Below are 72,089 nucleotides of genomic sequence, written 5' to 3'. Positions count from 1 at the left end.
TTTTTAAACATATAAAATATGCATTACTTATTTTTTTGCACGCGTAAAATTACAGGACCATTTACCATTCAGCAATGCTTTTTTTGTTGTTATAGTTAATGGTCTTAAGTTTTCTCCTTATAACCGTTCTGTTATAACGTAAAAGTGAAGCCTTTTTTGTTATATATATATATATATATATATAGAGAGAGAGAGAGAGAGAGAGAGAGAGAGAGAGAGAGAGAGAGAGAGATAATAACTTTTTATAATAGCAACTGGGGGAAAAAAAAAGAAATGAAAAAGCGCTCTGGTTTCAGTATATAATCCAATCCAAGATTATTCTACATTATTCAAGTAATTTATCTTTTAAAATAGTTTTTGTTTGTAAAAAAAAAATAAATAAAAATTAAAAAAAGTTTTTTTTCTTACAGCGAAAGCGTGTAGCATTTATCTATCTATCTATCTATCTATCTATCTGTCTATCTATCTATCTATCTATCTATCTATCTATCTATCTATCTATCTATCTATCTATCTATCTATCTATCTACGCATTATTATTATTATTATTATTATTATTATTATTATTATTATTTATGTTGTATTTTTATTAATATAATTAATATTAATTAAAACAGCTCCGTCTTTTTAATTGAGGGATGATTGAGGGATGCTTGCCACCCTACGGATGTAGTAATGCGGAGTGATGTAAACTCCTCATTTCAATCCCTGAAATATTTATTATCGTGTTAAGTATGGAGTCGCCACTCAGGGTCTCGGTGTTAAAGCTGTGCTGTCTTACTGGGTGTTAATTCCATCAGTGTGTGAGTGACGCCGAGCCCGACATCCAGCGCGTCTCTATTAGGCCTGTAGTGAACACGCACAGAGCACAACAAACAGAAACCCAACACCTGATGTTGTCGCTGAAGAGGCCGCGGCGCCAAAGTCCGCAATGCATGGCTGAGGTTGAGAAGACCAGACTCTTTATCCCCCCTCTTTTAATGACCCTCCGTACACAGGCGCGCGCGTGCGTGAGTGTTTGTGTTTTGTGTGTGTGTGTGTGTGTGTGTTTGGTGCTGAGGCATCCTCTCTATCAACACGGCAAATTATGTTACGTCTAGATTTTGAGTAATTCTACACAAAAAGGCAACAAAGGCAACAAACCATTGGATGCATTTCAGTATACTTTTAAAAATAATTTAAGGCTTCGCGTACACTTTGCAACCCCTTAACTATAAAATAAAATAGATTTTTATTTGTATATTTTATGAAAACAATACAATATTGAAATTAGTATAATAAACGCGTACAATTTGATTTCCTTAAAGATTAAGGCACTAATTATGAAATAATAATGGTAGAGGATCATATTAAATACACTCTCCCTTACTCTTTCCTGTTTTTTTTGTTTTTGTTTGGGAAACCCAGGAGAGAATATGACTGCATTTGTTGAAGCTATAAAGGTTTTGTTAGCAAATTTTATTTATAAAAATTGATACAGTTTTTTTTTTACATTATTTTTGAAGTTATTACATTAAATTCGTGTGCCCTGGAAAATAAAACTAAAACTACATAAACTCATTAAACATATAAGATCTTAGATAATGGTTTATGATTTCTACAAGATAAAAACTATCGTGGCCCCCCTGGCTATGCCTCCCAGGGCCCACTTTGTGAACCGTGGATTTAAGGTAATGGACCTTAAAGACCACTGAGGAACCCTTTAAAATGGCTTTACTCTAAAAGCTAATTAATAACGTTGATCGTTTCACCAAAACAACAAGAAAACGCACCGTTTGTGCCTCTATTCCTGTGTGTGCAGTTGGACTGTTTTTGCAGCAATTGGATAGTGAAATAGTTTACCAGATTTCTGGGATTTTGTTCATTATAGCCTCTATTTTAATGAATGAAAATTAATATTATAAAAGCAATATGCAAATATTTCTGCCATATTATCGACCTACAGTGTGTTAAAAAATAAAGCTGCGAATAAATATCGTCCTCTGGGCAGTAAAAAGCCAAAGTACCCAAGAGGGATTTCATACTCAGGTCCGAAAGTTGCTTTTCTTTCACTCGTGTATGTCTCATACACACTGTGTGTGTGTGTGTGTGTGTGCGTCCCAAACATACCCACAAACAGATTTGTCCCACGTTAAAGTCGACTAAATACCTGCATGCGAATTTTCGAGAATTATTTACACACGACTTCTTATCTAATATTCTTGACCCGTTTCGATATTGCGTCAAAAAGGCACCATGCGACAATTAATATCAACCTCTTTTTTAAGTTTATTTTTTTAGTTTATTATATTATTTTTTTTAATACTACAAGCAAACAACAGTACAGGATTGATTTTTTTATCCTAAACAAACCTTTTTGTTATTAAATAATTACTTACTATAAAATAAGACAATTAAATCAATTAAGAAAAACAATTATCTCTACAACATATATAATAAAAAAAAAAACAGACGATAATTTCCATCGTATTTTTGTTCAGCATATTATCATGTTTTTGTTCAAACATATTTTATTTCTTTATTTTTAATTATCATTATTGTCCGAGATTATTTAGCCGACATTTTGCGTTTTGGGTTCCTTGCACCGGCGGCACTTGAAACTCCTTTATAGCCTGAGTTCAGAGCTTTTTTTATTATTATTATCAGGCTGTCCAGGTTTTTTGATGAGGTAATGAGTGTTAATTGCCCACTCCTCCTTTCAGTGTCATCTGAGGTCTTTGAGAGTAAAAATTGAATGTAGAATATAGATGGGGAGGGTGGAAAAAAAAGGAACCCCGGCCTTTAAGCTAAACTGGTGGACTTGATCTTTCACAGCGGTGTAACACAAGCAGGCAGTTTAGTAACGAGCTGTAATTAATCATACTGTAAAATAGAGCGCTGATGGCTGCTGAAAGAAGATCCTCACCTTCGAGCCTTTTCTTTAAAAAACACTTTGCCACCACAAAGTTTCGTGAACACGTCATTTGAGATTGTCACAGTGGGAGCTTTATGTAATTTCATACAGTAGCCTACAGGCCTTATATTTATACGGTGGATGGGGAGGGTTTGATTGGCACTGCTTACGACTACGAGAAAGGGGTCCTGGGACACACTATAGGTGAGATCAAATGATTGCTTATTCTATTTAATATCTTTTTCTATTTATATTTAACTCACAGTGTTTCTTCTGATTTTTATTCATATTCTGTAGGGCTCATTACTTTTCTAATACACATAAATATTTCATTTTCCTTGTGGGAAGTGTTACTGTACCAACATGGATGTAGAAAAGGTTTCACACAGTCAGATAGTACGCAAAGTTTCCGGAGAAACAGGATGTCCCTGAAGAACATCACCGTTGTCTTTGTCTAATCTGTTTTTTTGAGTCTGTCCCCAATATAGTCTCACTTTCCTATTCTTGGCTGCAGTAAAACCCCATGTGGTCTTCTGCTGCTGAGGCCCATCCACCTTAAGCTTTAATGTGTGTGTGCATTGTGAGATGCTTTTCTGTTCAACACAGATGTCCAGAGTGGTTATTTGAGTGACTATAGTCTTCCTGTCGGTGTTGAGTTGCTGTAGCACTTCTTTCTAACGGGAGATAAAGAAGACACAAACAGTGACAGCAAAATAAATGAACGGTTCAAAAGATCCACCGGAGCCGTTGTAAAGGGTCAAGTATTCTGGCCTGTACTCTTGGTGTTGTTGTACATGATCTCACTTGCATGTGGAACATGTTTTTTTTTTTTTCAACTACTGTGTTTATAATAAATGCTTTACAGACAGAGTGTGCTGTAATTTACCTCTATATATAGCTATAGATAAACCTGATCATATCCTGCAATGACATTTGCCGTCACATGAAGAACAGTTGCTCTACAGTCATTGTCCTATCCTATTTCACATAGATCTAAATGCAGGTGTTACTTCTATATACTGTATAAGAAAGATTAATACTGATTTCAAATCAGAACTGGATTACGAAACACAATTACTAAACACATTTTTTTTTCTGAGTCAATTTCAAAAGGCTGCTAAAATCTTATCATTACTATTCATTAACGAAATTGCACATGCACACCAATCAGGCATTACATTATGAGCACCTGCCTAATATTGTGTTGGTCCCCCTTTTGCTGCCAAAACAGCCTTGAGCCTTCATGCTCTGTGTATTCTGACATCTTTCTATCAGAACCAGCATTAACTTCTTCAGCAACAGTAGCTCGTCTGTTGGATCGGATCACACGGGCCAGCCTTCGCTCCCCACGTGCATCAATGAGCCTTGGCCGCCCATGACCCTGTCACCGGTTCACCACTGTTCCTTCCTTGGACCACGTTTGATAGATACTGACCACTGCAGACCGGGAACTCCCCACAAGAGCTGCAGTTTTGGAGATGCTCTGATCCAGTGGTCTAGCCATCACAATTTGGCCCTTCGTGAAACTCGCTCAAATCCTTACACTTGTCCATTTTTCCTGCTTCTAACACATCAACTCTGAGGACAAAATGTTTAATTGCTGCCTAATATATCCCACCCACTAACAGGTGCCATGATGAGGAGATCATCAGTGTTATTCACGTCACCTCTCAGTGGTCATAATGTTATGGCTGATCGGTGTATACCTGCAGGTTCTATTTGGCCATATTTTCCTTATGATGTACATGTCAAACATTTAAAAATATGAATTCATGCTTGGTTTAAAGATGCATCAAACTATATCTTAGAGCTGTCTCATTTCTTCCATTTTTCTATGAGCAGGGACTCCCTGAAACAGCTTTACTAAACTGACTGAAGCCTGTCCCTAATGGTGCAGTGTTTCAAACGATACTGGATTCCCAGCATCTTTTATTGTCCTGCTGGTAGAATTATGCTCAACTCCAGTTGTCTGGAATGGTTACCTTACCTTGTCTGGTGGTTTGTGGTCCAGATGCAGGCCGAACATCAGTATATATTTCAGTATTTCAAGTTTATTTAGAAAAGGTGTATATTTTTCATATCCAAACAGGAATGGTTTGGATATGAAAATCCAACATGAAATCCAAACATAGAGAAAGAAAAAGATAAAGAAAGCAAAAACTTATGTCATAAATAATATATAATATTCAGACAAATAAAAAGAAAGCTGAAATCTTCATAATTCCCAAAACACACCTGTAGATCATTTCAGATAGAGTTCCTAAATGGCATACTGGTGTAATTACAGTAAATAGTCCCATTTACAATAGGGTTGTTTATAAATTGGTTGAAATAATGTCTGAAACTGTGAGAAAGCAAATAGCTGCAAGGAAAATGAATAAGAATAAGAAATAAGGGAAGTGGTATATTTCAGTTTCCAGATTTAACCCAGACTAACCTGAAGTAGACAGCTTGAGTACGGTACCTTAAAACTGCAAGGTAGTACTACATATCATACTGGTTGTTATGGGTATGTTATCTCCAAATAAGTATTTTAATGCTTAAAAAATGTAACCTTTCGTAAAAGTCTAAAAGGTGACTAAGTGCAGTACTTGAATGAAGTTTCTTGTTACTGGCCTTTTGGGAATTCCACACATATACAGAGATTTGAGATTTGATGTTCCTACCTCCGGGTTATAATTGTAACAGAGACTTCAGCTTAGGACTCACTGCGGATATCTAAACCCAGTCGGAGTCGCTTTGTAAATAGCATTTTATGCCGGACATCATGCCTGAAGTATGAGGTGTCATGTAAATGGATGAATTAAGCTGAACAAGTTTACAGCTCTTTATTTATCGTAGGTTTTGCCCCATCAGAACTCAATATTGTTTACACAAAGCATCTATTCATTCATTTAATGGAAATGCTTCAAAGTACAGCTTTGTATCGGCAATGAAACCCATCTCCTGGTCTTTTCCCAGTCTTTAGTTGTCAGGTTTGTGCCCACTATTGCCTCAAAAACCCGTTCTTGTTCTTTCTGCTTGGAGAGGAACCTGTATTATGCATTTTGTGATGCTTTTCCGAACACAACGGATGTCTTTGTTCATGTGATGTAGCACATCCAGTTCAAGGCTTGGCTTGGTCTGGGTTCTGAGATGCTTTTCTTCTCACCATGGATGTAAATAGTGGTCATTTCAAGCCTTCCTGTCAGCTATAACCAGTCCGGCTAGTCTCCTCTGCTTTCTTTCATCTATCAACAAGGTGTTTCTACCAGGAAAACCGCTGTTCACTGGATATTCTTCTCTTTCATTCTTTTCTCCACACCATTCTGTATAAACACTAAAGACTGCGTTGTGTCAAAAGCTTAGGAGATCAGACGTTTCTGAAACATTCAATCAAACCAGATTAACAACCATGCCTTGGTCACTTTCTTCCACATTCTGATATGAAAATGAAAACCTCTATCTGCGAGGTTTATACACCACATGGTTGGCTGTTTGAATAATAAAAATATAGGTGTTTCTATTAAAGTGGTCAGTAGGTGTATATCAAAAAGTGATAAAAGACGTGCTTTCTAGACACTGCTCAGTTTCTTTAAGTGAAAGCCAACAGATGAATTATCTTGCGTTTATTCTCAGTCAAGTGTAAGAAAACATTGCTCAAATAAATAAAATCTCTGCGAGTGATTTGTCAGGAGAAATCCACTGCAAATAAATCAAAGTGAAAATGTGATCATGATCATGAGCAATAAAAAACATCTGCCCCGATCATCAGGGCATCAGCAGCCGTGTTGTTGTTTTCTTTTTTTCTTCTTTTCCATGGTATTCCAAAGGTGCGATCAAAGCAAAATGAAAGTGTGTCGAGATCTGCTTCTGCCTTAGGTGTTTAGCAAAATGATACAGTTTCAGTACATATAAATCTGAAGCGATCTATTGAAGGGAACTTCCCTCGAGGCTTCAGATCATCTTCAAGATAAATCCAAGCTAAACAAGCTGCTGTTTGCACTACTTTTCTCTTTCGACTCTCTGTGCAAAGGTTGTTAGCATGCATGCACTTTAGAGCTGTCATCATATCTCAACGCTAGTTAAGAGACAAATATCATTAGATATATATCAGCAACATCGGCAATCTCTAGATGGTTAACGTTATCTATATTTATGTGTTCTGACTGATAATTACACTGTAACGCTATATGCTAGTCAGCTACATTGTCCTTGTGTATATTTGTATTGATTGAAATGATATTATTTGACCCCAGGCTACAGGAATATATTTCAGAATAGGAAAATTCAGGCAGGCCTACAACATATATTATCTGAAATACAGTTGCAGGTATAATAAACATAGGCCCCAAATACTGCTGGTGGCCATTTGAAGCATAACTTGTCCAATCAAAGTACAAGCTAGACAAAAGAACAGACAAGAGTATCACCACCAGTATTATATATATATATATATATATATATTTATTTTTTTACCATGCGTGATTTACATTTTTGGCATTTGGCAGACGCCGTTATCCAGAGTGACTTACATTATATCTCATTTTTTATTCAACTGAGCAAATGAGGGTTAAGGGCCTTGCTCATAGGCCCAGCAGTGGCAGCTTGGTGGACTTGGGATTCAAACTCACAACCTTCTGATCAGAAGTCCAACACCTCAACCACCATAAGTGTGGACATCATAGATATCACAGAACGAACCAAGTGGAGCATGTGAAAAGCTTAAACATAGAAATTTCCCAGTCTGCCTTCAAATATATGTTTGTAATAGTTCTGGAATGCAAAGGTCTGGATGATTAAATAGTTCAGGAGGCATACGGTAACTCAAAATCTCAAATAGCCACACGTTAACAACTGTGGTGATCAGAAAAGCATCACGAAATGCATAACACATCAAACTATGTTGTGTTTCACTGCCAGCCAAAGACCACGAAACTGCGGTGTGATGTAAAGGACAGGTTTGTGCCATTGACTGGACTCACCATCATGTCACTGAATTCCTCATCAGTTTATCCTCTGTCTCTCCCCAGGTAGGAAATAACTGTGACTCTGGCAAACATCTGTCCATCTCTTCACATTACAACACAGCTTGAGTTTTTGAGTTTTCATAACCACTAGATGTCCCTATATACCCGAAATACAGATCTCTGTTCACCAATAAAGGAAAAAAACACCAATACAGAAAATTCTAATATGTATAATTATGAATGTACCTTTAAAATATCAAAATAATAATAAATAACAAAATACTGCTTCATTTGAGCCCTACAGGAAAATTATTAAATTATTACTGCAATAGCTGTAAGAGATACTGAGGTTGGATTTCATATTTTCTCAGTTTTATATGAAAATCGCAAGGATCTTTAAGTCTGATTTTGTTTAAACAGAGATGTCATTGGGTTATCAGTGCAGGACCTTCAGTGTTTAATGTCAAAATGTAATCTGACATGGTAAAAAATATTAGCCAATATCTATTATTATTATTATTATTATTATTATTATTATTATTACTATTATTATTATCATTAATAATAATAATAATAATAATAATAATAATAATAATAATAATAATAATAATTATAATAATATATTTATATTTTTAACCTAGCAACGTGGACACATATGCATCATTTTCTTTCCTATGTATCCTATTTACTTCTGTTTTCTTTATTTATTAATCCTGATTAAATGACTACAGCTTGCTGTCTAAACCTGCAGAACAGCCTGTCCAGCCTTACACAGTGAGAAACCTTGTATAACATCGCCCCCTGCTGGTGAACATCAGTGTTACGTCCTAAATCTGTAACTAGAACAAATTCAATTACCAAATATTGCTTGTAGCTCCTAATGAATTCAAATATGATTTGATTATTAGACGCATTATGTGATGAAATCCATCCATGAGTTGGTGAAGTGAATAAGACTGATGATCTCCTCATCATGGCACCTGTTAGTGGGTGGGATATATTAGGCAGCAAGTGAACATTTTGTCCTCAAAGTTGATGTGTTAGAAGCAGGAAAAATGGACAAGCGTAAGGATTTGAGCGAGTTTGAGGAAGGGCCAGATTGTGATGGCTAGACCACTGGATCAGAGCATCTCCAAAACTGCAGCTCTTGTGGGGTGTTCCCGGTCTGCAGTGGTCAGTATCTATCAAAAGTGGTCCAAGGAAGGAACAGTGGTGAACCGGTGACAGTGTCATAGGTGGCCAAGGCTCATTGATGCACGTGGGGAGCGAAGGCTGGCCCGTGTGATCCGATCCAACAGACGAGCTACTGTTGCTCAAACTGCTGAAGAAGTTAATGCTGGTTCTGATAGAAAGATGTCAGTGCATGATGGGTCAGGGCTGTTTACACAGATACACAATATTAGGCAGGTGGTCACAATGTTATGCCTGGTCAATTTGACAGGTTATTCAACTTCACGTTCTATACAGTTCCAGCAACATCACACAGTTATTGGAAAATAATTGGATTGCTTCCGATGATAACAGTCTGATTGTTTCCTTTTTTGTTCTATCACTGCTTTTATAGCAGCTACAAACAGTCTTTCCCTCACCATCATCTATTAAAGTTATTAAGAAATCAAACTCAGCGTGTCCATGCTTGAAGTCTTGAAGTTATACACCAGCTTTATGAGATACGAGAAAGTGCTGACACTGGAGACTCGTTCCACAAACATCTATTAATGTAAAGTATTTTTATTATTATATTATAATGCGGTGTTTTTAGTATCGTTATTGAAAAAACCTGATTGTTATTGAGTTAAACAGCATCATTCTGTAAAGATTTCATCTCTGAGTTTTGTATTTCCTTCAGAAATTTGGACACACGTTCCAAACGTCCAGGTCTGGTTCAGTGTTCTGTTTTACTGTACCAGCTTTAATTTGTAATGCCATTATTTAGTGCTTCTCGAGACTGGACACGAGTGATGGAGCATGCTAAAAAACAAAGGCTGCAGCGGGAATTCAGGATCTGAGAATCCCAATTTTAAAACAGTGATTAAATGTGATCAAGAATGGATGATACTCAAAGAAGATAAAATATTCAGGTGATTACCAAGTTGCAGGAAGCGTGGTTATAAAACCAGAGCCTCATTTAATCATCCAAGATCACTGTATTTTTATTCAGAGCCACGCTAAAAGCTCCAGATTCTATTAAGTCTCATGATTCATTGCATAACGTATCTTCTTGGATTAAGTGCTGCATTGTCAAAGGGCTTAAGCTGAGCTCAAATGCTTGACAGTGTTAGAGAGAACATAATGTGTTGAGGGAAAAAAAAGAAGGAGAAGAAATTGAGGAGATAAGAAGAAATCCTGTCTCCTGTTTCAACAAGATGCCAGGGATAAACAGATAACAGGGCATTATCTCTCAGTGCTGTTCCTCTCTGTGTCTCCCTGCGGCTCACTAAACACTGCTGCTGAGCTGCCGAGTCATTCACTCGCTTGGGTCTGAGCGTGTGTGTGTGTGTGTGTGTGTGTGTGTGTGAGTGCGCGTTGCAATTTATTTTAAAAAGAAAGAAATTGAGCATCTTTGAAATCCAGGCACACATTTTAATACATTTCCTAATAGATCCTTGTAATAACAATATTGAAATAATGTAAATGAAGAGCAAAATGTAACCCTGTGCATAATGCCATGTTTTTGACCAGCATATTTTGATCAGATAGGCCTTTGTCCACGTCACTAGATCCCCTGGGTCCTTCCTTGCTGGACAGCTTCCCTGCTTATCTCCTCATGATGGCAGTGCTGGTCAGAATTTTGTGGCTTTTTATTTTCACTTAGTTTAACCAGTGTCAGACTCACTCTATCTAAACAGTATATTTCTTATTGATACATTGCCAAAAGTTTTGGGACACCCCTCCAGATCATTGATTTCAGGTGTTGTTTCTCAAGGGGTTGGTCTCGGCCCCTTAGTTCCAGTGAAAGGAACTCTTAATGCATCTGCATACCAAAAAACTTTGGACAATTTCATGCTCCCAACTTTGTTTGGGGATGACCCCTTCCTGTTCCAACATGACTGCACACCAGTGCACAATGCAAGGTCCATAAAGACATGGACAAGAGAGTTTGGTGTGGAGGAACTTGACCGGCCTGCACAGACTCCTGACCTCAACCCCACAGAACACCTTTGGGATGAATTAGAGCGGAGACTGAGAGCCAGGCCTTCTCGTCCAACATCAGTGTCTGACCTCACAAGAGCAACGGTCGAAAATTCCCTTAAACACAGTCCTAAACCTTGTGGAAAGCCTTCCCAGAAGAAGTTGAAGCTGTTATAACCTTTTTCACTCAACACATTTCAGCAATGCTAAATATCATATTCATAGGAGCATTAATTCATGATCTAACCTAGAAATTGTTAAAAAGTTATGTTCAAGGGTTAAAGGGCAGTTGCTGGGATTTGAACCCTCAACCTTCAGAACCACTTATCCAGCGAAGCCCCTTATTAAAGATGATTTTCAACGCTCTTGCTTTTTTTTGTATCATTTATGCAATTACAATTATTGCCACATAATCCTGAATCATTTAGAAAGAACACACATGTAGTTCAGGCTGTTTACACTCCGAGTGCGCTAGATATCTATTTTCACTTATGTAACTTATTTGTTTTGAATTCTTGACTAGGCTGTTCCTTTATTTATGGACATAAGTGAGTACTCCAGCTGTGCCATATCGTTAAACTCCTGGGTCTTGTCTTATTATAGGCAGAGCTGCATTGTTAAATAGAGTCATTTTTCTTGGAGGAGAGAGGCTGTGAACTTTTGTCTGCATTTTTAGCTCTTGCTTTTGTACATCTGGGGCCTGGGGCCTCAGTGAGTTACATGATTTCATGATTTCACGAAGCCTGACATTGGCTCAACTGGTGGTCCGGCGTTAAACGGATGCATTTGTAGATGCATTCCAGCACTGACATAGTTTGTTTGTGTGTGTGTGTGTGTGTGTTATTTTTGGAGTTGAGTTCAGTAACCAGAGAGGACTGCAGGTGGGCTCTCAGTCGTGGATCGGTAAGGGAGCTGTCATATTGGATTTGGGAAGCTTAGAGCAGAAACTTTCCTTTTTAAAACATTCTGACCACAAATAGAAACACATCAGCGAGAAGCCTGTTAGAATCCGTGACTGGGCCTTATCTTTGACTGCTGCTTCTCTGCTAAACCTCTCTGCTTCTCTGCTCAGTAAACCACGTTTACTTGGCCTATGATTACTGCCTTTTGTTTTGAAGAGAAAAATGTTCTCTGTCTGAAACAGCACTGGCTCTGGGAGACGGCATGGCTTTGCAGTAGTATGGGAAAAAAATCACACACATATAAGCTGTGGATAATGCAACAAATGAACATATTTATATAAGATTTATATAAGGCCATTTTAAGGCCAGTTGTTTTCAGTGAATAGAATAAAATAAAAAGATGCTTGCTGCTGACTTTATTCCCGCTGGTAGTCAGTGCAACAAATCGCTCCATATTTGCATAAAGGTAACTTTGTCACGTCGCTGGACACGCCCACATCCGGTTCCAACATGACTGTGCATCAGTGCACAAAGCAAGGTTCATAAAGACATGGATCATCAAGTTTGGTGTGGAGGAACTTGACTGGCCTGCACAGAGTCCTGACCTCAACCTGATAGAACACCTTTGGGATGAATATATTGCGGTGGCTTGACCTTTGCAGATATAAAAGCTTCAACTCTTCTGGAAAGGCTTCCGACAAGGTTTAGGAGTGTGTTTATGGGAATTTTGACCATTCCTCTAGAAGCCTTTTTGTGAGGTCAGTCACTGATGTTGGACGAAAAGGCCTGGCTCACAGTCTCCGCTCTAATTCATCCCAAAGGTGTTCTATCAGGTTGAGGTCAGGACTCTGTGAAGTTCCTCCACAGCAAACTCGCTCATCCATGTCCTTATGGAGCTTGCTTTGTGCACTGGTGTGCAGTCATGTTGGAACAGGAAGGGGTCATCTCCAAACTGTTCCCACAAAGCATGAAATTGTCCAAAATGTCTTGGTATGAAGCTGAAGCATTAAGCTGGAACTAAGGGGCCGAGCCCAACCCCTGAAAAACAACACCTGAATTTAATGATTTGGAGGGGTGTCCCAAAACTTTTGGCAATATAAGCGTATATTACTTACGGTAATAATACATTCACAAAATCATTAGTGCGGATTTAAAAGAAAGTTATCTTTACAGAGAAACGTAACTTGAAATAAGTCTTGCTTGAATGTTTGCTAGTTGCCTTCCATATGTGTGATACCCCAAAGAGTACTTCAGGAAGTCTATAATCCTTGGATTAACAGAGTGACCATAACATGTGCGTGTAGTATGCAGCAAATACATTTTTCTCAGTAATCACTGAACATAATGGTCTAGTATGTGTGTAATATGATGAACTTGAATAATTGTGGGTGATCTTAATTGAATAAAGGTTAGAACCGATGCTGTGTTGCTTCACCTAGTCCTGTGGGTGAGTGACTGAGTGTGGAAAATGGAAAAAAAAAAAAAAAAAAAAAAGGGCCTTCAGGACTCCTCCAAATTGGCATGAAATTACGTCCCTCCCCAGTGCTAGAGATAGCAACCACTTCGATTTTTTTTTTTTTTACACGACTCACTTCCTTTCCCCGGGCCTTTTTATAGAGCAGAGTCTCTTTGCAGTTTTTGCACGTTTGCAAAGCGAGTTTAGGAAAAGTTCATTTTCAAGCACGACTGCCCCGTGTCCCTCTTAACCACTTCACCGTCGTAATGCCGATTGGTCACACACAGCAGTGCTTTGATAGGCGGAGAACAGCTTGCCTGGACGCGTTGAGGCTGGATCGGCATGTCCCTAAAAATTCTGAGAGGTTTATTTAAAAGAGCGTTCTCAGCTTTTTTTAAGGCCGCGGTGGTGCAGATTGCTAGTAAACTGTGCGCTGCAAATCATGTTTAGGTGAGCATGGAAATCCAGAAAGTGCTGTTGTAGATGGAGGATCTACAGAGTTTGATTCCGAATGAAGAAGCATTTCAGTACAGAATAAAATGGTTATAAGTCTTCATACAGCTTCTGTAAGCTGTATGAAGACTTACAACACTGATGGATGTTGAAAGCTCTAGTCAGACACTGTATATATAGGTATATATAGTAAAACTTTTTAGTTTTAGTTTAGATTAGATTAGTTTAGAGTTCCTGAGATTGAGATTGCCTATTTGAAAAGTAAATGTAGCCGTAAATGATCCTTTATGAAGTCTCAAGCATTGTCCATCCATCCAACAGCTTTATAACACATGTAAGAAACGTTTACTGTTTCTTAGCACATGACCAGCACTTTCTCATCCCACCATTTATATCAGCCATTCAAACAAATCTCCTTCCCAGCTGCAGATATTCCAAATCCCGCCGAAATACTAACGGCCTCTTTCGAGTCACAGACAATTAAAACATTTTTGCTATTAAGGAATCGGTTTGCTCGCCTTTCTAGAACGCTGTGCAATCGCGTTGGGCCGCAAGCTCGCCATTTAACTCCGCGAAGTTATTATTACATCTCATGGTCAGAAATGGGAACCACATCAATGGAAATAGAGGCCCACTGGGACAGGAATTACGCTGCCCCATGCTCACTCTATAAACATTTTTATTGGAGGAGTAGCACAGTTAATGTAGGACAGTGAGTGGATGGGTTGCCAGATTGGGACAGTTTAAACACTATAGCCAAGCTCTTGTTTTATAGGAGATTATTAGAAATGAAATGGAATAGATTTTTGTAAAGGCAGAGTGTAACCGCAGACAGTGCGTCTGAGATGTACAGAACTGTTTCTATTGGGAGATATATTGGGAGAGGGAAAGGAGGATTATGGAGTGGATAAATTCCATATATCAGAAATGCATGTGCACTACTGTGACCTTGTTTCTGAGAAAGGGAAGAAAAAGTGTATCTTTCTTGTCCAGTGCCTGCATTGTTTTTTGTCTTTTGGGTAGTTTTTGAGATGGAAATTTTGGCTGAAACCACTTGAAATCAGATGCACTGTAATGTTGTCGCACAGTCAGGCTTGAAGCATCAATCAACAACTCCAGATATCACACAGTTGACACCATGTGCCTGATATGATCATAGTTTATTTCTACACAGTAAAAGACACATAGTTGATGCATTGGAATCTTCCTTTACCTGTAAGCACAGAGAAACCCGTCACATATACTCGAGTGTATATATGTGCACGGGCGTATAATAAAGTGCAAATCAATCACAAAAGTTCTATCATGCGTAACATTAGGGACATCAGGACAACGAATCCACCGAATGCCTTGCAAAACAAATTTACCTGCTTCTTTTTTGTTTCTTTTCTTTCTTTCTTATTTTTTTTTTCTTAGCTACTAGGCAAAATCAAAACTCCATAACGAAAAAAAAAGAAGGGGAGAGAGAAATTAAGTGTGACAGGTTATCCAAACAAAATACATCAGTGAATATAATAACAATATAAGAGAGATAAGAGATTTCAAGTTTTGAGAAAGTACCATTCAGTTTAATGGCTGATTAAGCCTAGCTTTTTTCTTTTTTCTTTTATATATGTCCTTAGTGCCCTGGATTAAAGAGGAAGTGACTCCAGTTGTTTGTGAATTAGTGAGAAAACAGAAGAGAAAAATTCAAATAATAATAATAATAATAATAATAATAATGATAATAATAATAATAATAATACCAACCCTATGTGTAATTTAGTACTTTTTTGTAACGGTGAACTACATATTTGGATAATGGGCTCAAATTGAACTTAAAACATTTTTACCTTGAACTTTTGCATTTGCCAAGCTTTAACTTATTCTCAATCACAAATTATGATTCTAGAGCTATTAATTTAGCTATCTGGGATTTTCCAGTAATTGGGAAATTCTGAGCATTGGGATTATCCCATGCTTCGAACTCTTCATTAAGACAATAATAGTACAATGATTTTTTTCCTCACCATCAGTTTTGGTGCATTAAAAAATAACTAGAAAGCTGTGATAAAAACAAATACATTCTCCTTTTTTTTAAAATCCTTTGCAATTGATTATTATGTTTTCTTTTAATCAATATGCAGCTAAATAAGTAGTAAGCAAAACAGATTGAAACAAAACAGAATACAAATTCATCCACTGCAGAAACCCAACCAGAGATCATACATGTAGGTGCACAATACCCCATGACACCCCAAGGGTAGTGTGTGTGTCTGTGTATGTGTGTGTGTGTGTGTGTGTGTAATAGACATGGCTACACACGTGCTCCACAGAGCAACCATTTTCTCTGAGATGGGTCGGCCACTCCCTTTCCATGAACATGGGTGAATGATGGCACCATTAGTACTACTAAAGATCCGGGGTCTCATTTATCAGCCCAGCATGTGCAAAGTTCTAGGGGAGAACTACATAGCACGTAGAACTACTTGGACTGGAATCAGAAACTCCTAGTGGAAGAAAAATGTCATCGCACCTTTGTGCAGGAACGTCACTGCTGAGAGAGGTTGAGTGGCTCGTTAGGTAAGTCCAGTTTAGCTTAGTTTACACTATAATGAGAATTTAGAGACATTTTCCCAACTAACTATATTCCTAAATATAATAGGAATTTAAAAAACAGCACAACTTTTCAAAAAGAAGTGGTTTACGATAATTAAACCCGAATTTGGAGATTTATCAACATTCATTCACGTGATAAATACCAACTGTTTAGCGCATACTAGAGGATAATATGCAAGGGATTAGTACTTGTTCTACACCCACATGCCCCGCTAGCAAGCAGAGAGGAATAAGGCTGGCATGTGCTTCCTTCAAGAAATGTTAATCCAGCTAATTTTTCATGAGTAACTCTAACAGTGCTATCCACCCTACATGCTCTATCAAGTCACCCACAATCGGCTAATGTCAGACAGGGACTACAGTGCCATCCCTCGCACCCGTCTCTTTCTGAAACGGCTGTTCAGACTCCATATATCCCCAGCGCTTTTCTGTTACACCACTCAAGAACTCCTACCCACACTCTCCGATAAATGAGGCCCCAGATGTTCTACATATTAGGCATTATAATCCTTGGAATCTTTTGCAACAACACAGTACTCTCTCAAGGTAAGCACAAGTGAAAAAAAAAAAAACAAGAGAAAGAAATTGTTGAAACTTAACACAGTGGGGTTAGAAATAGGTTTAGCAGCAACTGTTTGGTACAGCAAGTTCCTTGGTGTTTCATAGACAGAGATCGCTCTTAATCCCGAAATCAATGGAGAGACTTTGGCTCTCAAACACACTACATATGTCACTCACACTACATCCCTGGCTACTCAAGTATACAGCTATAATGGTCTCTCTAGCTCGATGCTGAAACGTCGAGCCCAACCTGCGTAAGGTAAAAAGAGTTTCGATTGTTTCAATGCCCTTTTTATTAGTGGTCCTAAGAGATGGAAAGAGGAAAGTGCATATAAAGACACACCTGAATGCGTCTCTTACTACATACACACACTGAGATTTAAATTAACAGGGAGAAGAAACAGGGGGAGACAGTCAACTCGGGACTGGGGAGTTACATTGCCGTTCATATGGGGGAGGTAAAAGGCTCTACCGTAGTCTAAAAGTCAAAGTCGACTGGCCCGGGCCGTTGCTCAGGCCGCTATAATGTGGATTTCTTTTAAGCATGAAACCTTTCTAGGAATTATTGCATAGTTTGGTGAGTTTATTTTAAATGTGCACATCATTTGGTTTTTAAGAAAAAACAGTCATTGCCACTGCCAGTGTTAATTTTGCGGACGAGAACAACGAAAACGATCGGTGACTCGTGAGGACATTAAAAGAAAACAAGAACGAAAAACGATGTCGGACTCAAGGTATCCTGCTAACAAGCCCATGAACTCAACATAAAGTCTGGCAGCATTTTGCGTACGCAAAAGTCAAATCAGCGATCTGACGAAATCTGAAAGGGGTGGCAAAATTAACATCGCATCCTGTCCTTGGATCTTTTCATTTTTGATTCAACGTTTGGGCCTAATTCTATCAAACTGCTTCTTCACTTCAAAACCTACCGTTGGTTTAACAGCTAAAGCCTTTTTTTTATTTTAGATAGCAAAAACCGACCTTCGCTCCGTTTCTACTGGAATGGTCTTGAGGAATCTACTTGAGATCTCATAGAATAGAAATAGCCATAGTGGTAGTTTAAGTGGCAGTTTTATTAGATAAGTCTTCACGTCTTCAATGGGCTTTGCCTCTAACATCTCCGCTACCACCCTCCCCTTACCCCCCGCCGCCCCCTTTCTCGGTTTATCTTCACTTCTACACGAAGCACTTGAACAGAGACGTCTACTCTTCCACCCCGGGTAAACACTCTGAGAGAAAAATAGGCCTTTTCATAAACATTGTATATTGCATAGTGTCAAGAATGGCTCCAGAAAACACTTTGCAGTGGCTGTTCCAGTTGGTGCTAACCATAGGTGTACTGTACAGGAGCTTAAAAGCCACCCTTCTCGCTCACAAAAGAAACCAGTGGTGCGTTAAAATACTGGATGTTAGTCTTTGTTTTGTTTTTTTTCTCCCCCTAACACAGGCAGAATTTTATTAAAGCTGAAAATATAACTCTAAGCAACAGTCTATTGTTGACCCTGCACAAAATACACAGTAAGTGGCAATGCTCGCAACACCTTTTTTTTTTTCTTCTTCTTCTTTTTCTTTTATAGTGGTCCCGTACAACACTCGCAGCGAAGGTGAGCTGACTCAAATGACCAACGTGTTCCCCCATGACCAGCACAGAGTCATTACATGGGTCTCGAAAGAAAGGAAAGAGAAAAATCCAAGAGATAGAATCTAAATCTAAATAAAAACAAAAACAGGCACCGGTACAATGCCACTTGTATTAACCAAAAAAAAAAAATTGACAACTCTAATTGACTTATCACAGAATATCTACAGAAACGCAATAAAATAAACACTTAAATAATATAGTAGGAAAATAAATATGAATAAACCCAAAAGGCTCTTCTTTTCTTAAATAGACATCTTGGTTTGCTTTGCAGCACTCTGCGCGCTCGACCCCACCTCTGTACGTCATATTCACCAGGGAGCAAGTTGTTCATCTGTCCATTACGTCCGGCTATAATTTCAGAATTTCAACGTGACACTAGCATTGCACTCGAGGGTTAGCAACAAAAGTTGCCCTTTTTGTTTTTTCGTTTTCTTTTGAATAGAAAAATAACATCTCCTAAATGATCCGCCTTCCTTTCAGATTTCTAATCGGTTATGTAAAAAAAATGATTTCAGTCATGACACCTAATGTTACCGCACGCAGGGTCTATGAGATCTATGGCATCTGGAGTAAATCTTAGTGTGTGGTTTGCTTGTTTTTTTTGTTTTTTTGGTCTTTTATAAATGAATTCCTGCAGATTTTCTTTTTGAAAGATATCCCTCACCCAGCGAGTGAGCGTTCACAAAAAAAGGCTAGTGGCAAATTTAAGATCTAGTGGCAATTTAACATCTAAAAATAGTCAAATATCTGTTAATAAATAAATAGTACACTCTCATATTTATAGCACATGCCAACTATTTCACATTAACAATATATTCAGTATATATACACATATTTTCTTTGTTGTAACCTTTTTTAAGATATATCGGTTGTATAGGTATATAAATGGTTTTTATATTGATGGTATTGTTGTCAGTTTTTTTCTCTTTAGATACTTTTCATGAAAATAATATATATATATATATATATATATATATATATATATATATATATATATATATATATATATATATATATATACATAAATCTATCTAAGAACTCTCTACACAATGGCCTGAATTTTTTTTTTTTTACACTGAGCTTGTAAAAGAGACTTGTGCTTAGGTCAGTCTCTAAATATGAATAAAAAGCTTAGCTGGTAAACTAGTCCCTTGAATTTCAATATAATGACAATAGAAATCAAATCTAAGGTTGATAAACATAAACATTTGACATTCAAGCTATTTTCATATAGGTGCATTTCTTTTCTTTTTTTTTTTCCTGTTCAAGAGAATTAATGTTATTCCTGCATTCTGATGGTGAATGAGCCACTAATATGCTTTGTTTTGTTTTTTTTTCTTTTTCATTTTGCAAAATTGTGCACAACCTCTAGATTTGGACCAAGAAAGACGGTCGGGGGTTAAGAGCTGTTATCCACGTTGCGTTTCTTGCTGAAGAGATTGGCCGTGTCCCTGTTGCGTAGATGAGGCTGGTTCTTGTGTGGGTGGGGACTGGCAGGCCAGTGCCAGCCTCCACGAGTCTCCGCCCCAGTGGGCACAGCAGTGGATGGGCAAGGCTTGTTCTGCAGTAGCTGGAAGAGCATGGCAATCTCAGGCCCCAAGCGGGGCATCAGATTCACCCTCAACAGGTCGACCGTTTCCTCGTCACAGTCCATTAAACTCTGCAGCAGCTTTCCATAAAACCTAAAAGACACAGAACACTCCCACTCAGCCCACGCCTTAACGGATAAGCACGGGTCCAGCATCGGGTTGATGCAAGTAACCCCAGAAGAATAAAGAAGATACACATTAACAAATGCATTCTTTATCTAACCCAAGCACTTGGTCATCTGAATCTTCATCTGAATCTATCATTTGCATATGTAGCGTGATGGAATGGCTGGGGTGCTGTTATAACCTAGAGTTTGGTTTAGTCTGTGATACAAAACCCCATGATTATGCTGTAGCATCACTGTACTTAATAATTTGGTTATAAAATATAGATATGTATAGATTGTATTATGTGAAGTGACATAAGGGTAGCTATGATAAGCTTGGCTAACACCTTCAGCTAGCCTTCCCCCCCTTCCCTATTGGCGGGTTTAGCAATGAATGCTGATTTCATGCTGTACATTACATTGATTAAGTCTGGTATCTAATCAGTATTAAGTATTATAATGAGGACCCAGGACATTTCCCCTCCAGACCATCAGATGTCGCACTCATTAGAGTACTAGCATGCTATCTGAAATGAACTTCCTAATTTTTGAGTACACATGTATACTGCATCTCTGCAAAGTCTTGCCAATGCCTGTCATTGTGTCCAAGTCTTATTATTGCTGCTTGTCTTAATTATCCCTGAATTTGTTAAATGGACTAGTTTTTGGAGAACTCTTTGGTCTTGCTGGAATTGTTTGTTTGTGTCACGGCCAATAAGTTCTAAGCGTGTTCTAAGGAGGTTGAGAAGCCAAATCTAGCTAAAGTTACCAAATGCCTATCAAATGCCTTCTCAGAGCAAATGAACAATGGACACTCCTTTGACTTGAACAGTGTAATTGTTCTACAAGGGAATCATGTAAAACTGGACTGTAAGCCTCTCTGAACAAAGGAGAAGGCCAGCTATCACTTACCTACAGTGTCGTTCTGACATGTCTGCCTCAGTGTTTGCACTCTGATTCACATCTTTAGACCCCAGTGTCAAGTCAGGCTCGTTGCCACAAGTGTGAGTCACACACAGTCATTAAAAAGGTGGGGATTTCCTATCGCTTCTTCAGTGGCAAACACTCTCTAGTGTGCAATCTATAAATGGTGCTTCAGCTGAGGCTGTGACATAATGAACCTGCTTTTGGGAGGTTAAAGCAACCCAGCGTGTTGGGTTCTACCCATAACCCACCCACACTGTGGTCAAATTAACCCAGTGTGTGTTCCTCCAGCCCTGGATTACAGAAATGACTCAAATCCTGTTATGGTTAATTAAGCTTTTTTTTTTTTTTAGAGCGTGTCATTCAGTTCATCTGGAAATGAAACACTGGAATAATTAAGCAAAGTTCATAAAGAACCCCATTATAATCTCACTGCACTGAAACAAACGATTTCTAAAGAACCAGTACACTACACCTGAACCTGCAGTTCTTCAAGGTCGAGCTTTCCTACATGACACGATGAAAGTTATACAATCATATAAGCTTTTTCATGCCTCAAGAACTTACTTGTTAGGAAAGTGGCTGGGCAGTTGAGCTACCTCGGCAATGGCTTCTGGGTTTGACCTGGCCACAGTGCAGATGTCCAGCTTGGTGTAGCACTCCTCCTGAACCTCCGAGATCATCCGCTGGAACGTGGAACAACGGCGCACAGTAAGAAAGACCTTGGAGGTGATGCCATTGGCGATGCACTTCAGGCTCTCCTTCACAAAGGCCTTGCCCTGGAGAATGGATCAAACAGAATAAGTGGTTTTGAAGATTTATTTAGATCTACATCATATGGAAGATGCCAGTCTATAAGAGCAAAAACTTTTCCCTAATTTCTTAGCCATTTAGTCACCTGGCAATGCAGCCAACCACATCTTTTCAAACTGCTGCTCATTCTGCTTCACAGGTCAATACAACACAATCGGAGGAAACGCTATCTTGAGCTCATTGTCACCAACGATTGGCTAGTACCACCCCCCTAAACCCTCCCACATCCCATTTTGCTCCCATGCCAGTCTGTGACATCTTTAGGACTTGAACTCACGTTCTACAGATGATAGGAGAACAGTTTTCAAATGACCTCTAGTTTCTTGGGATACTGACCAGCAAAATGAAAACAATCGAATCTCAGTAAGATGTAAACACTATACATACCTGAGTGTCAAATTTAGCAGCACTGTAGAGAAAGGACTTGCAAATGTCATGCATTCCATCTGTGTCACACGTGGAGTTCTCCAGACAAGCGAAGGCACCACAGCCCACTTGGAGGGCACTATTCAAACAGCGCATCACATCTGCTGTAAAAAAAAAAAAAAAAAAGAAGAAGAGACAATGCCCTTAAGATATTATTAGATTAGATTAGATCCTAGATTAGATTAGATCCTAACCCTAACCCTAATCCATTGCACCTTTGAAAAGGCAACAAAATGCAGTATACTCATTGCAGTATAGTATTTATTGTATATTCTTTGAAACCCCTTGTAGATCTAGATATATAGAGAAATGTTTAAGACAACATATAGATGGTTCTGGCAAATTTATGAAAAGATGGTTTAGGGACATACTTGAGGATAGTATCACTATCTTACTTAGCGCTCTACTTTGATCTTGAGCATGGGATACTGTCTATGAGAATGTTTGCATGTTCTTGTTGTGTCCATGTGGCTTTCCTCCAGGTTCTCTGCTTTCCCACCTCCCGAAACATGCCAGCAGGTAAATTGGCAAAGATGAAACACGCATATGTGTGTGAATGTTTATGTTGAGATTTATTGGCATCCTATCCAGCGTGTATCCCTGCCTCACGCCCAATGTTCCTAAGAAAAGGATTCAGATCCTCCAACACCCAGAACCGGATAACGCCCTCACGAATCCATGAATGAAACCATGCTGGAACATATACGTCCCCTTTGGTGAAAATTGTGAAAAAGGACACATTTGGAAAGGAAAATGACATCTTGAAATCCTTAAGAGGATCAGTAGGCATGGAACCTGTTCTCATTAGTCTCATTATGAGATGTTTAAATAGCATTTGGGGAAGAAACTATGGGTCAACGTTGATTTTATTGCAGCGTTGCATTGACTGTGGATTATTTAATGTAAATTTCCATTCCTTGCTAATGCCAAGCCAAATTCCTTCATGCGCAGACTTAATATGACAAATAACAGTGTGCTTGAGTGGCCACTGGACGCCTTAAAATATATAAGGCTGGGGCACAATTTAGAGTAATTACTCTACATTTCTAGCATTGGCAGTAGAGTTTATGAGTATTCCAGTAGTTGTTTTCTGTTCTTGGAACTGCATTTGTGACCTACTGCACTGCAAATACCAATAGCCAGCCTCCTGGGGGCTTTAAGGCAGTCTGGGTGCTGTGTGCCCTGTGTTTGCCCCTCATAAGTAGAGAGGGGTTTATGAGTAGGGAGGCAGCGAGAGGATGTGTGCCATACGGTATTGGTTTCTGCTGACTGTCGCATTTGGCACAAGATCTGCTGCTTCCATTACGCTCACATGTGACAAGACAATAATGCTCAGCTCCACAGGCAAGCTTGCCAAAACCACCTACAACACTCCAGTGCCAGGGACTATAAACACTTCACCATGCAGACTTGCACTGTGTATTGGGTCACTGTGCCACCCCACATTAAAGATGTTTTTCATGGCAGCAGTGTGTGTGTGTGTGTGTGAATGTGTTTAGTGTGTGAAAGAGAAACTGGTGTTGCATCAGACCCATTGTTTTGGGGCTGAAGGGAAAAAAATAGGTTGTGTGTTGCTGTGTCAATGCAGCTGGCAGAAAGGTAGACTTATGAAATAACCAGAAAGCCCCTAAATGTCATAGAATGAATATGTCTATTGTCTATAGGGTCAGACGTGAGCGAGAGCTCAAATGAAGTTGCCTTAAAGGACTTATCAAATGCTTATTCAGTGTCTGACAACGGCTTTGTCCTGGAAAAGTCTTGTCAAATGTTTTAATGCCATCAAGGAAAATTCCAACAAAACAAACGACCTTATCAGTTTGATCTGTCAAATATTCGATTCCATAGAACTGTTCTTGCACCTGATTGGCTGAAGGTGTTGATTTATTTTCATTTATAGTGAATATTCTTAGACTTGTATGATGGTCTACGTAATCTAAGGCCCAAAACAGATTCATTAAAAGTTTGTTGATTCAAAAAGCTTGTTTGGTGGATGTTCCATATAAGCAAAAGCTAATAATAAGCTCATTTATTTTAGATTTAAATTTAATGAAAGAGGTTCCATTAATTGGTTAGTGGTAACTGTACAATTTTCCACCCACAGGAAAGTCTTCAGCATGTTAAGAACCCTTTATAGCTGTTATAACATAAGCAATAACAGGAACAGACTGTCTCGCGGACGTTCCGCAACATTAACCGCGACTCTAAATGGATAATCAGCACAATGTGTCATTCTTTAATAATCATCGCGGTCTAAAAGAAATAAGATACTTTGGAGAACATGCTGTTAATGGCTTCTGGGGGGGGTTGCTGTAACTCAGTTACTCAGTTACTGTGTGGTTCACAGCAGGCTGCATCACACCACCCCACTGTGGATTATTTTCCTATAACGGCACACACCCATGTGTTTTTTTTCCTTCCTTATTTAACTTGTTTAAGACAAACTGATCTGCAAAGAATGTGTATTATAAAAACATATATTATGAATATATCAGTTTATGGACATAAACAGAAGGGCACCTAATACTAAATCATCCACATGTACACTTACTAGTTACTACAAATTACTACAAACTAAACCATGAAAGAAGAATAAGGCCGACTGGCACAGCATAATCTCACCTAAACACTATATTCAACCATGTTCTTAATAAAACCGATTGATATGCCTGAACTGATGCTGGTGCATTGGACCTAAAGTCCAGTGAACTTTCACTTGGACATGATGTTAATCCATCTCCGAATAAAACCACCTGCGAATTAGATTTCTATTCATTTATCCTATAGCGAAGTCACTATCGCTACAGAGCTAAGATGGGAAGAGGGTAAGTGAGTTGACTTGTGAGATCTGCATCATGACCATCGCGCCATTAGTTTCGGTGAAGCTCTCTGACCTAATCTAATGATGCATCAGCACCTGTGCTGTGTGACGTTAGCAGCAAGGGGAAATATGTTAGCGTTTCCTTTCTTTGAACCATTCCAGTTACGATGAGTAAACCTTCCATGGGAAATTGTGTTAGGAACTAGTCGGGCCACCCGGGAGTCAGAATTCGCACTGTGACTCACAGAGTAGAGGTGTGAAATATCGATTTGTTGATCCCCAGATAGAGCTCTTATTGTGTGAACATGAAACCCAAGCAATGTGCTTGGATGTATTATGACTAAGGAAACATGAATAAAAGTGGGCTTACTCTCCCGTAATGTGCACAGAGGCCCTGATGGCGAGTTCTGACAGGTTTGAGTCGACAATGAACCTTTTTGTCTTTGCCCCATTTACTCGTTTTGTGTCTGTCATGTATTTGGCAAGCATTGATGACAACAGTCTGCCCTATGTAGATAGATAGATAGATAGATAGATAGATAGATAGATAGATAGATAGATAGATAGATAGATAGATAGATAGATAGATAGATAGATAGATAGATACTAAAAACTTACATGGTTCTCTGTTCAGATTTCACCTACCAAAGTTCACGACCCCAAATTGAACTCAGTTGCCCTGCAGAATCTCAGGATTATATCAGGCTATTTTTTTTTCTTGTAGTGAATGACCTCATTCCCTACCGCTCTAAACCACCTATTTAAACAGTCTTAAACAATACCTATAATACATTTAAAACCCCACAAAATAATACACTGATATCCAGTCTAAAAAACATAAATGGGCTCTTTTCAGGCTCAAAAATATAATTCTCCAAAAACGATCCTGTTTCTGTAATAAGACACCTTGCAATTGTGGTACCTTGTGGTGCTCATATGTTTATTGCAAGTAGGTTTGCTCTATTTTAGTTCTGAGTGCTTACTGTAGCACCACTGTCTCTTTGTCTATAAAACACTGAGTCAGTACATGTCTCCCCTAGCAACTAAGTACAACAGGAAGTTATGCAAATACCAAGTGGAGCCCTTACAAAGGTTTTCCTGAGCAGAGACACGGCAGAGCTGAATGTCCCACACTGCACACAGATCCACTTTATTCATCTTGGCAAGCTGGCGTCACTGCATGGTAATTACTTTCTATTTAATATGCTTTTTGGACATTAAAGTCAGACTTTTTCACTCTTTTTTTTTTTTTTTTGGGAAAGTTCAAGTGACCTGCAGTTTTTGTGAGCTGGCCCACAAAGTCAATACAACCAGCAGTGTAAAAGGATGAGCCATTATGGTCAAGGCTTTATCCGTTGTTATCCAGTACACTGATTTTCACATCGGAGAGAAAAAGCAGGTTTAACTGTGCTATCTGGGGCCATTTTCTGCTTGCACGACCCACACAGAGGCATTCTCGCCACAGCATGAGGCTACCGTTGGGCTAAAGCCTTGGCAGGAATAAATGAATCGACCGCTGAGGTGACAAAGGTTGCCCTACAAAGGTTACCTTATTTCTCAGCAGCAGCACTCGGCTATGATACGCGCGCTTTGGGGTTCCTATTATCCCCAGAATAAACACCTGAATATAACTAATATCCCTCGGCCTCCGATGACCTTCATATTCCAAAGTTATTCTGCATTTTATATGCAAGAGCTTCAGACTGACCAGATCCAATTAATCAAGACAACTAATCAGAAACAGTTAATCAAGAAAATTCCCTGCACACCAGTACATTCTCAAACGTCACTGGATTGGTCACTTGGCTACATTTTAGACAGGTGACTAATAGCTTGATGATTAAGCTATTATGGTTGAGCAATGGTTTCAGTGGGATAATAATTTATATGGGGGAAAAGTGCTAAAAAAAAGAAAAGTCACCCCTTTGTTTCAAAATATCACTAATGAACCTACTGGGATAGAAAGAAATCAGCCCCAGCCTCGCTTCTTCAGTCCATTCCATCTATGTCCACTGGTGGTGCTGTTGTGCATACTGTAGATCTAGAAAACAATCCAAACTCCAAGACATTGCTAACACCAGGTAATCTGATTTGGACGTCAAAAGTACTGACGTCTCTTAATGTTTGAAATAGTGCCTGATTATTTATACGAGCCACTCCTGAGAGGAGGGTAAACACTGAGCAGATTTTCTCAATAGGAATTCTCTTGACTTTGGCAGCAAGCAAAATGTAAAATTGGATTTTCTTGGATTGGAATTCCTCACACTATGTACACACTGATATGAATACTGCAGAGTGATATGCACTTGCTAGCTGCTTATATTAAGAGCTACTATCCCAGGGTGTGTGAGCTCGATGCAGTCTTTTAACACAAATATTCTTAGTCAGAAATACTTAATTGACTTAAGCAATGCAGCCACTTATTAGCCATATCGAATGGGCAGTTGCTGACAGTGTCATTGCTATCAGGTGGGCTGGTTGGCTTGTGACTGTTATGAGGCTGCTATGAAGGTTTATTTATCTTTTTTTTTTTTTTTTAGTGACATTCTGATAATGTGATGGACACATATAGCCTTCTGGACAGAAAAAAAAAAACTTTCCAAGTACTGATGATCAGTCCTCAGCTGCATGAGTACTTGAGGAGGATGGACTGGACTTTGACGATTTGCAAAATGCAAACTTTTGTTTATTTAGACAGTCTCTTTACCAGTATCATACTATGAGCATGATAAAGTGTCTTATGGACCATTAACTATTGAGGGCGTAGTAGAATATAGTGTCAATCAGAAATCAACAGGTAGCACAGGCTGCTTTAGAAACCGAACATATGTATGTCCATCTGGAATCTGTGCAGGATTTTAATGGAGATGAGTGGAAGCTAGTAATCAGCATTGTGATATATTACCCAGGACAAATGTGTCAGCAATTTGGACCTGAATAATATGGCCTCTGGTTTGGCTGTAGCTGAGCTGCTTGAAATCCTAAGTAGCTTGCACTCATCAGGAGCTTGACAAGTTGGAATTTGCAAGGTAGCTTCCTCAAGATCAGAATCAATAACACATGTTGCTGGCTACTGTTGCACAGCAACTTTTATTCTAAGTTTAGTGAGCAGTATGTCCAATAGGCACACCCAGAGAGAGAGAGAGAAAAGGATTTAGTGTGCATTCTATAGCTCCTCTGGAAGAGGGTTTGGAGAGCTCTGATTTAGATCAGTGCGCTCCAAACGTGATACTCTCAGCATGTGGAGGGAGAGCCACTGTGCCGGCGCATTGACCGACGGCTTTAGTGCTATTCACGTGCAGGGGAGAAAAAAAAAAAGCGTTCATAGGCCAGGAAATAATCTTGAATTCAGGGACTTCATTGAATCTGTGCATGCTAGAATTGTGCTATGGGGTCTCTGTGCAATGCTGGAATAAGACAAGTGCAGGATTGCATCCTTTCTAACGGTGTACATAGCATACGCTACATCTCTGATGCAAAACCGGCGATCAACTCAAATGAGCCGGCTGACTGATTCTGGTCACTAGAGTAAACGCTTGCACAATAATTCTCAATATTTTAGTGTACGCTGCAAGTAAACTACAGTGCATGTGCAAGACATTTGGATGGAATGAGTAATCTGGTACATATATTAAAGCACAGCAGTTCATACAGAACGGTAGCTGATGACAGCTCGAGCTCTTGGATGTGCAGCGCACAGTAGCGCCAAAAAAGCGCTGCGAGCGGAGGAGGATGCTGCTACTTACCGGGGCTGTTGGCGGAGGCGCGCGCTCTCCGCGGCGAGTACGATTCGTTCACGTCCTGCTCGTGCGCCGATGCGACGACCAGCAGCCCGAGCAGTAGCACGAGCAGCAGCAGCAGCAGCAACCAAAGTCCGCTCCTTTTTGGCATCTCTTGAGGCTTTCCTGAATTCTCTTATTAAGAAGAATAACGGCTCGAGCTCCTCTGCCTCCCTGTGGAGTTGTGCGCGGCGGATCTGGCAGATGTTAAAACGCCAATGCACGCTTTTTGACAGGAATAAAGGCTGGATCTCGTGCAGATCTGTGCTGTGGCAGATGAGGGAAAAAAATCGCTGACCAAATTCGTGTCGTGCAGCCAGCAATCATCAAGGCTCTCGCTCTCTGTGCATGTGTATGTGTGTGTCGATGTTTGTGTGTGTGTGTGAGTGTGTGTGCGTGTGCAGATCCTATGCTCGCCAATTTCCCTTCTCGCGTGCATGACAGGAGCGCAGGTCGCCCTTTATATAGCCATGCACGAGCATCTAGAGCCCAATCACAACCCGGCATCCGGGTATTAAAATGCACATCTGAAACTTTTTGCCCCCCCCTCCCCTCCCACCCCTTTCCATGCTAGTTAAGCAACGCATCCCGCGTGTAACCTCATGTTTGTCATCGATCCGTGGAAATCTAAATAGCCGAGCAGGATGAGACGTCGCTTTCCTGCTCTCTGGAAGGTCTTCTGCTTTGAAAACATTGCCTCATCCTATGTTGTTTTAGCCAAAGGGTTTTTGGAAGCTTTTCCGGTTTGCCTTCATCATCTCCCTGCTCTATATTATTGGACTGATAAAGATTGGTGTATCCTTGGAGTACGTTAAAGAATCTATAGATGCGCTCATCTTCCAGAGTTGCCTTTTATTCCAACCTTTTTTCCCCTGAAGTTTATTTAGATTCTCACTCAGTAACCATGTATTGACTCCTGCCAGCACTTCATTCGTCATATGAAGTTATATCAAATGGACAATTTGCATTGCTGTCAGTGTGATCTCTATCATCCTGAATGGTTGAATATAACAGCTCCTCTTATTATTATGCTTAACAAATGAGTGACATTATCCCCTCCTCTCCTCCCCGAACCCTTTTTTAGCCTTATCCCTTAGTGCTTATTGAGTCAAATTCGTTGCGCATGTTTGTTCTGTCATTGAAAAAAAGTAATCCAGCATTTAAAGTCCTTCCTATGATTTGAATTTTTATCGCGCTGGCATTTTGCGGAATCGTCATCCACCGAACATCAGCAGAAGCTCCAGCAGATAAAGCTCTTCAGCAGACACGGGCACCACATGTTTACGCCAGCAGCTCTTCCAAATGAATACATCTATTTTTTTTTTTTAAAAATGCCCATGATGTTGCTTGATTAAAAGTTGCCGTGTAGGATATGTAGAATAATTTTATTACTTTCTTTTCCCCCCAAAAAATATTTTTCACACTCAAAATAAAGCATCATGTTGGACCAGTAGAGAGGATTCGTGGCCAATCTGGCAACGTGGTAATTAGCGCACGTGCGGTAGCTCACGCCAGACAGTGACATGACACCCTATAGACAGTTTAGGCATCATGGCCTGCACCAGAAGGTCCTACAAGACCCCAAGGACTCCTAAAACCCATATATATATATATATATATATATATGTATATTCTACCCATGTCTGTAATCTCCAGGTTCCTCTCATAACTCCATACTCCAGGATGTGGATTAGCTAAACTAAATTGTCACCCAAGGTGTTAAATGTGTGTTTGAAGTCCTGTCATAGACAATCATCCCATCCTGGGTCCATTCCTACCTCCAGGTTGACCTTGATTTATCCCTGACCAGGATAAAGCGAATGAATGAGTGTGTTCTTGTATCATTATAAACCACAGAGAGATTATATAATTAAACCATGTCATGTCATGTCAAGTCAAATACAGCATTCAACCAACAAACCCAGATTCATGAAGAATATATAAAAAATGTTTATACCACACCACTATGGAATTCTCAAAAAAGACTGGAGTCTCCGGTGTTATGGCTTTGTAACAGTTTTTTCCACCACAGTATAGTATCCAGGACTTTTCACAGTTATTCAGGAACATCACAAATTGTGTATTTATTTATTTATTTATTTATTTATTTATTTATTTATTTATTTATTTATTATTTATTTAATCTTATTAGAGAAGAAAAATGAGAAAGGCAGATGTGAGAATGACTTATGCTATATCATATGTGTTAACAGAAACACATATGCATAACAAAAACATTAAGCATAACTATAAATTGATGTGATGTTCATTAATAAATTGAAAAATGTCATCATTACTGTGTTATAAGTGGAATAAAACAGTTCATGATGGAAAATAATCCACTTTAGAGTAGTAACAGTCCCTACACTCCATGTTGGATGATATCACAGCACCTCATCATGGATTATTTTCCTTTAACAGCCCACTACCAAGCATTTCCTTCCTTCCATATAGACAATATGTACTATATACTTAAGCCATCATCTGTCATCTTGCTAGTGTGTATGATTATGTAGTATCTCTTCCCAAATGCATCCTTCCAGTAGAAGATTTTATTCACCAATGGACTTGTCATTCCGAGCAATTTACCGCTCACAGTAGCACCTGCTTGATTCGAAACCACAGTTCATGATATTATGCCTCATGATAATAGGGAAATAGACAGACGTTTATACACATCATTGGTTAGAGACACAAAAATCAAGCAGACCTTATTTGATAAGACAGTGAGGAGGTATGATATGAAAGAATATCTGTCCAGAAGATGGGATCCAAATGCAGGACTAATTTATTTCCCTGCCATTTTGAACAGTTCTAATACATTTATATGGACATTTAAGGCCCACAGTTAACTAAGCATCATGCCAAGTTGTGCTTTGACATGAACTAATCTTTATGTCTATGAACTAATATTTAGATATTGACTAAATAATATATATATTATATATATATATATATATATATATATATATATATATATATATATATATATATATATATATATATATATATATATATAAGAATGGAAATCTGTTTTGAGTCAGGTAGAATTGGTGCAGTGATGTGAATTATACTATACTAGGATAACTAAATAATTACTATGAAGGTTTGTACAGCTAACAGGAAACAGTAGTAACAGATTTCCTACTGCATGTTTGTGGCCAATGTGTGCATGATGTGAACCACAACAACATCAAGGAAGTTTCCAACAATGGAAGCAGGATGAATGTTACATGAAATGAAGTGTCGATTATAGGATTTATGAAGAATTTCATGCTTCAAACGGGAAGACCAAAAGGAAACATCTTAACGGGAATAAATGCACCTAGATTGTTTCTGATACCTGCTTCTGGATCGAAAACAGAAGGCAACAAGTTGCACTTGTCAGATTATGATGGTTGATTGGCTGCTTCCCATTAACGGTGATTGGTTTGCGGAGCATTTATTTACTCTGGCACAGAAATGTATGCAGAGTGCCACATATTCTGTCAGTGGTGCTTGCTCATTTCACTTCGTATCTGAATAGCACTTTTGTTCTGCACCTGTCGTGATCTATGCAGGAATTGAAAGCTTTATAGCTTTGTAAATCTGACTGAGTATACCTATCATACACACAGTGCTAGTTTCATGCCTTAAAATAGTGCCGTTCGGGAGAACACATGGAACAATGAAGTGTCTTAGTGAGGTGTCACCACAACAGACTGTAAAGCTCATAGGCAGTGATTTATACGTCAACAATTGGTTTGTTGATGACGCTGGGTGCATTGTCTGCCTTGTCTCCCAAAAATCTCCCAAAGGATATTATTTATGGTATTTTTATCCTCCTCAAAGCATACAGTGAACCCCTGTGCAGTTTAGATAGAAATGCGGCATAACAGGCATAACATTATGACCACCTGCCTAATATTGTGTTGGGGGGATTTTTGTGGGCAAAACAGCCCTGACCCGTCATGCACTGTGTATTCTGACACCTTTCTATCAGAAAGGTGTCAGAATACATAGTTCTACACAGTTCTACACAGTTCTACCTTTTTACACCCCACAAGAGCTGCAGTTTTGGAGATGCTTGGATCCAGTCGTCTAGCCATCACAATTTGGCCCTTGTCAAACTCGCTCAAATCCTTACACTTGTCCATTTTTCCTGCTTCTAACACATCAACTCTGAGGACAAAATGTTCACTTGCTGCCTAATATATCCCACCCACTAACAGGTGCCATGATGAGGAGATCATCAGTGTTAGTCACTTCACCTGTCACTGCTCAGATTGTTATGGCTGATCGGTATAGTGGGAGGAGATACTTGGAAGAATCATGTCCATCAGGATAAAGGTGATCAATCAGAAGGGGTCAAGAGAACGCAAACCATGCTAAGGTTTATTTCCTTTTTAACTTCAGTAAATCTGCTGCTGCTTTTAGGAAAAGAAAAAGGTGAAATCCTGAGTGAAACCCTATCATTAGGAGACAAGCTGTGATGCCACAGCTTTCCATGGATGGAAGCCAAGAAATCGGATGGGATGGGATGATCCATTACAACTACACTAGCCTATCATTGATGCTGGTAAGTGTGATGTATGTGGAAGATGGTAGATTGCACTTCTACACTGTCCTGATGAGCAACAATTGGAAAAGATGCACTTGGCATGTCTCCAACTGGTATCTGTCCTATGATGGGGGAGGAAAAAAAAAATCTCAGTCTCTAAATCACGAATTGTACTTCTACTCCTCTGCAGATTAACGACAGTTCCCGAGCATTGATATCTGATCTGTGTGTGTGCTGATATGTAACAAAACTCTTTGCTCTGATTGCTTTGGCCAGATGGCATTGTAAATATGCTTGTTGAAGTAGAGTTTTTCTTATTGAGACCTGATTTTCGCCTGGTCCAGGTCAGACATACAGGGCAGTCTGACAACAGAACCAAACATAAATGAAATCAATCTTTATGGCGCTCTTTTGAAATTAAATGCAACTCTCTAGGCTGAGATCAAACTAAAGGGACAGTTATGGATGATTTAGTGGAGCGCATTTTTCTTTCTAGCCAAATCAACTATGCTGAGTAGCTTGTGTTCCCAAACATCACTATGCAGTGCATTATTATTATTATTATTATTATTATTATTGTTATTATTATTATTATTATTATTATTATTATTATTATTATTATAGCATGATTGAATATATTCTATGAGGCTGGTAGATTTGTTTCTCAAAGAATATTCATCCATCCCTACATTCTCCATTCATCCATCTGCCCATCCATCAGTCCATCTGCCCATCCTTCCATCCACCCATTCATCAGCCCATCCGTCCATCTCTCCATCCATCTGCCCATCTGTGTTGTCTGTCCGTCTGTCCTTCCATTCCTCCTTCCATCCATCCGCCATCCATCCATCCATCCATCCATCCATACATCCTCCATCAGTCCATTCCTCCATCCATCCATCCATCCTCCATCAGTCCATTCTTCTATCCATCCATCCATCCATCCGTCAATCCGTCCGTCCATCTATCCTCCAGCCATCCGTCCATCCATCCATTTATTTTCTGTAGCACTTTTCCTACACTGGGTCACATGGAACCTGTGCCTACAATGCATGTCTTTGGACTGGGGAGGAAACCAGATTACTCAGATGAAACCCCTGAAGGACAGAGAGAACATGGAATATCACAGAGCTCGATTCAGTCATCAGATTCAGCCAAATAAAGAGTTTCGCCATGCTTAAGAACACAAGTGCCATCTATTTTAGCTGAAAACCTTTTAAAACATACCGGGAAAAATCCCCTGTGTCAGATTTGCCTCTACTCGTATCCAAACGGACATAAAGGAACATCTATAAACAACCATTTTTGCTCCTACATTGCTACTGAAAAACAAACACATCATATACATATATGTTTACATATTCTATACTCCTTACAACCAAAAACCTTACAGCCTGCCACTCAACTCTCCCTCTCTCCCAGGGATGTTACTCAAAGCTCTACGATGCCGTGTAAGCAGAAGCCGGAGCAATGATTGTCCTCTTGTGCCACGGAGGAAGCACATGGTATCCTGTATGTTAAAGCAGGTAGAACTGGTTATGACAAATAGCAGTAAATAGCCTGAAGAGGAAAAAAGGCTTGAATGATGCAAAAGAAAGAATGGTATAATACATTAATGGTGAAAATGGTTTAAAAAAAAAGATGGATAGTGGCAACTAAAAGCTCATACAGAGCTCTTAGAGGATATTAGAGTAATAAAGTAGAGTGATGTGAATCTTGCTTCACCTGGTTTATTTTCTATATTAACATTTGTATCTCTCTCTTAAATAATATAAAAATAAAAAATAAATAATAATAATAATAATAATAATAATAATTAAAAAAATAATATAATAAAATAATTAACAAGTATTATTTTTTACTCCAATTTATTAGAGAAAAATGTGAATGTGTGATATCAAACCAGGATAAACTACTTGAATCAGTGAATTAATAATTATTTCAATTAGCCAGGTATTTAAATATCTCATGTTTACTGTATATAATGAAAATGATCCAAAAGATTTATCTCTTAAACTTGCTGCCTGTAAGTAAATATATGCTGCATTAGTGCTCTTATATCTTAGTAGTGTAGTATGATAAGATTTGTATTTGTTCCTCAGAACGTCATGGAAACGGGTCAGACATTTAGACATCTAAACTATAAACTTTATTTTATTCATCTTGTTTTTGCTGATCAGGGTCGGATAAGAAGCCTATGACGGGAACACTGAGCTTGAGACTCATTTACACTCTAAATGAGACGCTGGTCCATTATAAGGGAAACACATACACAAAAGCATACACATTCACATCTAGGGGATAAGTCAATCCGCCTGCTGTCATGTTTTCGAGAGGAACCCTGGAGAACCTGATTGAAACCCACACAAACCTAACGAGAACATGTACAAAAGCCTCACGAAAGCCATGACCTGAAGACCAAACCTCCTTCTTTTTTTTCTATAAATACATGATTATTGGATGTTGTATATTATTATACACAGGAATACAAGGCAGGGGACACCCTGGACAGACACACACACACACACTCAACAATTTAGAGATGCCAATCAAACTACAGCGCATATCTTTGGACTGGAGGAGGAAAGCTGGGTAACCCCCAAAGCACAGGAAGAGCATCCAAACTCCACACACACACATGGCAGATACAGGACCTTGAACCCTCAACCCCTGAGATTAAAGGCAAACAGGCTAACCAGTAATCCACCCATTATTGGGCTGTTTAAAATGAATATACACGTGTGCCAAAAATATTTGTATGTCAGAACAAGGAAGACATATTCCAGGCACATTTTAAGGTGTTTATAATGCAGTATGTTCATTACATTAAATGGTTTGGGAAGTGTTTCTGGTGAAGGTTTTACGATGTTTTACAACTGAACAACTGTGAGAGTCACTTCTTAAGACCTATTAGTGTAAATGGAGAAAACATCGAGGTCCCAATTAGTCTAAGAGGCACATGCTGTAAGTGTGTGTGTGTGTGTGTGTGTCTGGAGGGCTTTGTGTTAGGACATGGACTCAAAATGTACACAATGTGCTTTTTGTGTGTGTGTGTGTGTGTGTGGAGTGCTCTGTGTTAGGAAATGGACTCAGAATGTACACAATGTACTGTGTGTGTATGTGTGTGTGTTCAAAGCCGGGTTCAATGGCAGGCCACGATGGCCACCAAAAGTGAGTGGCAGCTTTGCATTGCTTTGCATGAGAGCATTTTAACTGATTCCCAGATTGCTTCTCACTTTGCATCTCGTTTGTTGTCGTCAGGCCATCTCAAGGGGTCAGAACCCAATCAAAGCAGGGGCAGACGTCATGACTGTGCGGACAGATGTATTTTTGTGTAAGAGGTGCCATTAGTTATTCCATAGTTTTTGTAGGAGAAACAGAGAAAGCTTTGAGAAGGCCACGCCCCTTAGCTTAAATTGAGTCTTTTTGACATGTGAATCGTCCCGATTGTGAGACAGTTAATGTAATTAGAGAAAGATTTGTGCTGTGTTCGGTTGTGTATTCTGCAGTGAAAGAGAAACAAAGTACAAGGCTCAGGTGGAAGCACTATATGAGAGGAAGAAAAATACACTTTATTAAGTAACACTGCACAAGTGAGTCTAATTTCCTTTTTAACCAGCCCTGAATTGAAAAAAATTAAACGCTCTGTAATTACGCCTGTGTCCACTAGAGGGTCTGTCAGGAGAGTGTATTACTAGGCCACAGGTAAGAGACATGTACGAGTGTACGATTGGCAGAAAGAGAAGGCAGAAGACGTACACAAATAACAGTAGTAGTAATGGAGTCATGAGAGTTTTCCTGCCCCGACTTACAACTTCTGGGAATTAAAAAAACAAAAAAACAAAACATATATATATATATATATTTCCTTATATCGTCCTGTTGTTTCTGACTGCCAAGTTGCACAGGAAAAACCGGGCCGAAATTTATGCCCGAATGTGCTCAACACCTTCGTTGGCAGGAACGCCGGGCAAGTAGATGATGCCAGCAGCATTAAATTTCGTGCTCTCTTACTTTTAAGATGGAGAGCTGGAATGTTTAGGATGTAAATTGAGCGGAATAGCTTATATCACATCATAAAATAGAGCAGATTCAATCATACGGCTCAGGCAGATTATTGGGCGCCGAGGCGTGTGATTGCATTTTGGATTCATGAAAAAGAAAGAGAGAAAGAGAAAGAGAGAGATGGATAGATAGATATAGACAGCTCAAAAAATATCATATGCATAAATCTATTTTCATCTTTCAGCCCTTTAAAACATAACCCAGGGCAGGTGACGTTCTTGCGATCTTCCCCTCTGTGGATTGCTCTACATTTTTGTTCTAGGCTGTTTGGAGTAGGCTCCATTGAAACATCACATCCGCTTCAAGGTTTGTGCTTTTCTGTACACAGAGTGATGAGTTTTTGAGTTATCGTAGCCTTCCTTTCCTGTCAGCTCAAAGCAGTCCACCTCTGATTGCTCTTATCAAGAAGCCTGTTGCTGCTTACTGGATGCACCATGGGAATCGCAGAAAATCAGCTAGCATCAACGATCAAGCCACATATAAACTGATATCACTGAGATCTAATCCCCCCACCATTCTGAACGTTAATGCACTGTATTATAAAAGTGCAGCTATCAGGAATGTCCCTAATAAAGTGGCCAGTGTATACCATGCACATGCAATACGTATGTACATGTGACATCATAATGCTATTAACCCGAAATGGGGTATTTTTGGAGCCGTTAAACGCTGCGAACGTTCAGATATAAGGCAGCGCTCAGACATCTCCCAGGACTCTTCCAGTCACACTTAAACACATATTTTTAGAATAAAGCATTAAAAAAGAGCGTATCATTAGGACAGATTTAGTGGCCCACGCTCTGTGCCCTTGCAGACCGTTACTATTAAATTCTGCGGACCACGCAAGAGCTTTATGGAGCAGATGTTCTTATTCGGGGTGGGGGGGGTATTTTTAGCTCTAATTCCAGAGATGGGTGTTGAAAACCAGAGGTGCATTTCAGGCTCAGGGCCGAGTGTTAAAATGTGCGTCACATGTGACTCATACGGTGCACTGAGATGTCTGGAAGGCATCACGCAGCAACTTTGCGCAGCATGACAGCGACAATAGCTGAGATGGGAGCAGATATGAGATCCTAAATGTATTAAAGCAGACAGCTGAGTCAGTCAGGACGCTTTGAGAGAAATTCAATTTCTCTACCACAAGAGGAATCTCAAAAAAACCCCACAGTTCGTGGATAATTTGAGTAATCATGTTAGGAACAATAATCACTACAACAACAACAACAACAAACGTTTTTAGGCTTTTTTTTTTTTTATGTTAAATGGAAAGGGCCACAGCTTGGTTTCATTTGGTTTTGGTTTCTGCTGGGTCTGTGGTCATATCAAAGGCTTTTCCTTTCTCTCTCTCTCTTTGTGTTTGGGTGGTGTGTGCACGCACACCTGAGCAAACTTCATTACACGACAATTCTATTAACAGGCTCCACATGTAAACCTGACCAGATTTAGCCTTCAGCTTCGACTGAATGAACCCGATACGTTATGGTTAGATACAAATGGGTGACAAATGAAAGGAAAAACCTGGCAGCTCTGTTACGCTACTGTATGCAGGGTGGGCATTTATTTATTCCGCCGCCACTACATGTCCCTTTAAAGTGAAGTCGACACAGCAGATTGAAAACGTATATCCTGTGATTTCCGTTCGAATGGACGTGGTCTCCAAAGGGTGTTGGCTCCGCCCCCTCGGACGATGCATGAGAGCTCTCTGAATGGCCTGATAAGGAGGAAGGAGAAGTCAATCGTATGCTATGGCCATCAATGCTCTCTTGAACACTTAGAGTGAGGTGTTTTCCATCACCATCACTAAAACACCAACTGAGGGATGTCTTATGGAGTTCCTTCAGTTTGTAGAATTGATGCTCAACAAGTAGGAAGCAGTTCTGGTGGCTTTAATGAGCCAACACTTTCCTAAAACTGACACTGTATAGTGGTTTTTCCTTTAATTTGTTTATATAAAACACCCAGAGAGCTAGATTGATTGAAAGAATGGGAGATTTCTCCAAGTTAATGGTTAAATGATGTAGCCTTCAGAGTTCATTTGAAACAATCGAATCTGTAGCTTTATAACTGTAATATCCCAATAATATCCATTTCTGTGATCGATGCCTAAATTGCAGAGAAATATTCAGAGGTTGGACAACATTCCTCCACCCAGAACATCAGGATCTCTTGCTCTGTCACGCACACCGAGAGTTTAGCTCTTCACATGTAAGACCTGTAGCATCTCCTGAACGATTGCCACTATTTTTTCCCAAGCTCCAGCTGTGGGCACAACCTGCCAAGAAAAGTTATATTACAATAACATGCATAAGAAAATAACAGAATGTTCAGAACAGGATCTGGAATAAACATTGGTATAATATACAGCAGCGCTTCCTGACCTTGCAATTTTCAGCAAGTGTATAAAATACTCGTCTACCGGCAACACGATACAGATAATTGACCATCGAGTCAAAGTCACATGGGCTGTGCAGCTTGTGGTTTATAGACACCGTAGCTGGACTGCTGATTAGACGTGTCAAGAGCCAGACTTATGGTTGAAGATGGTTTCCTCAGCTCTTCCTCAACCACGTCTGGACCGCCTCACATCCTCTATTCAAACCCAACCATCTTAGCGAGTGAGTCATTCATAACATTGACAGTGTTTTTAATTTATCTCCATTAGACATTCCTAAAACCTATACTCAATGCAAATCTTTCCTTATTACAGGTATACAGAGTTGAGTTATGCGCACTTTGTGTGGATTGCAGCATTCGCTTCAGCATTTCGTACCTACGTTATTATACATATTACTAAATAATCCCTTTGTATAATGTTAATTAATTTAAGGTTTGTTTTTACATAGGAAATGTTGCATGCTTGCAATGCATGAAAGATTTGAGGTGAATCTAATTTGCAAGCTAACTTAGCAAGGCTAAGTTATTTAAAGCTAACTTATTTATTTATTTATTTATTTATGCATTTATTTATATATTTATAATATTGTGCATATATTTATTATATTGTGAATTTGACTAATTAATCAATTAATTAATTAATTGCATTTTTAAATTGACAAAATCATAGGAAAAGTTGATCAAATCCTCAATTCAGTCTTTTTAATTCTGCTACTTTGAATAGAACCGTAGAGGCACTGATATTTGTAGTGATATTAGAAGTAAATAATAAAACAGAAAATAAATAATAAATAATAGTTACCTTAAATGACATTATTATACATATTGCAATGTGTAACAGGAAATGTTGGCCTGGTCATTTTAAAGGCCGAGAACTGACAATAATCTAAAAATGTGTCACACTGTGGCATTTGTAATAAAAAAAGAAATGTCAGTAGTTTTTAGTAATATTTATTTACGGAAAAACTGTCGGGATGATTTTCTCTACCATTATTTCATACAGTATAATATGAGTGCTGCATGGGACTAAAGGTCTTTTATGGGCTTCTGTTAACTGGTTTAAGGTTAATTTTTAGGTCGGCGATATTGTGAAATGAAGTGAATTTAATTTTCAACCTAATTTAGCAAAGCTGGTGAAATATTCCCAGATTCACATCAGATTTTTTCTGCTGTTCATTAGACCCATGTGACTCCCTGCACTCGGTACATGCCGTACATTTGTCTCTAGTTAAACCGGGGAAGCTAGAGGACATTTTGGGTTGCCAGCAGAATTCGGTTACTTTTTTTATTACTAAATTTATTCCATTATTGTCTTACAAGCCAAATTTTAATCCGCATTGAAAATATTTGGAAAGATTAACTGGAATTTAAAGAAAGAAAATGTGATATGTGTTTGAGTTTATTTTTTTTTAAAGGAGCAATTGTTTATTTCTTACTAGTACAAATGTCATAGCAAAAATGTACAAGATTTATTTTATTTTTTTTTTAAAACATGATTTTAAAGGAAAAAAAGTGTTTAGTGCACAAGTGCATTTAATTGACAAAAAACAACAACAACAACATTTAAATCTAATTCAGTTGTGCACCACTAATTACAGATTAGTACAGGTGACTTGTTAAATTTCTTAATTTAATTTAATTTAATTTAATTTAATTTAATTTAATTTAATTTAATTTAATTTAATTTTTAAAAAAATAACTTAGCAGTCTGTTGCTTTATTATATATTTTAATACTAAAAAAAATATGCCATGGTTAGTCATTTTTTAAAGCAATTGACTGGCAAGTTAAAAGATTATTGTAAAGATTATTATAGAATGCAACAATTCAATTCAGTTTTATTTGTATAGCGCTTTTAACAATGGACATTGTCTCAAAGCAGCTTTATGGAAATATAAAAAAGAATGATGAGCTTATAGTATTTAGTCCTTGCTTAGATATCTATGTTGGTATAATACCGTTGTTATAGAAGCTCTTTGCTCAACCACTTCACCAAAAACACTGTTAAGATTCAATTATGAGGGTCATGGCAACCACGAGAGCCAAACGAGGATTATCTGTGGCACGGCATCTTGCAGGTGTAAGGAAACTTCACTCCCATCTGACTCGCTTGAGAACATTGAAGAGCAGGATGTATCTGAGCCTCTTGCACGGCAGACAGGTTAATGTCCACTGCAGAGACACACGCTCAGGATGAATGCGGGTGGCTGTCCAGGATGAAATCACCTTTCACTGGTGCCAGAACCTCTTTTCAACCAGGGAGCAGATTGCAGGCTGAGAATCAGACCCAAAAAAACAGCCTAGAGAAGACATTTGTGCTGTTCATCCTTGCATGTCAAGAAGCAGTCAGGGTCGTTTGATAAATTAGACTGAAAGCCATCGTTCTTCTTCTTTCTGACAGATGTAAATCTTCGCACCTGCTTAATGACTAATCTTTCTCCTATTTGCGTCTTGGCTGCTGTTATGGAAGAACTAATACTTCGTTTCGACCCAATAGCGTTTGGCTTGCGAATCTGTCCGTGTAAAACGGATCCTGAAAGCCAAACGCACATGATAAAGAAATTTATGAATATATAAACGATAGGTGTAAAGACAAGCACCAGCGCAGGGAAAGTCGTAGCTCCTATTCCAGTTTCCCAGGCTTTTATTGTGTCTGTGTTGTTCTTTCTTTTCTCCTTGGCTCGGCCAGCGTCCATTTAGCCCCTGGGCTCTCGTGATGCTTCTCGATGAGTGTTTCCAGTCACTGCATTCGGGCCTCGCTTGCTTTTACCACGACAGTTCGAGCTGATTAGAAACATACTTGATCTAATGCTAAAATGCATTACAACGCAAAAGAGATGAAACACGCTGAGTTGTACTGCGTGAGCCACCGAGGTTTAGATCTACACCGTGTGGCGTTTGAACTCGTAACTATTAACTCCAACTGAGCGCTTTACTCGGCATAGGTGGTCATTAACGGAGAAAAATCAGTCCTGACAGATTAAAGATGTCAGTGCATCTCTATGTAAGGTCGCATAGTGACATAATTGGATACTGGCGTCAGTAAAATGCAAAACGTCTAGTGTGAAAACTGAAAAAAAATGTTGGCAGCTCTATAAGAATTTACTATAAAAACCTGCCAGACAGACATGTTTCCACTTCTATTTCTCTATTTCTCTCTGTTCTATTTTTAGCAGACCACACAGTTTCTGCTTGACCTGGGTAGACTAAAACATCAACAACATGTGAAGATGAGTTAAATAAGGCCATGGTTGTTCTGCCTCTATTAACTCCGTTTGCTATTAACAATAAAATCCTAAAGGCGAACTATTAAAAAGCTTGAGTCGAGCCGTAGATGGTCTAGTAACTAATTGTGTTTTTCTGGATGTAGTAAGGTGAAAAGAAACGCATATCCATAGCTGATACCTGGAGATAAATATATATCGTGTTTGCTTTTACTGCATAGCTAGTTTGGAATAAATTTTTTCCCCGTTTAGATTTTGATTTAGAATTGCTTTGGATGCACTGTGCTCTCTAGAACATAAGGGTCTGGTTACATTAAACAGCAAACATGTCTGAATAGTAACAGAAGCTACCCTTTTAATGCTTTTATGATTAGAGAAAGTCTGAAGTGGTTACTAGTTTTAACTAACACCATGAGAACAGATGAGACACCTGGAGGATAAAAGAAGACGCCTTTATTTGTCACACATACATTTGAGCACAATGAAAGTTGGGGTCAGAGCACATGGTCAGAGATCACAACAGTCAACAGGGGGCAGCTTGGCAGAGCCAGGGCTTGAACCTTCTATTCAGTAATGAAAAACCTGTTGAGGTGTGTGAAAACTCGCCTTTATCGCTCTAGCTAGTCTCTGGTTGGATGAGCTTGATGCAGCTACATCTGATTGGCTAAGAGAAGATGATCCACTCATGAACCTCATTTTTATCAGATTTGTTTTTAAAATACTTTAGCTGTTCGGCTTAAATGCTTAACCCTGGTCCACACTTAGCTCAGCAAACTGCTTACTACTTACTATTGTCATGGATTTTTTTTTTATACATTATACACATTTCCACTGAGGGTTCAGAAACTTTTGAGAAGCTAAAATGTTGGATCGTGTTCCACAGCTCCGAGGTCCCTGGGTTTCATCATGAGCTTGGGTTTCTTTCTGAGGGCTTTTGCATGGGTTTCCTCTGGGTTCTCTGGTTTTCTTCCATCAAATCTTCTGGTCTTCTGAGGAAGCTTGTGTTTGATCAGTGACGAGGGTGAGTGATGTCGAAATACCACAACCCCGACCCCAATAGTTACTCATCTATAGAAAAGTACAAAGAAAGGTTCTTAGATGTATGGGCCAGGAAGTGGAATCAGCCTCAGTTCCTCCTACAGAAATCTGTCTTGAGTCTGTGATAAATTTGGGACGGTTCCTAATCAGATTCCTGTGGTGGAAGAACAGCTATTATTGGCTTGACTTTATATGACCCATCATCCTTTAGATGGATCACTGGTGGTCTTGGACTTGTCATAGCTCTATTAGAATAAGGAAAACACTTCAGCATGTTGATAATTCCTTAACCAAATATCTGTTTAATTAGGAAATTTTCGTAAACATCCAAGTCATGTCTTATTGTCAAATCTCCAGAAATGAACATAGCTATTCAGTGCTCAAACAAACCCCCCTGACCTATCATGTAAGTGTGTCAAGAAGCTCTACCTGAGGCCTGTCCTGACTCTTTTTTAGCCCTCGCTTGCCTTGGCCAGCTGGTTTTAGTTCTCGGTCCATCTGGTTCCATCTCCAGTGCAAGAATTTCAGGAATACGTCCTGGATCCGTGCCCACATCCGTTCACAAGTGTCTTCAATTAAAAGGCTCTGAGAAGCTGGTGGTGTGGATGTATGTGTGTGTATGCGCGTGTCCATGCGTGGGAGTACGGCCGTCTGAGTCATTCATTCACGCCGAACGTATGTTTTCAATTAGGCTCCTTTAAATGGCCATGAAGGACGTGTAGGCCAGTGTGGAGGGCAGAGGGATGAGTGGGAGTTAGTGGCAAAATGCTACTTGAAAGAGGTCCATAAATAATAATTTTAAAAATAGTGACAAAGACCCTTCTTGTGTGTGTATGGGGGGTGGGGTGGGGTGGGGTCATGTTTTTATATCCTGATGGGGACCACACATTCGCACACGCACACACACACACACACACACACAATTTATCCCTAAATGAGGAATTGATTAGGGAATGAAAAACATGGATCATTGCGCTGGAGTGATTCTACAGAATGATGCGACATCCTTCCGTGATGGAAACAGAACAACATCAAATTCTTTTTTTGGACAGAAATATTTTTATCTTCTGTGTGTGTGTGTGTGTGTGTGTGTGTTTTAAAGCATTTGGGATTGAAGCAGTCACACGTCTTAAAATCGCAGCTTTGTTCATTTATTCTCTAATGCTGTATGTGAGTAACTGAGCTGGGCTTCATATTAATCATTAATCCCTGCTCTTAAAGGTACAGTAGTCATTTTTTCTCCGTAGGACAAATAACCTGGACAATATATACGTTTTTGTACATACAAGAAATGCTTCATTACAGTCAAGAACATGTGAGTGAGAAAACCCACACTGGGAGCAAAGAGGCCTAATGGGTTAACACGTCTACCTTGTTGAGGGTTTGATACCTGACTCCGCCCTGTGTGCATGGAGATTGCATGCTCTTCCTGGGGTTTCCTCAGGGTTTTCTGGTTTCCTCCTCCAGTCCAAAGACATGTGTTACATCTCTAAATCGACCCAGTGGATCCAGGGTGTCCCCTGCCTTGCGTCGTACCTCGAGTCCCTTGGGATAGACTCCGGGCTCCTTGTGACCCTGTGTAGGATAAGTGGTACAGAAACTGGATGAATAAATGGAAAACTCATTTGGAAAAGTGCACTATAAGCTGGACAGCTTGTCTGTATTTTCATGGGCTTCTTGTCAGTCTTTTAATAGACACTCCTTAACGCTCCTTCACTCCACCTCATCTCAGTCTGCTCGGAAAGGAAAACATGGCGGATTCCGGTAAGCGCCCAGCGCAACCAGATACTTTTAATATGAGCAAAAAACCACAACATATTTCTTTACAAAAAATGCATAATGACAAGAAGTTTGGTAAAACTAGAATAAAAATTGGTAACACTTTTCCAAGATGGAGAGAGTTAATACAAGTGAAGCAGAACATGCATATCTGTATAAAGCTGAATGGCTTGATTTACATATTCAATCAACTCAATACCGGAAGCTCATTATAAAGATAAACAAGGCAGCAAGGATGCTATTAAAAAATTCTCACCAACAGCAATTTAGCTAAAAATATGCAAAATCAAGGTCAGGCTAACGGTGTGACCTACCTTGAAGAAAGGGGACAGTTTTGGGGACAGTTTGTCTGCTGATGTCATGTTTAAGGATGTCTTGACAGTCCATAGAAAGGTTAACAAACTAGCTGCCTTTGTGTGCATGACTGGCAATGGGAGGCAAGTCTTCATCTTACTGCCAGAGCTCCATGTTTGATGCTTATTTAACATTTTTGGAAAGAGCCTTCAGTCAGAAGTCAGAGGCAAAGGTGAAACTTTAACGTTATAGACGGAGGAAAGTCTTTGGGATGAAAAAATATTTGCTCTAAACCTTTTCATTTTTGTCTTCAGGAGAGTGGTGGGTGAGCAACTATTTCTAGCGGCTATAACATGAGCGATAACGGGAACTTAAAAATAACTATAAACAGATAAAAATTATGACGTTATTTATTAATCAATAAAAAAAATGTAAGCAAATTGCTGTGGATTAAGTGGAATAAAATGTGCTGTTATTGGAAAGTAATCAACATCTGGACACTAACAGTAACTCTGCTTCATGCCAGGTCGCCTCATCCAACCTTTTTTGGTTGATTATTTTTCTATATCAGCACTAAGTGGTTGTCTCCCACTGATCCCTAAGCACTGTACCGACAGACTCATATACACAAATTCATAAGAATCCACATAACCCAACAAATTTCAAACAGTACAAATTAGAGCAAGGGTGGAGGAGTAGAGGTTTTAGCTTTTCAAAAGAGTTCATTTAAAACAAATCCATCAACAACAACCTTCTGAATTTAGTTTGGGGTGAGGCTGGTTTGGTTTATTGGTGATCAGGGAGTGTCCCTGAGGTTCTCGTCTGGTTGTGAGTCCTGTGTGTTGACAGCTCTGTGGACTATCAGAGCCACATTTGCTTTTGTATAGAATGTAGTCACGCCTGCCGTCACTCCTCCCTGTCTACTAGTCTAGCCATGTTTGTAATATCATGTCTATTAAATCATCAGTGCCAGTTACACCCTTCGCATATTGTTAGACTTTGCTCAAGTCCAGTCCAGTCCTTTTTGTGGCTCTTTTCTGTCCGATTATTTGGATTTTAAACCCCGTTCACTTTGACTCTGCGTCTGGTCGACTTTTCATATACCCTTCTATACCTTTATTCTTAAATACTCTATGTTCATAAGACGTAATTGTGATCTGTTTAATTATTCGGAATAAACAGACTGTAAAACAGTTCAAGAAACTTAGGAACGTTCACCTGCTGCCTTGAGAATGTCTGCTTGAGGTTGTCAACACAATGGATTACTTTCAGTTGTAATTTGAGTTTAATATCTAAAGCCTGGAGACAATTGGAGTGAAATAATTCCAAATAACTTAATCAGGCTTTCATTTTTTAAAGTGTACTATAGTCTTTTCCATGATTATATACAATGTAATCATTTAAATTCATGTCGTTTTTCCCTTTTTCCTAAAGTTTACATGTCTGTTCTTTGTTCCCTCGCGATCTTCTTGCCATTGTTTTTCTCTCATGATGTTTCGACCATCCAGAAAGGTTTACAAGAGTATTTTTTTACTGTTATAATTTCCACATATAGTTGTCCTTTTAGTCGGTTCAGCTCATTTCAGTCTTTTTAATCAAATGATATACATTATATTGCCAAAAGTATTCGCTCACCCATCCAAATAATCAGAATCAGGTGTTCCAATCACTTCCATGGCCACAGGTGTATAAAATCAAGCACCTAGGCATGCAGACTGTTTTTACAAACATTTGTGAAAGAATGGGTCGCTCTCAGGAGCTCAGTGAATTCCAGCGTGGAACTGTGATAGGATGCCACCTGTGCAACAAATCCAGTCGTGAAATTTCCTCGCTCCTAAATATTCCACAGTCAACTGTCAGCTGTATTATAAGAACGTGGAAGTGTTTGGGAACGACAGCAACTCAGCCTGGCAGTGGTAGGCCATGTAAACTGACGGAGCGGGGTCAGCGGATGCTGAGGCGCATAGTGCGAAGAGGTCGCCAACTTTCTGCAGAGTCAATCGCTACAGACCTCCAAACTTCATGTGGCCTTCAGATTAGCTCAAGAACAGTGCGCAGAGAGCTTCATGGAATGGGTTTCCATGGCCGAGCAGCTGCATCCAAGCCATACATCACCAAGTGCAATGCAAAGCGTCGGATGCAGTGGTGTAAAGCACGCCGCCACTGGACTCTAGAGCAGTGGAGACGCGTTCTCTGGAGTGACGAATCGCGCTTCTCCATCTGGCAATCTGATGGACGAGTCTGGGTTTGGCGGTTGCCAGGAGAACGGTACTTGTCTGACTGCATTGTGCCAAGTGTAAAGTTTGGTGGAGGGGGGATTATGGTGTGGGGTTGTTTTTCAGGAGCTGGGCTTGGCCCCTTAGTTCCAGTGAAAGGAACTCTGAATGCTTCAGCATACCAAGACATTTTGGACAATTCCATGCTCCCAACTTTGTGGGAACAGTTTGGAGCTGGCCCCTTCCTCTTCCAACATGACTGTGCACCAGTGCACAAAGCAAGGTCCATAAAGACATGGATGACAGAGTCTGGTGTGGATGAACTTGACTGGCCTGCACAGAGTCCTGACCTCAACCCGATAGAACACCTTTGGGATGAATTAGAGTGGAGACTGAGAGCCAGGCCTTCTCGTCCAACATCAGTGTGTGACCTCACAAATGCGCTTCTGGAAGAATGGTGAAAAATTCCCATAAACACACTCCTAAACCTTGTGGACAGCCTTCCCAGAAGAGTTGAAGCTGTTATAGCTGCAAAGGGTGGACTGACGTCATATTGACCCCTATGGATTAGGAATGGGATGTCACTTAAGTTCATATGCGAGTCAAGGCAGGTGAGCGAATACTTTTGGCAATATAGTGTATATTTCATGACTAGTAAACTTGCTCCCAGAACAAACAGATTACATAATCGGTTGCTTATTTCTACTTATATATTCACTTTTTCACTCATTCATCAGCCAGAGAAAGAAAAAAAAACCTCTGTATTGATTTCTGCAAAAGAAAACTCACTAACGTACTGCTATCCATGGGTGGAAAATACTTATTTACTGGAGTATTTCTGAAACTGAACTTAAACTCACAAACAAATCAAATCAAGTCTCTTTATATTTAATGAATTCCGTTTGCAGCAAGTGTCTAAAGATCCAGTTCGAATCCTGATGATGCTACAGATTGGAGCCTGGAGCCAAGGAAGCCAAATGTTCTATATTTACAGTAGATAGCTCTCTCTCCTCTGAGGACATTACACTGCCTTGTGATGCAGCAGGAGCAGCAGTTTGAAAATCTTCATATGTCTACGAAGAAACAAATCTTCACCTTCCCCGGTTTCGAAGTGTTGTATGATATTGGTGGCAAGAAATTTTCGGAATAGCTCACTGGGGTATCGGATCGGTGCCATCTCTCCTGGCTACATGGAGCCACCCTTCACAGGGACTCAAATACTGGCTTATTTTCCATAGCCTGTGCTTAGCTTTGTTAACTAGGCAGAACATGGGGCTGAGCAAGCATTAGTGCGGTGGGATTGTTAATGAATTTCTGAATCATGCTGACTATTTTCAGGGGCGAAAGAAAAAACCTAGAACATTCTCTGCAGCTGAATTCTTTCCCTAGATATATTCTTTGTCATAAGCTTGAAGGATCTTAGCCTTCTTCACTGTATTTGTCATTGCTTCACCCCCCCCCCATAGATAACGTTCTGATTCAATACAGTATGTTTATGGTGTTTATCACCAATATAAGATTATTTATGATGTGGAAGCAAACCCTCGAGTGGTAGCACTGTGATTAGTTACGAATGTTGTGCGTATTGAATGAGCTCTCCTGTTGAACCCATGAGCAAGAGCCTTAATCCTCAAGCTGCTTAACTTCGATTGGTATCTGTGTCACTTGTAGGTTGCTTTGAATAAAATTATCTGTCAAATGATTACATGTAAATGTCATACTTATGAAAATAGGCACACGAATGGCAGGTGTACGTACACAGATAGAATAAATGTAAGAGGACTGAGAGAATAAAACGCTTTTTTCGTTTCAGAAAATCTGCTCTTTTTCAAGTCTCGGGTCAAAAAGCGGTCCAGGCACAAAACATGTTCATGTTTTCATTATTGTTGAATCTGAAAAATCTGACCCGAACAGATGAAGCGGGTTAACGCAGTCAGACATTCGTCTGTGTCTTGTTCCATTCAAGAAACTGTCAGCATTCTCAGACACCTTTCCACATTCTGGGACAACTAGCAGACCAAATACGAACCACTTGCAATGTTATGCATTCACGCGGTCCAGCATCTCCCATGTCAGCCCGGTTGCTCTCCACTTCTGGAGCGAGCGAACACAGATGGAGTTTTGCCTAGGCATGGAAAAAAAAAATGGAGTGCCTAAACATGGTAATGAAAGCATGATGGGGCAGTGCAGAGCCGTGAGTGAGAAAGCCTCCGGGATAGGAAGATGTGCTGCAGTGTGCGTGCTGGAGGCTGGACCAGAGCCCACGTTGCTCCACGAACAAGAGCTCAGCTGGGCCAACAGAACACGTACCATCGTTCCTCCTCCTCCTCCTGCTCTATATGAGCCACAGCTTGGGGGAGCAGTCAAACGTTTTTACCCCGGACAAGCCAAGAACCATGGAGGAGCATAAATCTCCTCCGAAAAAAGGACGTCTCACGAAGAAGGTGGCATGCCAGGAGAAAATAAAGGCTAAAGGAGATGATGCATGAAGAGCGCTCGAACCCTCCAGGTGTTGCTCTTTTAAAAAAGATAAAGTTCTGATGTAAAACCTTTGTGCTCACTCGCACGTCGCTGTGTATTCAAGCCGTGCGTCATAACGTGCAATTCAGACTCATTTCCTTTCTTTCTTTCTTTCTTTCTTTCGTTCTTCCTTTTTTTTTTTACTTTTAGAGTTTCCGCTATAATTGCCTGCACACAATGCCGAATGTTCTGCAGCACTGCACTTCTCAGAGGATCTGAATATCTAAACCTAATACTTCAGGCTGAAGCGATGATATCAGAAGCATTACCCTATATCCTTATCATCCGTACACAATGCATTAACGTAAGCAGCCGGGCTATAAAGCCATAAAATACATAAAACACTCAAGATAAAAATTTTGAAAATAAACACCGATGACAAAGAAGGCTTTCGTATTATATTAGTCGGGTTTCTATCCACCCGAGTAACAGGATATATGAAACCACCTTCCCACTCGGTTCCACACAGCTGGATATTTAAGGATTATTAAGAACATTATTGAGGTAATTATTGACATAAAGTTTATTAAGAAAACTAAAAAATTCAGGGATTATAAAAATGCAGACTGAAGAAGGAGTTGTGTTTTTCCCCCTTTCTTTGGTATCAAATGTAATAGTCTGTAACTAAATATAACTAGTGAGAGACAATTAAAAATAAATAAAAAATAAAATAAATAAACAAAGCACTGAAATGAACATTTAATAGGTGTCTAATATTTCATATTTAATATTTTATATTTAATATTTCTAATATATTGCCAATTTATGTATATTTCTGCAAGAATAGTCCAAGTACAAATAAATAAATAAATAAATAAATAAATAAATAAATAAATAAATAAAATTAGCATTTAATAGGTGTCTATTATATTGCCAGTACATTTCAGGGAGAATAGTCCTAGTAGTAATTATTAATTTATTGTTAAAATAGTAATAATTAGTAACAATAGTTGTTCTTAAAATAAAATATGATGAAATAATAATAAAATAAAAAAATCTATAACAATATGATAATAAAATACAAATAGTAATATTAGTAATAATAATAATTAACTGCAAATTTGGACAAATTTAACAATATTGTTTCCACCTTTATTATTGACCAGTTAAATAAAATAGCACTTGATCCAGCATGTCCTATTATTTTTCATTTTTTAAATAATGCCAAAAGATATCAAGGTCTTAAAATCATAATAATTAAGCAATTTTTATGCTTTTAATTCTCTCACAGCTCACTTTAAGCTAATTCATAATTGTAGCATTTAATGAAACCATCATAGTCTCTGACAAAGATGCCCTTTTCCTATTTGTTTATTTTAATGGTACGATACTAATAATAGATTAATAATGTCTTTTAATAATGTTTATTAAGTGCTTAATAATTTTTTTTTATATTTTTGCAGGCCAGAAAACAGATTTTCATTGTGAAGTCTGTATTTAGGTCTGAAGTCTGTATTTACGTCTACAGTCTGTATTTATGTCTGGAGCCTGAAGCCTGTATATTTAGGTCTGATTGCTGATGTCCACAAATTCGGTGCTCAGTCCTCAGCTGAATATGTGTTCCGCTTGGCATGTTATATCCCCGGGATCTTGAGGACGAATGGAAACACGTGTCTTTCACATGTTTTGTTTTGTTTGTTTTTAATATGCTGACGATTGAACAGTCACACAGCTGTAAATTGCGTGAGGGAAGGTAAAAGAAGAGCCGTGACCAGGCGTATGCCTTACGGTTGATCAAACAGAAATCACATACTTTCTTAAAATGCAGATATGACATTTATGTAATAGATTTTTCATGGTAAAGACAAAAAGAGGGGTCTAAATTCAGACTGGCAGGTTTGTAAAGCATGGAAAGATCACGGTGGTCACATTTGACTTGTTTGTGTGGAAACTTCCAGTGGCTCATGAGTGCAAAAAGCATTAACAAACCAAAATGAACGCTTATGCATTCATGCGATGTTATTTTAGACATGAGCATTTGCACAGGCATTAATAAGAATATGGGAATACTGTAAACTCTGCTACAGCAAGCCAGGCTTCTCAGAAGAAAGAATTACTCCTCACTATTGTGATCAAAATAACTTCACACATTCTGTTTACTGTAGAGAATAGATTGAAAAAGTCGAGCTATATATCTTTGAGATTGTCAGATATAAATGCAGCAAACATGATATTCTTTCTCTGTTTTAGTTCACCTCGAGGTTTTGAATTTGCTGCTGTATTTATTTTATTTTATTTTGTTGGGTTTTTAAGTCTGCTTTTGTTCTGTTTTTGAAATTGCTGTGGTGAATTTTGATTTTGTTGTTGCATTTTTTTTATTTGCTGTTTTTTGGTTTTGTTCTGTTTTTGAATTTATTGTTGTGTGTGTTTTTTTTGTTTTGTTCTATTTTTCAATTTGATGTGTTATTGAATTATGGTTTTTTGTTTTGTTTTGTTTTATTGGTGGGTTTTTTTTTTTTTGCTTTTTTTTTGTTTGTTTTTTAGTGTTTTGAATTAGCTGTTATGTTTGTTTTGTTTTTTGTTTTTCTTTTCATGAATTTTGTGGGATTTTTTTGTTTCCTTGGTGTGTTTTTTCATTTGATTTTGTGTTTTTTGTTGTTTTTTTTAATTTGCTGGGTTTTTTTTGTTTTGTTGGTGTGTTTTTTTTTTTTTTTTTTTTTTTTTTTTTTTTTTAATTTCCTAGGTTTTTTTGTTTTGTTGGTGTGTTTTTTAAATTGATTTTGTGTTTTTTTGTTTGTTTTTTTAATTTTCTGTTTTTTTTGTTTTGTTTTGTTGGTGTGTTTTTTTTATTTTATTTTGTGTTTTTTTGTTTGTTTGAATTTGCTGTTTTATTTTTTGCCTATGATCTGTTTATGAATTTGCTGTTGTTTTTTGTTTTGTTTTGTTTTGATGCTGAGTTTTTGAATTTGTTTTTTTGTTTTGTTGTGTTTTTTTAAGTTCCTGTCAGCTCTATAAATTTGCTGGGTTTTTTTCTGCTGATTAGCCAGTATAGAAACCTCCACAAGCACATATCCTTAAAATACAGTTAGGAAACGGTTAAAAGCACAGCCTCCTTGATAGAACTCCTTTCTGTAAATGAAGTCTAGCTTATAATCCTGCACATCCTGAGCAATGTGACAGCAGTGTAAAGTAGTCCTGTTGCTACGGCAGGACATGAAGATTTGAAGCGATCCATTTCTGCATGTTAAACTTATAAGCTTAGGCCAGGCTGATGATGTGCTTTTAAAGGTATAACACTCTTTTAATACATGGACTTCTCTAAAACTTCAAACCTCTGCATGCTCTTTATTTCAGTCTATAGCTTCCCATGATGCAATGCACCACAGCGCTGACAGTGTCTCAACTGTGTCAACATTCATTTTATATCACCAGCATTGGATATTTATATAGCAAAGTCCAGCGAATCTCTAGCTGCAGTGATTCTGAACACCGGCTACCTTAAAAGAGTCTTTTCAGACAGTGTCCTTGATCCTCTGCTGCCTGAAGCTTCGTTCCACACAAAAGAAAAGCCTCTGAAGATTCTAGGAATTGATAATTATAGTGCTTAAAAAAAAAAACATTGTGGAAGGTTATCTTATCAATGGCCACTTGCACTCTGTGGCACTAACCCAAGGTTGTGGATATCATGAAGCTTTCATTTACACATCTATCTATCTATCTATCTATCTATCTATCTATCTATCTATCTATCTATCTATCTATCTATCTATCTATCTATCTATCTATCTATCTATCTATCTATCTATCTGTCTGTCTGTCTGTCTGTCTGTCTATCTATCTATGCTCTGATTGGAGGTTTGGAGGATTGGGAACAAGTTGCTCAATCTGACAATTTCAAAAAATTCAAGTTTAATATAAACATTGAATGTATGGAATTTAATGTAAGAATTAAACCAAGAAACTTGTAAATCAGATCTTATCATTTTTTGGTACAGATGTTCAAGGCATTGCTCTGGTCTCTTGGGTGCTGTTGGATTTGTTCTATAAAGGAAAAAAATTCATAGATACTGAACAAATAATTCTGTTTTTTCCCCATCAACAAGATTTTAGATCTAAGTCCTCTAGGTTGTGTTTCTGCATATCGGTTTTCTTATAGTTCCTTAAGGCTTCAGTAAAGTGTCCTGTATTAAAACATTTACACATGGTCTGGCTGGATGTCTCAGCCCGAAGACAGACAGTGGGTCAGCAGTTCACATAAAACCCTAGACTGTCCAATTTGCTTGTTTCCTGAGGCATTTGTGTTATTCTGTTTGCTTCCTGAGCTTATATTGTGCTGATATGTCTTCGTCAGTTCCCCGATTTAGACTTAGGAAGGAATGTTGTTGCGTATGAAAATATTTCCAGTATTTCAGAGGGTTCAGAGTTCTTACAGATGAATAATAAGCCGAATATTTCGCATAGTGGAACGATTGGGCTGGAGTTTGTTCTGAGCAAATATAATAAATTTTTTTACTTGTGTTACGGGAAATAAAATTAAAATTTAATGGGTACTAGATTTGAGAAATCTAACTAACAGTGAGGAAAAAATTAAAAAGCCAGAGTAGATACGTAGACATCAGGTAAAAGTAACTGCCATTTGTGTTTTATCTAAAGTATTATCATTAAAGACGGAATAAACTAAAAAAAATTCCAACAGAACAACGTAAAACCTTTCATATGTAAAATCAAGCCTGCCTTTAAACCTCGTTTTCTGTGTAGGATTTAATCATTTGAGTATTATTGAGTGGCTGCCAATAGACTCTTCTATGTATCCATGATTTTCTTGTATTATTTCTTTTCTTTTCATGTAATCAGCATGTATAAATAGCACAGCACATCTGATTGCTTTGCGTTATTAATAAACCTCATGAAGCTCATGAAATTGTAATATTTATATGAATATACTGGATAAAATATCCGACTATTTTTCATGCTGTTAAATCTCAATTTTGATTTGTTAATTGTGTTGTTCTGGGTCATTAAACTCTTCCACAGATAAAACTTGACCATGGTTTGAAGGATAAGCTGACTGTGCACTTCACGGATACTTCACATGATGTTCATTTCAGCCTGAAATTTTAGCTAGAAATCATTCGGCCCACCATATTTGCCCCAGTCTCCCAGTTTTTTTCCCCAAAATCTAACCTTCTAAACACATTTAAATGTGTCTAATGCACTAAAGGATATGTAGTAATGGATGCTTCAATGACCAACAAGCTATTTACACCTTCCAATTATAGCGAAGCGAGTCCAGCTCCGGACCTGTGGACCACAGAGAGCGAACAGAGGAAGTATAGAGGGTTACTGCACATTTTCCATCAATCCATCAGAGCTTCAGCTATATCTGGTGAAAAGCAAAGCACACATGCAGGTCCGTTCTGCCGTGCCAGTGCTTTGTTTAGCCCGGATATTAGACGAGAGAGATAAGAGGGAAACATATGAGTGATTCAGGTGAACTCAAACGATGCTGAAAGAGTGCTTTCCCAGTTCATTTCTCATTTTAAAGAGACATAGATTAGTTACAGAAATGTTATCGGGATGTTTTCCAAAAAAAACCAAACTTTCTGCCAAACTCTGGATTTCTAAATCTTAAAGGGTTTTTTTTTTACAAACTACTGTTACTTTATAGCTCGACAAATTTAAAAGAGAGAGCACATTTAAAGAGATAGTTAGGAACGATTCCAAGAAAATATGTGTAGTTGTGATGGCAGGCCATGCCAGGTTCAGATTCAGGGAAATTCTTTCAGTTTGATTTGATTCTGATCAGCTAAATTCAGCTTTATTTTTATAGCGTAGAATTGAACAATTGTTAAATCTGGACCTTTATGAACAACCCATTAAAATGGGAGGAGCTAAGGGTCACCCTAGTATTATTTTGCACTGTGATGTATGATGAGTAACAGATATCTTTCCACAGGCCAGTTTGTACATGTTCATTCCATCATTGTACAATGGAGAGGATTGTCAATGAGTGTACCGTCCCATGGGAAGAAGCAGGTTTAGCTAGCTATCACAGTATTTAGGAATGTGGTAGCTTAGTGGTTAAGGTGTTGGTCCACCAAGTTGCCACTGTTGGACCCCCAGTGCAAGATCCTTAAACTCAATTGCTTGGTTGCGTAAAATGAGATAAGTCGCTCTGCATAAGAGCATCTGCCAAATGCCAGAAGTTAGTATCTAGCTATCACTCACAGCAACAAAAAAGCTGGTTTACAAACATCTGTCAGACATTTTTTGTAGCTTGATGAGGATCATAAACAAATAGAGGGCACTATCAGTTTGTAGATTAGTATTAGTATTCTGCCCCACCTTAGACTGCCACCTCAATAAAGTCATTGGTTATTGCACCAAGGGTACCACCAAGATATGTTATCCCAAGGATTCCTCTTTGAGATGACATTCTTGACAAGAGGAACCAGACTCTCTAAATCTTTATGAACTCATTGCAGCATAGATTAAAGACAACAGAACTGATCATATTAAAACGGGACCGTTTCTTAATAGTTAATGGCTCCTGCACCGGGCAATATATCTTCAGTGGTTGAGGTCAGTGCTTCCTTCCAAAAATAAAGAAAGAAATGCAGCTAAACTCAAACAGGAACAGGGAGAACCTTGTTTCTGACATTTCATGCAACCTCTGCTCCACTAGTCCACAGTCTACGTGAGTAGATACCACCCCTGGCAAATGCTTTTCATTAAGCTTGACGTTTGTTGCTGGCCCCTCCATAACTTTCACGTGTTTTCTATTCTGATATTTGCCGAACGCACGTCCGCTGCTTTGTTTTTGCCAAACCTTCGCATGCGTCGAGATGGCCCATGGCTTCGCCTGCTTTGTCACTGAGCATTTGATTGATTGATTCTGGAGGCGCACAAGCGGACAAGAGCGGATTATAGCGGAGCGTGAGAGGCTGGAAGCGTGTGTGTGAGTGCTGACTTCAGGAGACTGTAATGGAAACTGCCCATGGATTCAGCCCACCTCCCTGTACAAAGCAAAGGTCCGGCTGTCTCAGTCACAGCCTCAAACGTTCTGACATGTTTTTTTTATTTTTCACAGTTGGCATTTGTCGAGTGGAAAGAGGAAAACATATCAAAATTACAAAACCTCTGTGCAGTTGTGCACCATCCACTTTATTAGGAACACCTGTACACCAGCACGTTTTTGCCGTGTTTTAATCAGCCAGTCATGTGGAATCGGTGCAGTGCATAAAATCATGCATAAACAGCTCAAGAGCTTCATTTAACGTTCACATCAAACATCAGAATGGAAAAGTGTGATCTCCGTGACTTTAACCATGGCGTGTTTGTTTGTCCCAGATGGGCTGGTTTAAGTATTTGTGTAACTGTTGATGCCTTGGGAATTTCACACAATCTCTAGAGTTTAGTCAGAATGGTAGAAAAAAGCAGAGCAGAGGCTTTGCAGGCTGAAACACCATGTTGATGAGAGAGATCAGACGAGAATGACCAGACTGAGCTGGTCTGGGCTGACAGGAAGTCTAGAGTAACTCAAATAAGCACAGCTACGGAGAGCATCAGGATGAACAACATATCAAACCTTGAAGGGGAAAAACAGAAAACCACATCAGGTTCCACTCCTATCAGCCAAGAACAGGAATCTGAGGAAGTCATGGGAACAGGCACACCCAAACTGAACTTGTTTCAAACTGGTAAAAAGGGGGGGGGGATTTTTGTCCAGTTTGGGTGAGTCTGTGCCCATGATAGCCTCAGATTCTTGTTCTTAAGTAGCAATAGAGGATCTTCTCTTGTAGCTCATGTAGCTGATCCACCTCAATGTTCAATGCTTGCTACATGTTGAGATGCTTTTCAGCTCACCATGGTTGTAAAGAGTGATTATTTGTGTTAGTTTGTCCTTCCTGACAGCTTGAACCAATAATCTGTCCATTTTTCCAACTCTAGAGATTGTTGTGTCTGGAAACAACCAAATTGACCATGTCATGGATAAACTCCCATAGATCACAATTATTCTCCATTCCTATGTCTGATATGAAGCTGCATTCACAGGACTGGCTGATTGGTGCTCCTTCTAGTCTCTTACACACCTTTTTTCTCTTTAACCAGCATGTCATCTCCATAATTTTACTCAGTCATAATCGAATATGCAAGGCTCAGAACAAGCTGGTACTCGACAGCATGACATACATTGACAGTTTCAGCTAGGAGAAGCTAACAGGAATCATTTGTCTATCCATAAATGGACTTAAATAATGAACCTACCTGATTTCATAATATACCGTTATGTATGTCCTAAACATAGGTAACAGATCGATCGATTAAAAGAAGGAAACCTATTTTTTACTCAAGTGTTTACTATAAAAACAGGTTTCTGAAGTTTTCTTTTTGCTTTTTGGGTCTCAACATGCAGCAAAAAGTAGAGAAAATATTTGGTTTGTCATGCAGTGGCTTAAAAACTACATGTTCTTGCATTTCTTTTGCAACCCTCTGTGTTTTCTGCGAGAGAGAGAGAGAGAGAGAGAGATCTTTCTGTGGAGTCTGTGGGACACACATTAATTGTCCGTCATAAACCTCAGGTGTTTTTTTTTTTTATTTTATTTTCGGATGGGGGGTGTGCTGTTCCCATCAGCCTTGATCATGGATGTGTGGAGCTTTGATCCACTGCCACAGCTGTAAATAGATTCATTCTAAGGGCCCACACCTGCTGCCTTCTTCTTTGTCTGCGTCTCCCTTCTGGAGATGTTTTCTGTGTGGTGTCTCTGTGTGTGTGTGTGGTTGAGAGCTTCGTCTGGGAGTGTGTTCCCACATGAAGATGGATGATTGTCCCACTGCCTGACCTCCTCTCCAATGTAGAAAAAAAAACCTGCAGATGTTTGGGTCGCAGATACTGACACGCAAGCCTGACGTAGCCTCCGAGTCGATAACCAGCTGAGAGGTTTTGTTTCGTAAGTCCACAGAGCGGTGTAGGTCTCTAATTGCCTCTTAGAGAAGCACTTTGATCCCAGGATCATACGTGTCCAGAGTGGCGGTGAAGAAGGGACAGAATCAGCTCCCTGCTTGGAAAGCTGGCAGATTCGAAGTCATTAGGTTTTAAAGAGGCTTTTGATGGAACATGAAAGCGTGATTCTGCCAGTCATCGTTCTCCAACACACGCAGAGGGTCTGCAAGTCACGAAGAAATCTTGTATTAAATACATGTGTAGAAACTACAGGACTATAATACTGGTCATGCTTATGAGTACACAAATGAAACCTTGTTCACCAGAACTGACTGAAGTCAGCCTCCATGCTCGCTTGTTTGGGAAGGGTCTGGAGTGCCATGACCACAATCTTCCCCTTATGTGTGTCATCAGATTGAATTCTACAACCACGAGCTTGTGGATCAGATGCAGGTCCTGTACCAGCTAACCTTCACTTTGGTTTGAAATCACATTATTGTTTTACTCTCATCTTTACACAACTGAGGTTGAGGATATTTCTCAAGGGCGAGGTGGAATTCGAGCTCTCAACCTTCCAAGCAGTTGGACTACCACATGCCCACAATGTTTGACATTTATTCCACTTTGGGTTTGAAATGGCACACAAAGTCAGGGTGGCTTGGTGGCTGACATGTTTCCCCATAGCATGTTAGCCTCACACCTCTCCAGGGTTGGGGATGTTCAATTCTTCCACCTTCACCATGTGTGTGGAGTTTTCAGGTTTTCTCCATGCCTTGGGGGTTTTTCTCTGGTTTCCTTCGCTCTTCCAAAAACATGCATTGTAGTCTGATTGGCATCTCTATAGTGTGTGTGTGTGTGTGATTGAGCCCTGTAATAGACTGGCATCCTGTCCAAGGTGTACCCTGCCATCTACCCTGAGATAGTTTACAGGTTCTCTGTGACACAGTATGATAATCAGTGTAGAGGATGGATAGATAACACAAGGTTATGGTTTACCTAACTAACATATATTTAATAATTAATGATTAATGTCATGATCCAAAGAAAGGCACTTCCCATACCTCACACCCAATTTCTTCAAAAGTTTTTACTCAATTCCCTCCAGCTCTCCCAGATCATATGATATCTCCTAACTAGTTAGAGTGAAAGCTAATCCAAAGCTGTCTCCAAGACATGTGAATTCAGCCATGAAACTGCTCATGCTGTATCACTGGGCAGAGAAACACACTCTGCCCTCTTCCACATACATGACACCCACAACTGGCTTGACAGCAGAAACACAGTTTACCAACTCACTCACCCAGGCAGCAAGGCCTGTTTTATGACCAAGGTCTCATGGACCCATGACATCATTGGGAGTCATTTTTCCTGATATTTATTATAGATTCAGATTTCAAGAACATAATCGAATGTAATATGCCCCCCCCAGACCCCGTCTATGAGCCTATTTTCTCTTAATCCAGAGTGCATTTTTTTCCCGATTCGTTACCATTTATATTGTTGCATGTATATATATCGAGTTTGTGTTTTGAACTTTATTAAACCCCATGTAATCGTGTTCTTAGCGCAAGTATAAAAGATTCATACAAGCATTCATAACAATTACACGGCAATTTCCAAATGTAAACACCGGATCCGCTCCGTTCACTCCATGCTGGTATTTGTTAGTGAAATTGTTTGCATTCCTGCTCGCAGTGACTAATAGGAAAAATAGGCTCTGGATATTGGAAGGAATGCGTTAATGACTTTGATCTGTGTCCCCACTGAACTTTCAGAGACTAATCAGAAAGCCGAATGCTGATAAGCACACACACACACAGACGATTTGACTCATAGGTGAGCTGGTGAATGATATACATTCATCATTGTAATAACTGGGTGATTAGAATATAAGTGAGCTGTTGAAAGAGGAAGAGAATGAAGAGTGATGAAATGATACCGAGCCGTGTACAGTAATTTCCCCCTGCTTACACGTCGATGAGTCTCACTCACTGTACATTGTGTTTGTTTTTCGGTTTCCTGGGCCAAGTGTTTGCTTTAGGTGAGTGTATAACCGGTCAGTTTAACAGAAAGCGACAAATCTGCGATGAGTCAGGTCAAGGCCCGGCGCAGGTGCAGTGGATCTTCCTACATCAGGCTCATGACTCAGTATAACATTATAGAAACGTCTTAATCGACCGAATTCTGAGCTCTGATTGGTCAGTAGGAGTTGATTAGTTCTCTATGGCAGCGTCTCTGACAGTAGCGCTGACCGTAATTCATCCATTTATGCGTTATTGTTTCCATAGTAACCAGTCACTCACAGGGACTTGTACGGCAGATGCTACAAATAATCTAAGACTAATGACAAATGGATTTATCTAAGGAGTCTCATGAGAGAAGAGGGAGAGAGAGATTGTGTGTGTGTGTGTGAGAGAGAGAGAGAGAGAGAGAGAGTGTGGTTATCAAATAATAACTGAGCTGTTAACTGATAATATGAACTAATTTGCTTCATGGGTGCTACACAACATCAAATGTAACTATAAATGGATAAAAATACACTGATAAAAAAATAAAAACTGAAATCTTTGGTAAGTTGGTGAAGCATAAAAGTGATGCTGTTAAAAATAAATAATCCCATTACCATCGTCACACCATAACAACACAGCTGTGATTATTTTCTAGACAAGAATCTGTTTATCTGTACTTTTTTACTTTTTAATGTTCGAGGTGGTCGAAAGTTTTTTTTTTTGGTTTTTTTTTTGGCAAATTAAGAACATATTTCTTTCCTTCTGGGCACAGGACGCTATAAATAGACCACAGCTCTGAAAACGAGACAAAAAAGAGGAATGAAGTCTGCTTAACAGCCCGAATAACCTCAAATAAGTCCTTGAACTAAATGAAGACAGTTTTATTCTGTCCACATCTGAGTCTACTTTCAAATCAGCCTTCTAGTTATCCTATATCTCCATCCTCATTGTGCAGCGCTTTATGTAATCAGAAGCCTGGATAATGAAACCAGCACCTATGCAGAGATGCTGAGTATTTCTTTTTTATGTGGAAAAGGCGAGGTGAAGGAGAAGAAGCAGATTTCTGAGCCTGAGATGGCTTGTTTGTGTGTGTGTGTGTGTGTGTGTGTGTGTGTGTGTGTGTGTGTGTGTGTGTGTGTGGTGTGGGTGATTTTCCATGGTGAACATTATTAGCTTGTAAACACCAGTGTGTCTAGGCCTAGTGAAGTTATGAGGACAATCTAAGCAGTCTAGGTGGAGAGAGGAATGTGACTGAAACGCAATTACATAAGGTCGATGAACATTTTCTGAAACAGCACCATTTTACGGACGCATGGCTTTAACGTGTCGAATAGCCTGACTGCAGTACAAATAGTAGTCGTTAGTATCTTTGCTCAAGCCTGAGTCAGTGAGTCGATAGCTTTAGCAAGAACAGAATTTATGTTATAACTATAGAAGGAATTTCCTGGTTACACGACTCCACTTTATGACCATATAGTACACAGAAAGGAAATGATTTACAATGACACTCTCCCAGACGAGGATGAGGAACTTTTGACTCTAGTTCCTCTCATGGTTTCTTCCTCATATCGTCTCAGAGAGTTTTTTTTTTTTTTCTCTCCTCATGATGATGATTTACATCCTGTATTTAGGTAGTATTTATTCCTGGAAAGCTGCTTTCCACTGTTTAGAGCAATAAACAAATTGAATAGTGATCGTTTGAGGAGGAAATGTAGCATCATGTCAGTAGCTGGATTATGGAATGATGCATTATATCATCAGGTTGTGAACCTTTTTTTGTATCAGAGGAGCAGGAAGTAAAACAATCAGCTCTAAACGAACAGATTTAGTGGGGGTGTCACTGTTACAATATACTGATGAATCTACAAGCTGGGCTAGAAAGGAATCAGCCTCAGCCTCAGCCTGGCTTCTTCTCCATCGTTCTTGGTAGTCATCTGCTTCGAGACTTTTTTACAGCAGATCTCAGACGATATGCACAACAGGAAAAAAAAGCAACTCTGGATATTAAAAGGTAACTCTCTTTACTCCAAAATCTATCCTTCTAAAGTCTGTGAGTTCACCGAGTTCACAGGGAAATGTTGTACTTAACTGTACCACTGTATCACCGCACCCTCCTTCGCAGTATTATAACATCCATAGCAACACGTTTACACGCCTGCACTTCACGCCGTAGCGTGTTTTCTCCTGTAGTTCTGTGTTTTTATGCAGCACCAGGGTTCCTATGGGTTTTTTTTTTTTATTTAACTGTGTACTGCACCAGCTGTATATTTTTTATTATTCTTAACCATACTGTATATCGACAGACGTGCAACTTAATTTAATATAATACTAGATACACATAAAGAGCTAATGTTACCGACACACACACAGAGAGAGAGAGATAGAGAGAGAGAGAGAGAGAGAGAGAGAGAGAAGGAAAAGAGAGGCGGCAGCTGTTTCAAATGTTTTGACTGCGGGTTGACGGATTTGTACGAGGCTGTCTTTAGTCAGGTAATTAAATGAGAGCAGCGTGTTCTAGCATCTTCTTTCACACATCCTCTCCGAGCAATCAATCTTTCTCCAAACGGAGGAACGCAACGTGCACGCCACACACGTCTGCTAGTTTAAAGGCTAAATATCTGTAATGTTTTTTTTTTTTTTTAACTGGAATCGTATCCCGAGGTCCATCGGGGTCAAGACGTCCGTCCCGTCGCAAACGTAGGCCTCGTAAAAAACGTAAAGCGAGGGGCAGCCCGCTCTGCGCGCTAAGCAGGTAGACGCGGCGCTGTACTGTAGGTGAAACGCGATGCAGTTGTGTTTAGTCTCGCTCGACCACGAGGATTGTCGCCGGGGAAGTTTTTCCATCTCGCGTCTCATGTGGTCACATCTGCTTAAACAAACTCCGACAAACAAGCCAAACCTAGCAGGTTGCTCAAGAATGTTCGGCGTAACAACTGACAAACAAACGTGTCCAGAGAGTAAAGGGAAATTTCCGAAAAACACCCCTTCTCCCCCACCACGCCAACGCCATCGATCACAAACAGGTGTCTCGGGACAGCGGATGCCAGGACCGGTCGGCGTTATATACATCACTGACGATGACATGAGGACAGATTTGTACAGATGGATTGCTGTGGGGGTTTTTTTTTTAACCGGTGTTGATATGAGAAGCAGTTCACTCATCAGCGCCATGTACTCAACCCGGCAGCCTTAAAAAAAAAAAAGAATTCGCCAGACAGATGTGTTTGCGTAAAATAAAAAAAAACCCAAAAAAACAGGCACCGTTGGGTTTTTTTTTTAATACGATTCGTTATTAATTGAGCTGTGGTAGGGCTGGAAGAGTTGTAGGCGCTTTGCCACAGGTGTCCCAGCTGTTTGAACTGGAATAACTCCAGGAATTTAGTTCCTTTGGCATAACAAGCTGCATGTTTCTACCGAGGAGCCAGTGTTGCTGTTCTGGACATGTCTGGTTTGCGTCCAGCAGCAGAGCTCTTATTCAAGCCGAGTTTTATTTCTGCTTGTTGATATTCTCCTGCGCGGAGCGTTTGCACAAATAATTACTTTACAACGTTGTTTGTAGCACTTCTGGGTGTCTATTTACTTTCTGCATATTTTTTTTTTTTTTTTTTGCTAGCACTTTCCCAACACATTCTTGAGCAACAATAAAAAAAAAGCATGTTCCAGTGGTGTCTGTTGTAATAAACGTGTTATTACTTAGGTAAAAATTGAGATTGTAGTTTAATAATCGAGGCATGAGCTCATCGTACGAGTTTCATTTTGTGCTTACGACGCCGTTTCGACTTGTCAGTATCTGAATCTGTTATTAATTTCTTGTTCCCAAACACGCCACACAAGTTCCCATGCTACTTAACAAGGTGTTCCTCCAAACCGCACTCTTATTATTATACGTTTTTGGCTCAGCTATAACCATAACCATGAAACAGAATCCTTGATGATTAGAGGATTCTCCTTCTAATCGCTTACCTGGATTTACAGCAAGGTCGATAGATTTCGGAAATAGAATAGTCGTTAGGAATTGAAAGAGGATCACGTCGCTGAATGTCTGCTCTTGTAGCCGTAGGCGTCGTTTATGCCGTGTAAAAACGAGTTCGTGTTTGTTGCTTGAGGTAGGAATATGTGGAAAAAGTCAATACGGAGCTCAGGAACAGAATGTGCTGTACGAGGCTGCGATTAAAACCAAGTGAAACTTCATTCGTGGATCAAAAATGAGAGCCGCACACAGAACTGATGTTAAGGCAGAGTAGCAGAGCTCAGATAATGTTACTGCTGTTTACCTGATACTAGTGGTCATCATCTTATCATCATCATCATCATCATATGTTTTCACCGATCAGGCATAACATTATGACAACCTGCCTAATATTATGTTGGTCACACTTTTGCTGCCAAAACGGCCCAGACCAGGCCACCTTCTTCCATTGCCATTCCACGGTCCATTAGTTTTTAACTAATTTCAAATGAATCCAGAAAGATCTTGTTTAAATCAGAGTTAAAGCTAAAAGCTGAGAGTGTAATTGCAGAATCATTTATGTAGTATTACTCTATATTTTTATGTATAAAGAGACAGAAAGGTGGACATTATTGATGACAAAAAGACAAATTGCAGATCATGCAAATCAGAAATCTCCAATTCTTTGGTTAGTTTTAGTTCTTTTCGAGAAAGGTTGCTTTTTGCTGAAATCTGGCAACCTGGTTCAATATTAGAAATAAAAAGTTATACATAGCAAGCTGATAATTATCCGGGGAAGCGAACTGTCTTGTTGTGTGTGTGTGTGTGTGTGTGTCTATCTGTGTATGTATTAGTGCCCAAGTCATCAGGGCTAATCACCCGCAGCTTTCCCAGGAAGCCCCTGAACTTCCTACTCAACTTGACCCCATTTCCCGTCCAGGTCATGTAGCCGTATTGTTTTCCCCGCGTCTCTTCCTCTGTGTGCTTATTCCCATCTCACACGCAAAATTTATTCACCCTTAGAAAAAAGTTCAGATTCCTAGCATTGCTTCCTGATTAGCCGTGTTGACAAACAGCAGAGTTCCATGTTAGCTCGGCTATAAATTTAGCCCCATTTCCTCGATATCACTTTGATTATCTGTTTAGATTCTGCACCCCGTGATTAAATCCTGTTATCCGCCATCATGGAGCTAGAACTGAATAGCGTATTTTCGTGGCTTCGTAGCTACTGCTCCTGATTTAGAAGCCTGAAATCGGGTCCAGGGTCGTTTTTTTTTTTTTGTTGTTGTTGTTGTTGTGCGCCTCGCTTGTTTGCACTTCCCTAAATGGTTTCCTATTTATTGAAAGCACTTCTCTCTTCACCAGCTCATATTGAAGCCCATCTAGGAGCTTTGTAGTGTTTTTAGTGTCCACAGCTGGCCTTTCCCTGCTGGAAATGCAATCAGTATTTTTAGCCCTGCTGTTTTCTGGGTGCTGAAAACATCACTCTTGTGTGATGAAAGTGGGATTTTCGCGTAGTAAGATTCAGAGATTATTAGGATTCCCTCGGGAGACCAGGCAAGTGTGTGCGCCAGCATATGCCAGAAAATTAGCAAAACGTGCTGTCAATTTTATATTATGTTATTATTATTACTATGTTATATTTAAAGCAGAAAATTCTGACTGACATATTGATATTTGATCAGCGTTTCCATTTCATCCCATTAAGCTGTCACAATTTCTTGTCATTAGCTCAAAAGGCTGAACCAGGAAACACGGATCGCTCTGACATTTGAAAGGCGATCCTAGCATTTACACACAATCGTGACTCAGACTCGGATAACAATAGCGCTCCCCAGCCGTCCACAGTCTTAGATTATATACACGGTTAAATCCCAGTGTTAAATTAACACCTAATTAAATCCCACCAGATTTGTTCGTTGAAGTCTGCTATGACACCCTGAGGATTTTTTTTTTTTTTTTTTGCACCAGAATGGCCTGCTGTGTAGGACGAGGAAGTTATTATAGATCTCGGGTTCCCCGATGTCTCCATGCGTAGGGTGGGGTCCTCGCGAACAGGTCGGATTTCTTTGGAAAACAAGGCGCCTCCTTGTTGAAAATTGGCCCAAAATTGTATTCAGATATCATTATTAGTACCTCCAACACAATCAGCCATTCACCCTCGCTAATGCCGGCCTTTTAACAGAACAGGAAAACATCGAGGGTTTTTTTTCCTTTTCTTTATCTTGGCAAAACGAGCCTTCTGACGGGAGCGTAATGAGTAATTGGCGAATCGGGATCCGAGCCAACGTTTCTCTCCTGCTCCTTTCATCTCATCCTGCAACACAGAGGCCCCAGCATCCCTGTTGCGGCAGGAAGGTGGATGCGGTTGGAAAGCAACAGGGATGTCTGACTTCCCATAGGTCACATGAAAGGGAAATGACTAGAGATTGTGGGTGTGTATGAGGAAGAAAAAAAAAAGCCACACACGATTCTTAAGAGAGATGTAACACACTTTTATACAAGGCATAAGCAGTCTGAGACTTTCCCTGGACTCCCTCTCTGCTGTCAGGAGTACAAACCGAGATGCATAGGAATCCTGTTACTGTATGTCCCTATAGTATTCCTAAAAAAAAAAAAAAAATCCCAAATTGGCCGTATGTGTGAACCGGTGGCTAAACGGACAGCTGTGTCCTTCCTTCCTGATGAGGCCTGGGGTTAGTGTCCTCTTAGTGACCCCTGACTGTGACAACACCCCTTCCACTCTTAAATATGCTCTTGTGTAAAATCAACAGGTAAAGTCAAGACATGTGTCCGGAAAATATTTCGGAAACTAAGCGCTGATCTGTTTGCCTTTCTCAAGGTGTCAAACATTTGCAAACAGTTTGTTGTCTATTTCTGTTCACAAGCTGTTTCACGACACGAAATCTCCACATCATCCGTTAATCCGGTTTCCTCCGATGAATTCTGAAGTAACCCTGTGTACTGCATGGAATTCGGTTTTGTTCACAACTTGCATGTTGTTTGCTCTAGTGCACGTTCTGTTGTTTTCCCATCTGCGCGTCCCAGACCTTGGAATAGACTCAAGAATGTCTGTTCACCTCTGAGCTAAATTTAATGAATCCAAGAGCTAAAAATAGGAGGAAAAAAAAAAAAAACGATGCAAGCGGTGATTCACAGTTTCCACCATTGTTTTGATGTTCCTAAGTGGTCACTGGTCCACAATGTGTGTGTACAGTACACACACACACACACACACACACACACAGACTCGTTTCACATGATTGCTGTACTTAGGCATCACATCCTGCGATTTCTAGGCCGCTAGGCCACTTCTAAGAAGCGTCAAATAAAAGGATTTCTCTGTATCTCAGTAACATTGATCTTTTTAGACATGGAATGAACAAGTTAGTGTCCAGCTATTGTGTATGCCTGAAGAGAAGTATACACTGTGTGTGTCTAAGAATCGGGCATAAAGTTTAACCCTTTTTACCAGTACATTGGTGTTCATTCTGCTGGCAGATTGGGAATTATGGGACATTTTCAATCAGTGTGAATAAATGAACGATTTTCCGGCTGTGGGTCTGATATAAAATCAGAGTCAGGACTCTGTTGGCTTTCAGGTGAGATTTTCCCTCTGTTGGATAACCTTACACAGAATTTTAGTGGATGAAGATTAAAATTTTAGCCGCTTGGGGCATCTAATAGAGCAGAAATGGGTTTCATTTCAGTGAAAACAAAACAGTTTTGGGGTTTTTTGGAACTGTTCTATACACATATTGCCCTTTAGTATGCTAGGTACGAACAGAAATGCTTATGAAAAACTACATAAGTGTCTAGTTTCTTAGGGGCCTTTAACCATCACTGTAGAGCGTGACATGACAAAGACATTTAACAACGAACATTGACACAACCAGTCACTATTTGGCATTCGGTAAAAAGACTTTTTCAGTTTCTGTTTAATTTCTGTGGCTGTGTTATACACTGCATTCTTCTTCTCTATCTTCAGATTGAAGCAGGCAGTCAGAAATAATAATAATAATATATATAATAATAATATGTTTCTGGGATTTGGTAGAAGCCCTTAACCAGAGCAACTTACATTTTATCTCATTTGAAAAACAGCTGAGGGTTAAGGATCTTGCTCAAAGTCCCAGTAAAGGCAGCTTGGTGTGCCTAGGATTTGAACACTTTCCAATCAGTATTCCAACACCTTAACCACTAAGCTCCCACATCCCCGTGGACATGTTGTTGATTGCTTAATAATCAGCATTCAGCTTTGTGTCTTGTACTTTAAAGCCACTGCATCCTCACTTAAATCCTGCAAGTCATATTTGAATTGCCTCATTTTAAAATATCTGGCAAATTGGAAATGTTATTTTTCAGCCACACTTAAGGCCTTACTGAGAAAAATGTTGACACTACTGTTAGTGGAAAGTTTCAGGCTAAAACATGAGTTGAGTGCTGATGTGATTCTTTTTGGATCTGTTCAGAGGACATGGGATTAAACTGAGCAATTATTGGCAAGTGAGATATTTTCTCCTCCAAAAGCCAATTTCTTTGTGTACTTTGTGAGAATAACAGATAGATAGATGGATGGATGGATGGATGGATGGATGGATGGATAGATAGATAGATAGATAGATAGATAGATAGATAGATAGATAGATAGATAGATAGATAGATAGATAGATAGATAGATAGATAGATAGATAGATAGATAGATAGATGGGTGGATGGATGGATAGATACTTTATTGATCCCGAAGGAAATTCAATAATAAATTCAATAAAGTGACCTGGCTCTCCTGTATGATGTTTTTACTTTACTATGTGTTTATTATATTTTATTAGATTCTATTATTTATTAAGTAAGTATTATGTCCGTAGGTGGACGTTTGTTGGTTCTGTTCCTTGTTGCACTGTGGGACGAGTAACTAACGAAAACCATCATGTGTATGTAATATGTATGCGACAAATAAAAAGCCTTGAACTTTGCACAAGGGGTTAATTCTCGAGCAGCTTCAAGAGCAACAGATGATAACAAAAAAATGTAGTAAATGTTAACAGAGAAGGGCAGAGGAACAGCACTTTTTGAGAAATTGTATAGAGAAATTTACAATTAAAAAATTATGTTACTGAACATCCCAAAGATTCACAGCTCTAGGGTTCTCGGTGTGGCCGAAAACCAGGAACAGACAGATATATTTCCAGTTAGGGTTGAGCCAGAGGACCTGAGTCTGAGTGTTGTCTCTGTAGGGCTGTTTTGGATCTACCTGATTTGTAGGGTCGTAATTAACCTCACTAATTAAGGCCAGGTTGTGGGGGAGAATGTTGTATAACAGAGACTCTCTGTAGACTGGTGAGTGAAGCTCCCAGTGGGAGAGTAGGTGAGAGAGAGAGAGAGAGAGAGAGTGTTCGTATGTGTACACGCATTTGATTGTGTGTGTGTGTGTGTGTGTGTGTTCATGCGCGAGAGGGGGCAGTTTCCTGTTGCCTTTCCAGAGGAAAATAGCCCCAGGCACTTAAAAGCATGCTACTTACCTTTGCTGCTTTACTGCTTTACTTTACACTCCTCTAAAGTAGGTTTAATAAGCCCCACTCAGCCACCAGATCTACAGCAGGAACTAAAAGGTCCACCTTTTAAAAAAAAAAAAAAAAAAGCCTTTGTCACTGACAGAGCTGCCAGCACTTTTCATGGGAAAGGAGCTAATGCATACTCAGAAGGCTCCAGATGATGTCATGGGCTAATTTGCATATTCATTGTGTTACATGAGACTCCAGAATGAGAATCCAGCAGAATAGACCAGAGTTTTATTCCAACAGAACTGGATTTAGGGTTTTAGAATAGAATAGTCTTGTCAGAGTTTTATTAGAGTATCACATAATAGGATAAAAGATAGAGCTTTATCAGAACAGAGTAGAAACGTTTGATCAGTATAGAGTTTCATCATAATAGTCATGAAAATAAAAAGGAATATAGTGATGAATCAATAATTACATCAGAATAGAATTAAATGTGGAATGTGGAACAATAGTAATCAGCGACTGGTTGTTGGCAAAAAGGTGATTAGTTGTTGAGAATAATAGTGATTACTGATTGGTTGTTGGTAATTACTATGATCAGTGATTGGTTGTTGAGAATTATGGTGATCAGT

General features: G+C 39.3%; 2 protein-coding genes and 1 long non-coding RNA gene across 4 annotated transcripts in view; all 3 read right to left on the bottom strand.

Annotated features, from left to right (window-relative positions):
• Window positions 1-65, bottom strand: part of nkx2.7 (NK2 transcription factor related 7) — a 3,160-nt gene extending 3,095 nt beyond the window's left edge. The window contains exon 1 of the mRNA XM_058389046.1: window positions 1-65. This exon is cut by the window's left edge and continues 914 nt beyond it. The gene's annotated coding sequence lies outside the window, so the exon portion shown is untranslated.
• Window positions 66-19,829: 19,764 nt separating this feature from the next.
• stc1 (stanniocalcin 1) lies at window positions 19,830-29,498 on the bottom strand. Of its 2 annotated transcripts, none has more exons than XM_058388865.1 (4): window positions 29,010-29,498; window positions 22,407-22,549; window positions 21,774-21,985; window positions 19,830-20,268 (listed from the first exon to the last, which is right to left on the bottom strand). In XM_058388865.1, exons 1-4 carry the CDS (start codon window positions 29,152-29,154, stop codon window positions 19,986-19,988), a joined length of 783 nt encoding a protein of 260 aa, XP_058244848.1. In that variant the 5' UTR covers window positions 29,155-29,498; the 3' UTR covers window positions 19,830-19,985. The 2 variants fall into 2 exon arrangements, with proteins under 2 accessions (XP_058244848.1, XP_058244849.1); XM_058388866.1 differs by having other exon boundaries at window positions 22,407-22,546.
• Window positions 29,499-43,720: 14,222 nt separating this feature from the next.
• Window positions 43,721-66,220, bottom strand: LOC131352716 (uncharacterized). Its single transcript, XR_009204549.1, has 3 exons — window positions 65,968-66,220; window positions 44,732-45,877; window positions 43,721-44,332 (listed from the first exon to the last, which is right to left on the bottom strand). It is a non-coding gene; the product is annotated as an uncharacterized LOC131352716 (long non-coding RNA).
• Between the last annotated feature and the right edge of the window lie 5,869 nt (window positions 66,221-72,089).

This window comes from Hemibagrus wyckioides, linkage group LG05 (genome assembly GCF_019097595.1).
Source record: "Hemibagrus wyckioides isolate EC202008001 linkage group LG05, SWU_Hwy_1.0, whole genome shotgun sequence".
Lineage (NCBI taxonomy): Eukaryota > Metazoa > Chordata > Actinopteri > Siluriformes > Bagridae > Hemibagrus > Hemibagrus wyckioides.
This window is presented reverse-complemented; position numbering and strand designations above follow the sequence as displayed.

Coding starts and splice junctions, on each gene's coding strand:
- stc1 (XM_058388865.1), bottom strand. CDS start 29,154: ATGCCAAAAAGGAGCGGACTTTGGTTGCTGCTGCTGCTGCTGCTCGTG. Junction 22,550..29,009: donor CGCCTCCGCCAACAGCCCCG/GTAAGTAGCAGC, acceptor TTTTTTTTACAG/CAGATGTGATGCGCTGTTTG. Junction 20,269..21,773: donor CCCAGCCACTTTCCTAACAA/GTAAGTTCTTGA, acceptor TGTGTCTTTTAG/GTTTTATGGAAAGCTGCTGC.